Source organism: Sceloporus undulatus, chromosome 2 (genome assembly GCF_019175285.1).
Source record: "Sceloporus undulatus isolate JIND9_A2432 ecotype Alabama chromosome 2, SceUnd_v1.1, whole genome shotgun sequence".
NCBI classification, from domain to species: Eukaryota; Metazoa; Chordata; class Lepidosauria; order Squamata; family Phrynosomatidae; genus Sceloporus; species Sceloporus undulatus.
Genome location: NC_056523.1, coordinates 99,757,478 through 99,829,566, shown reverse-complemented (window position 1 = coordinate 99,829,566; position 72,089 = coordinate 99,757,478). Strand labels below are relative to the sequence as shown.

General features: G+C 41.2%; 1 protein-coding gene across 3 annotated transcripts; it reads right to left on the bottom strand.

Moving 5' to 3' along the window:
* Window positions 1-19,788: 19,788 nt before the first annotated feature.
* On the bottom strand, window positions 19,789-49,014 carry VDAC1 (voltage dependent anion channel 1). Of its 3 annotated transcripts, none has more exons than XM_042451891.1 (9): window positions 48,757-49,014; window positions 36,577-36,646; window positions 31,552-31,601; window positions 29,479-29,631; window positions 29,341-29,393; window positions 26,174-26,401; window positions 23,665-23,815; window positions 21,913-21,970; window positions 19,789-20,774 (listed from the first exon to the last, which is right to left on the bottom strand). In XM_042451891.1, the coding sequence occupies exons 1-9, from the start codon at window positions 48,898-48,900 to the stop codon at window positions 20,683-20,685; spliced, it is 999 nt and encodes a 332-aa protein (XP_042307825.1). In that variant the 5' UTR covers window positions 48,901-49,014; the 3' UTR covers window positions 19,789-20,682. The 3 variants fall into 3 exon arrangements, with proteins under 3 accessions (XP_042307825.1, XP_042307827.1, XP_042307826.1); XM_042451893.1 differs by lacking the exon at window positions 48,757-49,014 and adding an exon at window positions 47,845-48,010; XM_042451892.1 differs by lacking the exon at window positions 48,757-49,014 and adding an exon at window positions 38,864-38,885.
* Window positions 49,015-72,089: the final 23,075 nt, after the last annotated feature.

Genomic DNA, 72,089 nt, shown 5'->3' with positions numbered 1-72,089 from the left:
TGGACCTTCGTGTGGAAAGCTAAATGGTCTGGTGCTCAAGAAAAGAAAGTCCTGGTTTAATCATGAGCATCACCTTGCAGATAGAAAGACACCAAACGTAGTCTTCACCTTGATATAATCTAAATGTCAATTTCAGACACCTGCAACCTATTTCAAGGGTTGTAGTTGCTGTGTGCCTTCAGGCTGACCAAACTTTTAGTGGCCCTTTCACAGGATTTTCTTATTCAGAGGAGGTTTGCCACTGCCTTTCTCCAAGTGAATTTCTGTAGCTGATCAGGGATTCAAACCTTTGTTTCCCAGTGTCTGCATCCAACACTCAAACCGCTACACCATGCTGGCTCATTTCATAGGAAGGGAGCTAAAAACCAACTTTTTTTTTTAACCATTGGTTTGAATGATATGAGCCTTGCTTAACACAACTGGAAATGTATCATGACCTGGATCATGGATCATTATCTGGGTGGAGCAGCAAGCTATCCATCAGTTTTGTCCAAGAACCTGTCAGGCTTATCTCCAAACCTGGATGTTCAAACAACTCCCTAGTTACATTTCCAGAATAAGACTTGTGGTCTGACACCTTGAACATGCTATTGTGTGTCTTAGCTAACTGGCACTGATTGATCTTGGTGCTAACAACAGACATAAATCATGATTTGAACAAACAGGACAAGCGCAGTTACAAAAGAAATCAATGCTGATTATAAAAGACACTCAGAGCTTTGTATCCAGCTTGCCAAAATGGCTCCCGTTACCTAGGCAAACAACCTAGAACAAAAGGAGGCACTTTGTGTTATTACACAGCCTGTCTTACAGTGTCAGCTTGTATCTGAAAGATTTTCCCTGTTTGTTTGAAAACTTGGTTTCGCCCCCCCAGCCCAGCTTTTTAAAATATTTTTATATGGAGTCACAGTGCCCCCTACTGCATTATTATTATTATGCTTCTTTTCATTTGTCTCTCAAGTTTGTTCAATAATGTGTTAAGGCTCTAAATGTCTCACAAAACTACAGTTTCCAGAATTCCCTAGCAGTGAACCAGGGCAGTTAAAACAGTCTCAAACTGGATTATTTCTGCAGTGTATTTTGGACTTAAATTAGTGAATCCTCACAGGTGGTTTTGTCAATTCCTTCCTCTGAAATACAGCCTACAGCACCTGGAAGGCAGAATACCATTCCATAAACTATAACAGAAATATGAGTTTTCTTGAGCATATACAAACGCATGCCTCTTCTCTTTCTTCTTTGAGAGACCGCTTCTCCCCTTATGAACCTGCTAGAGCCCTAAGATCTTCCAGGAAAGGCTTTGTCTCGGTTCCACCACCATCCCAGATTCACTTGGTGAGGACAGGAGAGAGGGGAGAGAGAGAGAGAGACTTCTCGGGGGGGGGGGGGCTTCTCCCACTCTCTGGGACTCCCTTCCAGATAGGGCTAGGCTGGCCCCTTCCCTGCATTTTTATTTAGGCTTTTTAACATATAATCAGGACAGGGTGAATTTTTTATATGACATGTATATTTTAGTTATGTTTTAAACTTTTGTATGCTTTTGTTTTAATTTTATACTATTTTAACTAGACGATTTTAATTGTTTTCAAATGTTTATTGTGACATTTTAATAATGTTTTATCTTGTGAGCCACCTTGGGTCCCTTTTTGGGAAAAGGTGGCATAGAAGTGAAATAAATAAGTAACAATAATAATAATAATAATAATAATTCTAAATCATGATCAGTGTTTTAGAAGAGTAGGCCATGTACTGTCACAAGACAAAAGGGAGACATGTCTCAAGATGCTGGAAGATGGTCTTTATTAGCTGAACCTGGAGACATGTTTCAATATGCTCAAAGGGTGGTTGTTCTACACAGGCTCCTGCCACACTACAAAATTAGTGCAGTTTGACACCACTTTAACTGGCATGGCTCCATCCTATAGAATCGTGAGATCTGTAGTTTGTAGTGGCACCAGAACTCTCTACACATGTGTGTTTTATGCCAATTGGTGCATATTTTCACACATTCAAATAAAGTCCAATTGCCTTCATTACTGCCTATTTGTACCTATGCATTTTCTGTTGGCCACATGCAGCACCATTATTATTTTAGTGTCTGTCAATCAAAGGATGTGGACATATGCACTGCTGCTTCTGTTGTCATTTATCCCTGCCCCTCCCATCCCAACAGGTTAGCATTGTACTTTTCCCCAGTCTCCTACTGTTTGGATCCTTTGGTTGTTGTATGCTGCAAAGTTTACTGAAAATACGTGCTTTATTCATTCCTTCTCCCCTCCCTGCTGCCCTACCCTTGAAATCTGGAAGAACCAAGGCAGGCTTTTAACATAATTAACCCTCTCTTCTCCAGGGCAGTGGATGAGAGGAGAAAGATAACTAAGAGAAGATGCAGGGTGATGCCATTGTGAGCGCTCCAGCCTCCTCCCTGCCAATGTGAAGGATCATTTCATATTTGCTCTAGCTAGGGAACAGTGTCAACGCCTTTGTCTTAAGGAGTGAGAGGGGAGTGGAAATTGAATAACAGTTTCAAAAAAACAGTTCCAGTCTGAAAAAATTAATAAAAACTGCTGTAAAATGCCAAGGAGAGCAGGCAAATCCTATATGCACCTAAAACTAAAGAAATCTGTTAGCACTAACACCCATCTGCCCACCCACCCATCCACCCTCTGCCATCTTAAAGTATTCGAAGAGGATGCCCATACAATTGATAATGCACATTCTACATGCATCCTTCCATATACTATGGTAAAAGGTGTGATTTCTTTTTCCCCCCCTGAATTTGAGGACTTTTTTGTGTCCTCTCCTGCTGCAAAAATAAGGCAAATATATTTGAATCACATATGGTCAGATCACATTCTACTCTTATTATACCAGGATAATTTTCATCATGTAGACTGGCCCTGTCAGAAAAGGCCAAATATCTCACAAAGCTACAAATCCCAGAATTCCATTGCATTGAGCTATGACATTTATAAATTAAAGTGGTGTCAAAGTGCATTAATTCTGTAGCATAGATGCAACCTATTTTATTTTTATTTTTTAAAATGTCCAATATATTTTGCTCTCTATATATTTCTAAGGCCCAACTTTCTGCTTTTTATTACCTGAAAACCCCTATAGATACTTTTAAGGCCTTATTCAGGGGGTTATATAAAACCAAACCACACATTATGAAAACTCTTCTACCTTGAATTTTATCTTCCTCTTCTCTCATGGATTTCACCAGATGCTCTCCAGTTTTTGTTCTTTGTATTCTGTCATGCTTATAAGTAGCTGTTAAACCTCCATCCTGCAAACTTGATTGATTCTGCCAAGGTCCCTCCATGTAGCCTGTGATGTCTACTAAGCACTGCTCTCTGGAGGCTACTGGGAAGAAGATTCCCTGCTGTTTCCTGTCAGTGATCAAGACAGCAGCTGACACTCCCTTTCCATGACCTTCACTGTTACCTGCTCAGTAGACTCAGAGAGCCACTGCAAGGACCATCAAGGGAGCCCTTCACTCTTTCTCACTTCTGAACAGTAAAAGGGAAGGAGGAACAAAAGAGCAGTGCATTTAGACTTTACTTGCAGTAGGAGGAGGGCATTAATTTGTATAAATACTACAGATGCTCATTTCCATGTACAGATTCAAAATTATAAAAATGATATTTGTTATTTCAGATGGACTACAGTTCACACTACCTGAGTGGGGAGGTTTGTGGCCACATGATGTGTATCCATCTAAATATTTAAATATCATAAGTAAGTAAGTAAGTAAGTAAATATCCATCTGCTATGGCCAAGCAGATTAATAAAACCTGGTCTCCCTCCTTATGGTTCTTTTTGTTTAAATAAGACTTGGACTGGGCAACCCTTGAATCAAGAGACCTTTTCAAAATAGAGGACTCTCCTTGGACAGCCCATCAAAAAAAAAAAAGGATTGCCCTCTGTAAAAAAAGAAAAGAAAGGAAAAGAAAAGAAAAGAAACAGAAGGAAGGAAGGAAGGAAGGAAGGAAGGAAGGAAGGAAGGAAAGAAGGAGGGCATCTGGCCAACCAATGCAAGAGCCACACACTCCTGAGGCTGGGACTAATCCAGAAATGACAAACGCCAGCTGAGAATACTTTGCTCCTCCCCACTGCTTGCACAGCAATGAGAGAGGAGGAAGAGTGAAGCACACCCAGCCCCTGTCCCATATTGTTGTTATTAGCTGCCCTCAAGTTGACCTCAACTCATGGCAACCCTGTGGTTGAGATAACTCCAAGACCCACTGTCCTTCCCTGCTCTGTTCAGATCCTGGAGTCTCATGCCCATGGCACCTCTGGCTGAGACCAGCCATCTGGCATGTAATAATAATAATAATAATAATAATAATAATAATAATAATACATTTTATTTATAAACTGCTATTCCAAATAGATCATAGCAGTCTCCCTCTCCTTCCACTGCCCTCTACCTTTCCTAGCATTATTGTCTTTTCAAATTAATCATGTTTTCTCGTGATGTGGTCAAAGTATGAAAGCCTTAGTTTAGCTATCCTGGCTTCCAATGAGAGTCTGGACTTGATCTGTTCTAGACCCCATTTGTTTGTCTTCTTGACTTTTCCATGGTATCCTCAGCTTTCTTCTCCAGCACATCTCAAATGAGATATTTTTCTTCCTGTCGGCTTTTTTCACTGTCCAGCTCTTACACCCATACTTAGTGATGGGGAACATGATGGCTTGGATTGTTCTTACTTTAGTGTTCAGAGTTATATCTTTATTTTTTTAGGATCTTGTCTAGTTCTTTCATAGCTGCCCTTCCCATTCCTACTCTTCTAATTTCTTGACTGTAATCTCCATTCTGATCAGTGTTTGATCCAAGGTACAGGAACTCTTTGACTATTTCAGTTTTCTCATTATCCAGGATGAATTCTTATAGATCTTCCATGTCATTATTTTTGTTTTCTTAGGGGCTGTACAGATTGGGGGAAAGGGGCAGCCAGAAGCTGCCCCTTTCTCCCCCGGATGGAGGCTGCAGCAGACAAATGCCATGGCCTCTAGCAGGCATAAAAAGAACTCGCTCCCAGCAGGGTTTTTTTAGGTTGTGTGTGGGGCACCAATGGCACCCTCACATGCAACAACATTCCGCGGCAATTGTAGGGCTGGGCGCGTGTGGATGCCCAGCTCTACAAAACCCTAATTTTGGCCTCAGACCTGTGCAAAGTGCCAATCTGTACCGGGCCATAATTTTCAATATTAAGCCTACCTTGGCACTTTCCTCTTTGACCTTCTTCAATAATTGTTCCATGTCATTGTTGGTTTCTGCAAGCAGTATAGTGTCGTCTGTATTTCTTAGGTTATCAATGTTCCTCCCCATAATCTCCACTCCTCCTGCCTCTGAATCTATTTGCTTTGTGTATGATATTTTCTGCATACTATTTGAATAAATAGGGTGATAGTATGTTGCCTTGCCTTACCACTTTGGCAATTGGGAACTGTTCTGTTTCTCCATATTTAGTTCTGACAGCAGCCTCTTTTTCCTGAGCACAGGTTATGCATCAGGACAATCATATATAGTGGCACCCCCATTTATTATTATTATTATTAACCGTTATTTATAAAGTGCTGTAAATTTACACAGCGCTGTACATACAATCTTTTAAATTAGACGGTTCCCTGCCCTCAGGCTTACAATCTAAAAATCTCATTTCTTTGACAATATGAAATCAAAGGTTTTGCTGATATTCTTTTGGAATTCCCTAGTGAGCTCCATTTTCTATCGTATGTTTGCAATGTGATTCCTAATGTCTCTTCCTTTCCTGAGTCCAGCTTGCATATCTGGGATTTCTTGCTCAATATACTCATGAGATACTCCAAGCAGACTTGGGTGGTTGGTTCTTCAAGGTGAAAGGAAATTAAATTCTTAGGGACCAAATAGCCTCTAAAATGAGGAAACCAGTTCTGACCAAAAGAGGTTGAGTGGAGGTTCTTGTTGTTGCTATGAGCCTTTGAGTCAACTCTGTCTTATAGCATGCAGTTTTCTCCACAGGATTTATTCAGATTTTCCATTGTCTTCCTCTGAATATATCTCACAGCACCTGGTGTTCCCTAATAATATTCCATCCAAATACTAACTACACCTGGCCCTGGTAGATTCAAAGATCAAAAGGCTTTGGGGACTTCAGGTTATTTATGCAAGAACCATTACTTTCAAGCAATAAAATAAACCATTACTTTCAAGCAATAAAATTCAAATAATGTCTTTTTAGCATGGAAACTCGTCAGGACTTTTTTGCTTTGATTTCAGAACAATTTATTGACATCCCTAAAAATACATAGCTGTATGAAGAGCCTTGTCCAAATTTAGCGTCAGTTACATCGTATAAAGAAAGCAATGACATCACAGCCAGTGGAATAACAACTTAAGTTTTCCATTTAAACCAAATTTGAGACATAATCAATGGAATACACTCCAGTGTTTTAGAATTTAATAGGGAATAAATTTTTGCATTTTTTTAATTAAATGAGTCTTCCATGCCAATTCAGTAACAAGTAGATCATTTATGAAGAAAGATCTTTATTAACCAAATCCAGTGAGAGCATGCTTAACAATCTGCAAACATTTTAACATTGGGAAATCAATATATCACTCTGCTGGAATTATTTTTCCATTCTATATTACATTTTTTACAGATTCAGCACAGATGAGAAACATATGCTCATCCAAACTGTGTTGGAAGACAACTTCCAACAATCCACCCCTGGGTATACCAGCTAGGGCTGTTGGGAATTTCAATCCAATACCACCTGGAGGGCTACCTATTGTGCAATCTGGATTACAAACAAAACACAATGTGTCTTCACAGAATCCAGCTTTCAGTGTGTTTCAGGTGTTCATGTTTAGCTCTCACATTTAGAGGTATTTAAAATTTTAATCTAAGAATGAGATTCTTATGATGATACAGTTTTGGCCACCCTGAAACCTTTAATTTTAAACTTTTCTGTTCATCCTTTGCTCAGACTTTTTCATTTCTTTTTCTTGCTCTCATACAAATCAACACAGCTTGTGTCAATAGGAGGTTTTGATTTTCATCTACAGAAAACCCTTGGGGGATATTTTGTTCCTTTCACCAGAATTCTAATGAAATGCTCAATTCTCTTTCATAGGAAAAAGTTCCTTACTTCAAGGGAAAAATTTATCAAAAGAGGTTTTACTTGGCTATGTTAAGTCGAGGATATTTTATGTAAGCTGAGTTTCTAATTTCTCAGTTTCTCATTTCTCTTAATTTGTCACATTTAATTACTTTTTATAAGAAACAAAAAAAAAAACCCTAATATTCAACACTTACTTCATGAGCAATTTGTTCCTTTAAAGCACACTAAAGCCTATATCCAGTTGGTAATTCTAGTTAGAATACACCCTTGAATCAAAGGAAAGTTAGTAAATCAGCCCTTGTGCCAATTCTATTGATTGAACATTTGGATGCAGCCCTAGGAATTTTTTCCCACACTGATGTTGATTATTCTGTTTTGAAAGTTGAATAAAATAAATATTTGACTCATAGCACTTTGTTTTTGTTGTTAACTCTCATTAGGTTTGGGCCCATTTTGCATTTTGTGAAGCAAATGTTAATGACTGTAAGTGCTATGTACTTTGAACACATCAATCAAGGAAGCCATGGCTGCCCTGAGACTGAAAGACCTGAGCCTGTTGATGACAGGGTGATTTGGAGGTCTCGTTCATAGGGTCACCATAAGTCAAAGGTCCAAAACACCCTGGGCACTTTAACTGCAATGACTCAATGCTGGGGAATTCTGGGATCAGTAGTTCAGTGAGACATTTAGCTTTCTCTGTCAGAGAGTTCTGGTGCCACAATAAACTACAATTCCCAGGTTTCCCTAGCACTGAGCCAGAACGGTTACAGAGGTTTCTAATTGGATTATTTCTGCAGTGTATTTTGGACCCATAACTCAGAAATGACTTGAAGGCCAACAACAACAACAGATTAAAACAATCCTGTTTTACAGTTAGTGGATGTCACAGCTCATATGAAAGTTAAGAGATTGTGGTTCTTAGATATCCTATTTTATACTTATTTAGAGACCAAACAATCTGCCCTGTATCAATGCCCTGGTGGTGCAGCGGGGAGCCCTGGTGGCGCAATGATTAAATGCCTGTACTGCAGCCACTCACTCACAAACCACAAGATTGTATGTTCAATACCAGCCAGGGGCTCAGGGGTGACTCAGCTTGACATCCTTCCAAGGTCAGTAAAATGAGTACCCAGCTTGTTGGGGGCAATTAACTTACACATTGTAAACAGCTTAGGGAGTGTTTAAGTGCACTGATAAACTGTATAGAAATGTACTTACTATTGCTTGCTAATGTCATAGAGGATGTCCAAAATATCATAGTTAAGCCAAATTATAGAGTGATCAGGAAGTGTGTGCACCAGCAGTATTTGACAAATACTTCAGTATTTGGTATGCAGCAATATTCTCAATTACATATTGCATGCTGGTCAATCTATGCCTCTTGTCCCATACTTCTAGCTCACCTGCCATCATGAGATTTTACATAGTTTGGTGGTGAGAAGGAGAAGCCATCACCATGCTACTTTCCAAGAGTGAGGAAGGGCCACTCTGGTTTTCATCGCTGGGGCTGCCTCCAGCAATCTTTCCCCATGCACTCCTGGCCACTGCTGAGACCTGGGCATCCAGACTCAGAGTAAAGGCCAGGAGCACACCCAAGCTGCGAGATTGAAATTTCAGGGAGAGTGTAGCCCCATCCAGATCAGGCAGAGTCCCTATTCCCTGATCTGCCTTATGACTAACCAGGAGCACCTCTCTCTTTTCTGAATTAAGCTTCTATTTGTTTGCCCTCATCCAGTCCATTACTGACTGCAAACACTGGTTCAGTACAGAGACAGCTTCCTTGGAATCAGATGGGAAGGAGAGATAGAGTTGGGTGTTATCCACATACTGGTGATACTGCATCCCAAAGTTCTGGATGACCTCTCCAAGAGGTTTCATGCAGATGTTAAATAACCTGGGGGACAGAACAGAACCCTGAGGAACCCCACAGGAGTCCCCCAAAACCACTTTCTGAGTTTGACACTCCAAGGAAACTGGAACTATTGCATATCAGTGCCCCCAAGTCCCAGTCCAGAGAGGTGGCCAAAAAGATACCATGGTTGATGGTATCAATAGCCCCCAAGAGATCCAGGAGAACCAACAGGGACACACTCCCCCTGTCCAGTTCTCTGCATAGGTCATCTACCAAGGTGACCAAAGCTGTCTCTTTCCCATAGCCAGGTCTGAAGCCAGACTGAAATGGATCTAGATAATCCTTCATCCAGAAACTCCTGGAGCTGGGAGGCCACCACTCACTCCAGAACCTTACCCAAGAATGGAATGTTAGAGACTGGTTGATAGCTATCCAGAATGGTGGGATCAAGGGAGGCCTTTTTCAGTAATGGCCTCACCACAGACACCTTTAGACAGGATGGGAACCTCTCTTGCTGCAGTGAAGCATTCACCAGTCCCTTTATCCACTCGGCCAGTCCCACCTAGCTGCTTTCAAGAGCCAGGAAGGGCAAGGATCCAGTATGCATGTGGTAGCTCTCAGTTCTCCAAGGATTGTGTCCACATCATCAGGCTGCACAGACTGAAACTTTTCCAATGAAACAGGACAAGCAGGTGCCAATATTACATCCACTGGACCAGTTTCAGCAACAGTATCCAAGTCAGGGCAAATCCAAACAATTTTGTCTGCAAAGTGCCTTGCAAATTCTTCACAGGCAGCTCTAGAATTGTCTTTATTTCATTCTTGTGAGACCACTCAGGACAGCTTTGCTGGATGACACTGTGCATATGCAATGGTGGCAGAGAAGTATAGTTTCTTCACTACCACAATTGTCATAGCATAGACTTTCCAATGAGCTCTAGCCCATGTTCAGTTGGACCTGCTCTGAGACTTCCACCATCGTTGCTCTAGTCTCCGTCCCACTCACTTCATCACTACCAGCTCCTTAGTGAACCAGGGAGCTCATTTGGCTCTGTTTTGTGGGAGGAGATGCTTAGGGGCAATCATGAGCCCTGGTGGCGCAGTGGTTAAATGCCTGTACTGCAGCTACTCATTCACAAACCATAAGGTTGCGAGTTCAATACCAGTGAAAGGGCTCAAGCTCAACTCAGGCTTGCATCCTTCCAAGGTTGCTAAAATGAATACCCAGGTTGTTGGGGGCAATTAGGTTACGCTTAGGGAGTGCTTAAGTGCACTGATAAGCGGTATAGAAATGTACTTGCTATTGCTACTTGTTAGTCATGTCCACTGTCCTGGCCATTTCTTTATTCCAGAGATCAGCCAGGGCTTCAACAGGATCACCTGCAAAGACAACAGGAAACTCCCCAAGAGCCATCAGCCTCCTGGGGTGGACCATCTTAATTGGCCCCCCACCCCTGCTGAGGCGCTGAGTCCCAGTGAGTCTAAACCCTACCAGCTAGTGATCAGCTCATGACAATGAAACTACCAAGAGTTCCTCCACTCCCAGATCACTTTCATCCTGCCCAGAACAGAAAACACAGTCCAGAGTGTGTCATGCAGCATGGGTGGCCCCAGATATCAATATCCAGAACTTGGGAAAAGTCCTTGGGGTTTTGGACTACAATTCTCAGAATCCCCAGCCAGCATGTAAACCATGGCTTTGCTGCCAAAGGAATTCTGAGGACAATAGTCTGAGAAGCAAAGGAAGTTACCATCAGTATTATGTGGAAATTACCATCAGAACTTCATTCAGAGACATCCCTGTAGTTCTAGAAATCCTCTGTTTTTCCAAAAGCTTTTGCTGATGTTTGAGAAGCAGGTTGGGTCAAACCTACTCATCCTATCTTGGAAAACACAAAACCTAGATGTGTCAGAGCTGGATTTGGTTTACATGCTGTGATGGAGAGGCACTTTTTTTTTTTTTACATAATTTGATACACTGTTGGAGTGAAATGGTAATGATGATGTGTTGGAAGGAGCATACTTGTTTGTGTAGAGTTGGAGGAAAGGGTGAACTGGAGAGCCCTGGCTGATCTCTGGAAAGAATCGTCCCTGGAGGGAAGAATTTCCATAGTGTCACGTTTCCATAATCTGTGATACTGTGGGGATAGTTCCATGGGACCATGCTAAGTGATCTGATGTGAGTAGGAGAAATGAATTGCTTCAGCCCTTTTTCCTACACGAGACCACTGCAACCCCTAGTCTGCTAAAGTCAAGAGGGGATGCTCTGGTCATTGAAAGTCCCTACTCTCAGTGATTGTCCCTCTCTCTCCATGCAATTCACACAAGTAAGAATTTCATTAGTCAAATGTATTTTTAGGCAGATCAAATCTTGGCAAAAATAGTGTACAAGCAAAGTTCAAATTATCAGTCTGGGGGAAAATAATATATTAGTATATATTTAAGAGAGATTGTTAAGAAATAGTACTTTTATTTTGTATCAGCATAATTTCTTTTTTTTTTTTATTTCAGCCTTGTTTATTTTTCAACACATTGCTACAGAGCGGCAATTTAAAAACAATAACATCTGAGGAAGTCAGTCAAGTTAAGTGCATGCACCTAGATTCCTCTAGATCATTATCACTTTCAAGTTAGTTAAATGGGTTTGGCATGCTCTTTTGAAATGACAACCATTGTACATCATGTGTATGCATGCTTTCCCATTTCAGGGCTTTGCAGAGTAATTATGCTGCTCCTCAAGAAGGCATGCTAAATTAGCATAAATTTGGTTTCCATCAGAAATGGCTCTCTTGTAACCTAGTGAAAGTTTAGTAAACAGTTTAGGAAAACCTACATAGGGAAGTGCCAAAAGAGAAGTTACAATATTTAGTTGGCAATACATATTTGGCCAGTTTATAATGCTCAGTTGTTACCCAAATTGCTTGCCATTTCCCTCTAAATTCTTATAATACTTATAATTAATAATTCTTTATTATAAATAAATAAATAAATAAATAAATAAATAAATAAAATTATAGTTCTTATATTATTTCTTTGAGTTTGTATAATGTATACTTCTATAATGTAACAAAGATGCCGGCTTATTTCCCCCTGATGATTAAGCTGGAGTTGCTATTTCCCTTAAGCTTAGTGTACAGTATATAAAGAAGTGTTCTTTATACAGTATATAAAGAAGTGTTCTATAATGTCTTGTATTGAAGAGAGAGATTTTATAAGTACATCCCTCTGTTTCTACTCCAGTTTGCAACTCTCGTAGCATAAAACGATAGGCAATTTTACTTTTGTATAGTATAGCACACTATACTGTGTCTAGAAGCTGTTTTAGAAAGGCTCTTATTTTAGCAAGGACAAAGAGCCTGAAATCCTATATATACTTTTTTTTTATTGTTTTTATCTTTTTCACATGTACAATATTATATACAAATTAACATCACCAATTCATTTCTTATAAACTGTACATACATTCCTCTCCCGATGAACTTCCGTTCTAACTTCTATTCCCTTCTTCCCAATCTCCTTCCCTTTCGCTTACACAAATAACAAAATATTAACCATTATCCATTTGTGTTTTCCTCATATGTTCTTACATTTTTTCCCACCTAAGTTATTCAAATACATTGTTAAGGGTTGCCATTCCCTTTCCCAATAGTCTGTTGATTTTTTTCTATTCCACACCGTTATTTTATCCAATTCTCTCACTTCCACTATTTTTTCTAACCATTCCTCTATATTAGGTGTTGTTTTCAATTTCCAATGTCTGGCCAAGACAATTCGAGCTGATGTTATTAAATACTATACCAGTCTCCAGTATTTCTTTTCCTTTTCTGTTCCTAATACTGAGGTCATATTAAGTAAGTAAAATTCCGGAGTACATGGAAATTTTAAATCAATTATCTTTTGTATCTCTTCATGTATTCTATTCCAGAATTTCTTAATTTTTTTACATGTCCACCACATGTGATAGTAGGACCCTATTTTAATTTGACATTTCCAACATAAATTTTCTTGTATTCCATATATTTTTGAAAGTCTCAATGGGGTGTAATACCATCTATTGGCTGTTTTTAAATAATTTTCTTTAAAGTCTTGGGAGCATGTAAATTTATTTGACTGCATCCATGCTTTTTCCCAATTTTCAAATGGTATAACATGTTCAATTTCTTGAGCCCACTTTATCATTGTTTCCGTGACAGTTTCCAACTCTAATTCCCTATGAATCAATATTTTATACAATTTAGATACCTTTCCCATACCATTTTCCCATATAATTTTGTCTACAATATTTTGTTGCATTTCGTATCAGCATAATTTCAATAACTATTTCCTCATTGTTGACTCAGACTTCATGGTTTTGTTTTTTTACTGTCCCTTCTTGCCCCTTTGAAAACCTGGCAATGCTAACAAGAGATATTCTGGCCTGAATCCCAACCAGAGTAAACTCGTTGACTCGTTTGTTGGATGGTGAGTCAATATTTGCTCATATCCTATTTATTTAGTGAACCTATCCATGTTAGGACTATCTATAGGGTTCAGGCCTGCATCTACATTCAAATTAGAGAGTTCTAAACCCTACACTCAAAATATGTTCAGAAGAATTCTGGTAAATATCAAAAGAAAAAGAAATTCTGCAAACACTTGCATTACTTTCAAAACTCATTACTAAGTGTTTTTGTGGGTTTTTCAGGCCATGTTCTAGAAGAGGTTTTTCCTGATGTTTCACCTGGCATCTGTGGCTGGCATCTTCAGAAAATGAAGATGCCAGCCACAGATGCAGGGGAAACATCAGGAATGAACGCTTCTAGAACATGGCCACATAGCCTGAAAAACCCACAAACAACTATGGATGCCAGTCATGAAAGCCTTCGACTTCTCATTACTAATTGCTTTTTTTTTTTTTTTGTCATTGTCAAGGATTGTGAGAAGATACAAGCAAAGAAGGCATCTTTGGCCTTATTCAGACAGTGAAAATAATCCAGGATGAATCTGGGTTGAATCTCTATTGTTCACATGGATCCCAAATGCCTCCAATTAAGGGGGGGGGGGGCCTGCAAAAAAAACCCCACTTAATCTGGAATAATCAATATTGGTGTTTTTCCCCCAAGTTGTTGTTGTTGTTTAAGGTTTGCAGTGTCAGCAGTGTGAATAACTGATGCAAATAGACTGGGGATAATTCGGGATTAAGCTTTGCATGCCTTGAACAAGTTTTGAATACATTCACATCATCAACTCCATGTTTATTCGAGTGCTGGCATGTGTGAGCAACCGACCTCCCAGAGATGTGCATAGATGCAGTTCCATAATGTGAGTAACAAACCCAGAATGCATGAGAGAGGTTGTTTGCATTGTTCTGCTAAAAAAAATGGCATCTGATTGACCTCTGAGGCACAGGTGAAGTTTCATTAGAGGACTTTAGTAGACCATGGCCTGCATTCTGAAGAGATATTTGGAAGAGATGACAGTAATGCCAGCAATGATGGTGATGCCTGCTGCAACATTCCATTTTTCCCAGGACCCGCAACCTTTTCAAAACCAGATGCTGACAGTTAGCATCCCAATACATGTGGTAGCATTTCTTGTGCTCATTAAGCCACTGTTGTGATACCTGCCTGTGGATGCAGTGCTATAGTTAACAAGCTGCTGGTAAGCCACAAACAGTGGCTGGAAGCTGCACTTGGTGAACCACAAGCTGTGCAGGCCTGGTTTAAATGGTCATTCCAACTCTATTGTTCAGAGAAGCATTCTCAGGCATTGCGTGATTATCATTTGCTATTTGATGTTCTTTTGTTGCCTGTTTATCGTACCATTTCCTGTATTGCTATGTATTTTATATGTATTATCCTATTATCTCTTAGATTGTACATCATAGGCAGGCTTACTCTTATATATTTATTGTTTTATGTACAGCACTGTGCAAATCTACAGCGCTATATAAATAATAATATTGTTACAATATTGAAGAGGAACAAGACACAGGACTTCCGGTGGTATGGCGGCGCCTTGATCACTCCCGAAGAGAGACTCCGGAGGGAGGATCGCGGCTTCGCGGCGACGGGAGCGGTGGGGTAAGGTACCACCGACTCAAAAGTATCCCCCCGGTAAAGGGGAGGCAGAGGGGCTCACCACAGACCCGGCGCTCCGCCAGTTTGCTTGCTTAACTCCCTCCACAACTTGGAGGACTAAGACGGAGGAGCTGCATGGATCGTGAGCGACCACGGCCGCGGAGAGCAGGCACAAGCTGCAGCTTGTGCTGAGTGCAACGCCACCACTTTTTTAAAGAGTTTTGTCTGTTCTGCTGTCTGTGAATAATTGAACCCTACCAGGAAAGTGCATCCTCGCTAAAGGTGTCACTTATACTGCCCTATAATCTGGAGGATTGTCGTGGAGAAGGGCAGGAATCAAGGTGTCTCCCGATTGGATTAATAACAGGAACCCCCGTGTCTTTCTTTTTCTCTCCTGTTGGATTATAAGGGTCAAGACAACATCTCTATTGGTAACTGCTAAATTGGAAGAAATTTACCTACTCTGAATTATTCTGCTTGGAGAATCTTCCCGTTTGGACTTTATTTAGACTGGGGAGCACCTTTCTCCATCTCTCTCATTTTGCCCTACCTCGAGGGGTTGGTGTAAGGCTGAGCTGGAACTGTGATCAAACGTTGGAATTGAATTTGAGGTGAAAGGCTGAGCTATAGGATAGAGGGCCCTGGGCAAGCCTTACAGCAGGGGTAGGCAACCTGTGGCCCGCGGGCCGGATGCGGCCCGGCGAGGCCTTGGGACCGATTGCCGCCAGGACCTTTGGCCTCTCGCGCGCAGGGGCAAGGGGGGCAATTGTCTATAGATGCCTCAGAAACATGCATTTATATTAACATTTTTTTAAAAAATCAGCAAATTTTTTTAGCATGTCCTCCACTTTTTTAAAAAAAAAAGTGTCCACCATTTGAAAATGTTGTCCAACATTTGTCCCGGTTTATTTATTTATTTAATTTTTTAAAAAAATTATTTAATTATTTATTTTTTGGCTTCGGCCCCCCAGTTGTCTGAGGGACAGCAACCCGGCCCCCGGCTCAAAAAGACTGCCTACCCCTGCCTTACAGGTTAGAACGCTCGAGAGTGGAGTGCCCAATCGTACAGTTTCTATTGGATGACTTTGAGAAACGGGAGACAGATAGAAAGTGGACGCGTCCCTTTTCCCAGAGGACTGTCTCCTCCTCTGTTATTCCTTTCTTCTTGAATTAACAAGTCCTTGCTTCCTACAAGATCTCCCCCCTCCCGGTGTTAGAGCGAGAACGAGAAACACCTGTGACAGGCAAGACCAGCTGCTTGTAATTAACTCGAAGGCTAACTGGTAAGAAGAAGCCGAAGGGACACTGAATCTGGGAGAGATCTAAGGCTTTTTTTCTTTTTCTGTTTTCCCTTCCCCCTCTTTTCTTCCCTTTCTCACCCCTACTGTCTGTTTTTGCTTCATTGTTGCAAATACTTCAGAGACTAGCACTAGTTAGTGCTGCTTTAATTTGTAACGTCCTAGAGCCGGCTTGGAATTCATTTTTTGATCTCCTCTCCTACCTATCAAACCTGATGGACTAAGTATCTTATTAGTAATAGGTTCCTTTAAATCAGCCTCAATATAATCGGACATCAATCTTTATTTTATTTTAGAAGAACATTGGGAATCATTTGTAAGTAACTGAACACTGTTGGCATAAGTTTAAAGCTCTCTCTTCGCAAAAGCTGTTTGTTTATTAGAACTGAAGAAGGTTGTATATTAGCTGGCTCTATAAGAACTTTTAGATGACAATCTGAATACAAGGGCAATTGAAGGGTTGTGGGATTGGAGGATTCTTGGGGGGGGGAGAGGGAGAGGTGAGAAAAGAGGAAAATAATAAATAAATAAATATTAAGACACTCTCTTAAAGAAAGATGACTATAGAGTAAGGGGGAGGGGCAGCTAAATCTGGTAATAAATTTCCCAGCAGTGTGAAGAACATTGACAATTTGGATTTGAGTAAATTTTTTTACCCAACTAAACAATTGGACTTACTAAGCCTCTATACAACCTCGAAGTCTATATGATTGGGAAGACTCTTTTCCTTTTTTGTGACTGGCATCTTCAGAGAATGCTGGCATGGAAGAGAGCTGGGTATATATATACTGTGTGGCCCTGGGTAGGGATGAGTGATCTCCATGTTAATCTGTGTATAGTTCTGTTGCTGATAACAAGGCCTCAGGGTGGGAAGATATGCAAAGAGGCTTAGTGTCTGCTTAATTAGTGAGCATTGTCTGCTGAGTCTAGTTTGTTTTTAGTGATTTTTCTTAATGTTCATGGCAGCCCATAGGATCTCTGACTTAATGTAGATGTGCATGATGTAAGAGTGGCTGAACAAACTAAGGAGCTTTGCACTGTGTTTATTAAATCCTGTGAATCGCTGCCATTTTGATTAATTTTTCTCCCAATGAACCAGTTTATTTCACAATCAAGCCTAACACAAGCCATGCATTTCCCCCTTTGCTTTGCTGAAAGATAAAGAAGACAAATCAGCAGCTCCACCTGAGTTAACACATCACAATAAAGAAATAGAGTAAAGCTCTTTGGTTGTTTAACCACCTTTTCTATACATAGCAGCAGCTAAACACCAATACCAGCACACCAGGGTTCCAACAGATCCTTTGCTGTATTTTCAAATGTAAAATCCTCAGCAAAGGTCTTTTCTCAACCCAGTTACTGTACCTCAATCTTTTAATCTTCTGAGTGAACTTGGGAAACTTTTACAAGCAAAGTGGGTCCTTCTACTGGGCTATAGCCCTTCTCATGTTTTAGGCATGTGACTAGCTAGAGAACCCCTAAGTCACCAGTGGAAAAACATGCAGCTATCTGGAATGCCAGATCACTATATTCAGCCAAAGCTCTTCTGACAGACCACCTTCTTCAGTCATGCATCCAAATCCCTCACACATAGCCATGATGTATAGAACAAAGGTTTTTAAATGCCCCCCTGAAGTTTAGAATCAGAAAGAAATCATTCCACAATGTTCTGGTCTTCTACCTTCAGTTTTTGAGGTTGAGGGGCATGTCTTATGCTCGCTGATCTTCTCTGCACTTTCAGCCTCTATGGAAGAATTCAGACAATTTCAGGACTACTCTGATCTGTTCTGTTGCTGACCCAGGTTTGGATAAACTTTGTGCTACATTACTGCTTTCTGTAATGATTTTTGTGCTGGAATTTCTTGAGAGGGGGTTTGTTTTTGTGTTGTAGGAGGGATTGGTGGCTATTAGGTGACTATTCTGCTGGATCTGTGTTGAGCTACTGACATAAAAAATATTTATAAGCATGAAACAGACATTGCCCCGCTAACATAAGAGTTACCATTCTCCACTATTATTTATTAGTCTAAGACAACATGCTTGTTCTTCCCCTCAAAGATCAAGATCTGGGCACATGTTAATCTACTGACAAATGAAAAACATCAGAGAATGGATACAATGTATTACAATCTGGACAGATTATTTTGTATATAACATGAAGGTCAATCTGCTGATAAAAGACTATATATGAAATTTAAGAAACCATACACTCTCTCACCATACAAGAAGCTTACCCACTGTAACTGTAGTGCAAGAAAACGAACAAACCAGTAATGGAAAAGATTTGATGAAAAGTCTCAAACCCTCCTCTTTTCACATACAGCCTCACTGCCTTCACTCTATTTCCTACCATATCTAAATCTTAAATTCTTCAAATCAGTGGCCTGCCTTTGTTACTATCTATAATACTCTGCAAATTCCATCAGCACTGAAAGCATCATATTTAGCAAAGAAAACTTTTGCATTTTATTACACTGCAAGTTCTACAATGAGCTGTTGTACTAAAACTGGTCTGTATCCATATTTTTGTCTACTTCAAAGGGCAAGGAGCAGTTCCACAAAATATTCTTGTGAATGTTGTACATAAAACAATGGGCAAAAGATTTGGGGGGGGGGGGACAGCTTCATTTATATACTGCTTCGTACTGAACTAGCTGTGTCTAAGCGGTTTACAACTGTAAGCTAATTGCCCCCAATAATCTGGGTACACATTTTAGCAACCTCGGAAGGATGCAAGCCTGAGTCGAGCCTGAGCCCTTTTGCTGGTATTGAACTCACAACCTTATGGTTTTTGAATGAGTGGCTGCAGTACAGGCATTTAACCACTGCGCCACCAAGCAACCAGACTAAAGGTATGCATAATTTTCCCTTTAAGGTACATAATTAATATGGTGTAATAAGCAAAAAAGTCTACATTAAAATCCCTGATTTGCACTAGATGAAAAGAAGAAAACATACAAGATTGGGTGTGTTCAGGGTGGTATGGCCAGAGGCAAAAAAAGAAGAAGAAGAAGAAGAAGAAGAAGAAGAAGAAGAAGAAGAAGAAGAAAACATGACACCTTCTGAAAACAAACAAAGGTGATGCATGTCAGAACTGGAGCCAATACAGGACCAATAAAACAGAAGAGTGACATATTAACATGCTCATTGGAACCCCAAAATTTGCAGAAGTAGATACACATTTTAAGATCAAATTTAAGAAGGGACACACACACACACACACACACACACACACACCATGCTCAGTTAAGCATGCTCAGTAGCTATTGAATGTTGTCAACTGAGGGAAAAACATGGGAAGGGCTGGGAGAATGCAAGGGAGCATGCTAGAGGTAGGCCTGGCAAGCTAGTACTCTTGTTAAAAAACATACTCATCTAAAACTGTAAAGCAAAAAGCTACAATAGTGTTTTATAAATACCCAGATAAGGATGCTAAATTGTTTAGGAAGACAGACACAACTGGAGATGAAGTTTCAATGTTTTATTCAAGTTGGGTTGTTTTTTTGTTTGTTTGTTTTTTTATCGGTGTCCAGTACAGCATTTTAGGGTCTAGCTCCACGCACACACAAAAATGGAAGACTGAAGATGTACCCATTAAAACTACATCTTTAAAAAAAGGTGGAGGAGGAGGAAAGGAATAGAGGATAAAATAAAGTCCATTTTGTTTAATGTAATGCCACTAGGTGATTACAATTACAAAGACTTCTCCCTGCTTATGGCTGTGTCGTACAAGCTTTTCCATAATTAGTGCAAGGGAAAGGATCCACAACACAGGATGTGAATTTTAAGTAGTATTGGCTGCATCACATCAAACTTTCTATATGCCAAGGTTAAACAATGTGAACACTCTAAAGCACTCCAAGGACAAGCTGTTGGTGTAAAGAGAGAGCTGTAGATGTGGGAGGGAGAACTAAGTAAGACTTAAAACATGGATGATGTGTCTGCCTAAGCCTTATCAGACAAATTTAAACACTCCATCATAGAACAAAACCCTGATTCCTTCAATGACAGGAATATTTTTTTTCTGAGCACTATGCTGGACTGACATAGATTTCAAATGTGTATTCCATTACACTAGCTGTTTTCTTATGAAAATGTTAAATAGAATTAGACCTTCATAAAATAGATGGTAAATATGGAACTCCATCAAGCAGCATTCCTCAAAGACCTAGAAGTGGGGGAAATATATTCTCATCTTCTCTGAGAAATACACATTAAAGCCTTCTTTAACCAGTTTCAACATGACTGACATTAAGCAATAATTGCATCCCAGACATAAAACATTGAAAAGTACACTAAATTCGGAAGGTAGCTATACTGTAAAGTATGTCAGAATTAAGTGATGGAACAATCCCTTCTTTTATGCTTCAAATTCTAGTCCTAGACCTAATTTGTGGCCTCCTGCATTGACATTCTTCCCATCCAATAAAGCCGACAATGTCAATTTGATACCTGTGTAGGCAAACAGGAAGGGGAAAAAAGATAAAAGCATTAAATAGGAACACAAAGCAATTTCATACATTTTGATTTGCAAACACCTTAAGAACAGCCACTGTTAACAAAACTGTATCTCAACTCCCCTCTTAAGAATTCAGTTTTAATCCAAACCAATGACAGCATTAAGTCCTGATCATATTTAAGTGAAAGACTGGTCAACTTTATCTACTTTAGATTTAACATTACTAATAAATGTTCTTACCATATATATTCGTGCATAAGTGGACCTCATGTATAAGTCGAGGGCAGTTTGGGGGGGCCAAAATAATGGATTTTATATGACCCGTGGATAAGTCGAGGGTCAAACAGTGGGGCATGTTACAAAAGATCTAAAGGGGGAAACAAAGCACCACTTCCCTCACTACATCTCCCTCTCTGAACGTCTCCCAAGGGTCACAGTATCAGCATAGAAAATGGGGAAATAAGCTTGGGCACATGCACACACACACTCCTTTGCCACCAGCATTTCCAGGCTCATGGCTTGCAAAACAGGGCACAAACCTCTCTCTTACTCCCTGCCTCTAACCCCAGCAGTTCCAGTCTCACGACTTGCAAATAAAAAGGCACAAACCTCTCTCTTTCTCCCTGCCTTTAACCTCAGAAGAAAGAGGCAGGATGATGTCATATACATTTCTCTGTGTTTGAAGGAAAATGTGATCCACCACACAGCCTTGTCTCTTAATATCACAAGATGATAATTTTCAGAGTGGAGACAAATGTGAACTAGTATTGTTTTGAAACAGATGGCTTTCTAGAAATTGCTTCTCTTTACCCACCCTGTGTCACTTGCCATCAAATTCCCAATACAGCCTTGCCATCTATCCAGGAACATGTATAGTTAAAAACTACTTTTTGTTTCACACAATTCAAAGAAAACCCTCTACGACACAAGCATGCACACCTCCATATTTTCAGCATTAGAGCCTAACCATTTTTTAAGACTGCAGTGCCTTACAGAATTTGAAAAGTGAGTAGCTGGAAGGATTTGTTCACTATTCTGAACCCTCTGGAGAAAATAAACACACACACATTTATTAGAGGAAGTAATGTTTGAACTGAAAAGTAGAACTAAATAAATTCCATGTGCACATACCTGGCTTCAAAGTCTGAGTATATCCTAAACCAATCAGACTGGAATTATTCACTTTAGCCTGCAAAACAAAGTGAGTGTATGTTAAATATTGCTCTGTCAAAGTCCTTGTTGCATTGCAGATAGAACTGACCGTTTATTTGATCTGACAGAGGAAATGTGGAGTTTTGAATGTGTAGTTCTCTCTCATTCAAGTTTATTTAAGAGACTAAGGCCCAGTCCAGACAGGCCCTTTAGCACTTTCCTGGCTTCCTGGTTGCCTCGGGGTTCCATTTCCAGATGCCCCACAACCCTAGCATGTCACTAGGACGTCATCGTTGCACGGCACCCTATACACAGCACGCACAGCTGTGACGTCACTGCTGTGCACCATCCAGATGGACCCACGCAGCAGTGACATGCTCACGCCGCTGCCAACAGTTTGCGGCGGCACTAAAAGGAGCTGCTTTTCAGTGCTCCTTTATTTTCTGCATAGCCGTGCTGTGCAATTTGGTTGCTGTGGCATGGCTACACGGAAAAGAGAGGCAGCTCCCTGCCTAAGTGTTACTGAGATCAGTTACACACGTAAACATTCTGAAAATATTGAAGCCATGGGGCTTCAAAAATCCCTTCCCCATTCAGTCTTGGAAACCCACTGGGTGACCTTGGGAAAGTCACACTTTCTCAGTCTCACAGGAAGGCAAAGGCAAACAACTCTGAATAAATCTTGCCAAGTCAACACTGCTGGAAAATGAGAGAGGCACTCCAGTGTTCATGTGGAACAAAATGCATGTTAAGCCATGATGTTATAAAAAAAAGTTTTTTATTTGTTCAGCTGATGCGTTTTGAATAAAACCTTCCTTCATGAGGTAATTCTTTTGTTTCTCTTTTTTCTGTTATTGAACCCAGAGTTTCTAGCGTTAGATGAAAAGCAACACTGACAACACTGGGACGAAGCAGGCGGCCTCAGAGGGCCACCGCCATAGTCCCAAGCCATGCCATCCAGGAGTCCATCTAAATCAACTACTTTTTAGGCCAGCTTGGCGCACTTTCTAGTTGTTTTGGGGAGTTGTATCATCTAAACGCCATGCCCCCAAAGTGGCTGGAAGCCACTTTATTTGACCCATATCTTTTGGGCCACTGTGACAGGTTCACCTTAGGATCAGCATAAGTCAGAAATGACTTGAAGGCACACAGCAATAACAACAAATTGCACATGCTCCCACATCACTATGTAGCAGCAACAAGAACACATATGGTAATCTGGCAGTGACCATTATTCACTACAGGCTACTAGGCAAAATACCAAATACATAAGAATATATTACTCTCTTTTGCAATATGGATACCTCCATAATAAATATGGCAAAAAACAGCTTTATAGTCCAAACATATCTATTCGGAAATAGGCAAAATGAAAGGTAGCACTGAGTAAACACCAACTGGGGATTTACTGTCAAAGAATCTCTTATTATAATGGAGTATTTCCTTAGGGTAACCATAAGATAGAAGTGACTTGAAGACACACAGCAACAACCAACAACTTTCATAAAAGTTTCTCCTCTTTTTTCTCAATGCTTGTTTCCTAGCTTTCACATCAAACAATTTTGTGAAGCAAAAAAAAAACAACCCCTCACCAGTAATGAATAAATATAATCATGAAAATGAATATTATCTGCTTACGTCCTCAAAGTACTTTTGGGATTTAAAAAGTTAAGCAGACAATTTCAGTCGTGGACCAATCTCCAATAAAATGAATTTCCATATATTACTCACTGAGAAAGATGCATCTGGGTCAAGTTGATATCTGGCTGCTATCCCAAAGCGAGTGTTGCTATTTCCAGCTGTCCAAGCAAGATTGACAGCTGTTTCCAATTTATCATTCACTTTCTGATAAATAGACCCTCCAAATTCTGTACCATCATTCCTAAACAAAAAACATAAGGTTACATCAAGAAAAAGATTTTTCATGATATACCATCCCTTAATACATTCAGATAATGTATTAAGGAGTCACAGGCAGAAAGCAGGACAACCCTGGTCCTCCAAACATGCCACGGTGTTGTTGTTTTTAAATTAGAAAATTTGAAAATATTTAGAATGATTCCTTGCTTACACTTTCAAGCATAAGAAGAGTTAGGTAAACCTTCAAAAAGTTGACTATGAAAACTTTGAGTGGCCCACAAAAACATCTCTGAACCTGTCATTACATGAATAGTTTGCATAGTCTGTAACATACTGTTAGTGTTTTCACTAATGGGAGTTGCTACAGCCTCCCAATTTCACTGACTATTGTAAAGGGAGGAACTTCCCTATCCTTATTTTCTCACATAATGATTTTTGATGTGTGTGAGTGTATTCAATTTTTTTTCCTTTTAAGGGTTGTACCAAAAAAGCCCATCTGACATGCTTTGCAATAAAAGTATTTTGCACAAAAGGCAATGTTTTTGCACAACCCTCTATGAAATTTTCACACAAAAAAAATCCCAAAATATAAAAAATAATTGAAAATTGTGCATAAACCTCTCTTAACCAGCAAAGAGGTAATTTTTTATTCTAGTATGTGAATGATAAGAAAATGAAGTACAAGGGAAGCTGCTTAATGGGTTTGTTTGTTTGTTTATGGCCATGTCACATCTTAATTTCCCAGGATCTTTGAGGGCAGCATCTTCATCTTTAGGCATAACTCCACTCAGAAGGCAAGGTTGCTAAAATAGCATCTATCTATAAGGGGGAATCTTCAGGGAGATGGAAAGCAGAAGTGCTGTGATATAGTCAGGGCTCACTTGCTTTGTGAGGGAGTAGCCATTTGGAGCCTTTTTAATTTGCTCTTTGATCTTTTGCTTCAAGAAGAAGGGGAGGACTCTGCTAAAGAAGACTGTCCAAACCACTTAGTCTGGTTTCTCAGATGTGAAGATCTCCTCCCTGTCCTCGTGCTTTATGTGCAGCTGATCTAGAAGTTCAGCATATGCTTGAAGAGCAATGGTGGAGTTCTCTTGGCTTCAGTCAGTAGTATTGAGATCTTCATCAGGGTGAACAGGAGCAGGAGGGAACCAGGCTGAACAGTCCAGCCTGTCTCTACTCCAATTCTGACACCTCCCCACAGCAATTTTCATATGCTCCACAACAGGAAAAGTTTGATCTGAACATCACATAGCTACTTCATACAGAATTGCCTGGCAAGTATGGATTTCTGCTTGTTCATTTCACTAGTTAATACTAAGCTCAGTGAAGGGTGGTGACTCAGATATCAGTGGGTGCCCTAACAGAGGAAGCCATGAACCCAGCTACGCAGATGGGGAGATAGGATAGTTCCAAGTTTATACTAAACCCATTAATGGATTCACAATTCCATTGACATTGGAGCCACCAGCTAGGCTAAAGGGCCCAAAATGTGAGGGCTCTTTCACACCACAAAATTATTCTGCTATATTTTCACTCTAAGTGCCATGGCAACATTCTGTGGAATACTGGGATTTTCAGTTCAGGAAGGGACATTTAGAATTCTCAGCCAGAGAGTTCTAGTGCTTCCCCAAACTACAAACCCCAGGATTCCACAGAACAAAGCCATGGCAATTAAAGTGAGACAATAGTGCTATATCGGTATAGTATGGAAAGGCTTGAAGTTAATTCATAAGGGGAATGGGAGAGTTCAGTAAATTCGAGAAAGTATGGTTTAGTGATTCTGTTACTTTACTGGCATCAGACAAATAGCAAAGATTTTAATGGGTGCTATCAACATAGTGGCAAGTCACTCCAAATCCTTCTGTTATCCCCACTCTAAGACTGGCATGAAGGAAAGATATTCATACAGGCTGTTTCTTCAGTGTATCTAGTTTTGATGAATAAATATAGACATCACTCACTCATAATCATAGTGAAACCAAGATCTCTCATAATCTCCATCCTCTTTCTCATAAAGAATTGCTCTATGTTCAAGGTAATAGGGACCTTTGGGGAAATGTCTTTTAAACATTGGGATGTACCATTTCTTGCTTCTTGGGTCCCAAGGCAAAGGGGAAAGTGGCATATCAATAATAATAATAATAATAATAATAATAATAATAATAATAATAATAAAAATATGTATTCTAATAAATGAAGGTGCAATTTTCTACTACCCAAAACACATACTGATTTCTAAGGAACCCACATTATGCATGCCTTTCTCCAGGGCTTTTTTTTTTAAGTGAAGAATATGTGTGAAAATTACTTTAATCACTTGAGCTACTTAATCACTTTTAAAGACATTTTCCCTTGGTTTAAAAAAAATGCCAATACTTACACATTGGTGTGAAGCTGGAACTCATCTGTCTTATAACCAACAGCAAAGTTGCTCTGAGTTACTCTGGATTTGGCTGTCTCAAAAGTCATTTGGTAACCAGCTAGCCAACCTTCATAGCCAAAGACAAAGGCACCACGTATTGAAGGACCGGCAATGTCAAAATCCATGTCACAGCCCAAGTTGATATGTTCCCGCTTGTATCCAGACTTGACTTTAGCATTTTTCTTTCTAAAATCAAAACAGTATTTTATTCTTTTCAAATTATGCATGGTCTTTAAAAAAGAAACACATCTACTACATGTTTATTAGGGCTTTTTAACAGATGTAAGTCAGGCAACCTGACACTCTACCCGCTAGTTTCTCCAATCCATATAGCAGCATGACAAAACATGTAGCTCTCCAGATATTGTTGGGAGTGCAGCTCCCAGAATCCTTCACCATTGGCTGGATCTGATGGAAGCTGTCTTCCAACAACATCTGGAAGGCCCTAGGTTCCTCACTCCTGCTAAACCTGTTGAATGTTTCACTTTCCTCTCACGAGCACAACATTTCTGTCACACACAGAAATACCCCATTCAAAATGAACTATATACTTAACAAGATGCCATCTATGTTCCATTCAGCATGCACTGGAATGACTGTCTTGCTATTATATGCCAAACATACTTGTTCTGTGGGCCCACAGAATGTGTTCGCCTTGCAGGTCATCTATCACAGGGATTTCTTGGCAAGATTTGGGGGGGGGGGCGCTTTCGCCATCTTTGTGAAGCTGAACGTGTGACTTGTCCACCATCACCCAGTGATTTGAACCCTGGTCTTCAGAGGGTTCTCCAACACTCAAACCACTACACCATGCTGGCTCTTGACCTCAACTAGCAGCTTTATCAGAAAGCAAAAATGATACAGACAGGGTCGGGGTGGCAGAGAACACTGGATTCCCACTCTACAGCTCTCTGCAGGCCAGACAGTATCAGGAGACTCTGCCACAGTCCCTGAGTTCTCCCCCTCCCAAGACTGGCTTTCCTTTCCCCCATTCAGAGAAAAGTCAGAGGGAGTACAGCTCTGCAGCCAAGCTTGAAAACATAGCAGTTCCATCGTAATTAGAACTCTGCCTTCATGTTGGCAACCCTAGCTGAGAGCTTTTGCCATTGTTCTCCTCTGCTCCTGCCCAAGCTGGTAAAAGTAAGGGATACCAAGTCCTCCCAACCTCATTTTGTTTCCCAAAAGAGAAGAAGAACAGGGCTGGCATTCAGTGACCAGAGGTTACATGGATATACCCTCACCAGTGGAAGGTCAGCTGGGCAAGGGGATGCAGAAGGGGTTTTGGAAAGCTCTACTCTCCTGTATTAAAGAGACTCACAGAGAGGATTAATATTTCAACTAGTTATTAGAGTAGCTCAAAAATGAGGGTGCCAAAGAAACAGTTTCTGTTTCCAACTAGAGCTGCATATTTTGAACCATTTCTGGCATAAATGTTTGTCTTCTGATACCAAATTCAACCCACAAAAGTGAGCACTAGTAGCCTAGTGGCATATCTTAATCTCACTTACTTGTGCTGGAATTTTAATTCTGAAGAGGAGACAAAACCTCAGAGCTCAACAGATCATGATACAAGCTTCAGTGCCTAAAAGCATTATCAGTAGCAGGCATTATGTTGCCTCACATTCTTATCAGCATGTTCACAGTACTTCATTTAAATGAAGAGTGTCACTTAACCACATCATTAATTCAAGGGTCATTGGCTTGCCTTCAATTGTCTTGTGAGAAGACAAGTTTATCTGACCCAGCCAAACAGTTGTGGCAGGCCAAACTATTTTGGCACTACTCTGTCAAGTAGCCCACTGGCAACATTATCACCCACTTTCATTCTTGCACCTGTCAGTGTTCACTCCAGGTCAGTTAGGGAATAGATAAGCTTTCATTCAGCTTGCACGATATTACTTATGAGCAGTGGTGTACCTACATTTGGTGTCACCCATTGCAGAAGGGGTGGAGCTTCTGGGGATAATGGCTGCACAGCCAAGGGAACAGCCACCTACATGGGCCGAAGACCCTCCCCAAGGCCTGGAGAAGCACCCATGCAAGCCCAAGGAGTGGCTGTGGGTGGTGGAGGTGACTGGGTGTCACCCCCTCTTCTGGGGTGTCATCAGGTGCGGCCCGCATCCCCTGCACCCACCAGTGATGCTACTGCTTATGAGTAGGACAACTGCCATCTACTCTCCCAAGTCTCTGCTGGCCAGGTAACTGACTCATCTTTCCTTCCCTCCTTCCATAATTTAAGCATAATTTAAGCACCTTGATCCTAACCACAGCACTTACCCTCCATTCACTAGAATTCTAATAAAAGCAGAAAATAGCTCATAGCTCACTCAATTCAAAGTGCCAATATTATGACTATTTTGATGATGATCTTTTCTAATATAGTAGGATTGGTAGGACAACCTATATTTATAGTGTGAAGTCAAATGCTGAAGGTGCAACCAGTCTTTTGAAGTGAGCATTCACAATTTAAAGAGGGAGAGCATAAACATTATAACTATGACCTTAATTACTGGAAATACAACATGCTACTTTCAGCTTTATCATGTTGTGACATAAGCAGCATTTGCAAAGGATGAAAAAAATGAAGGGACACACACTAAGACATGCACACAGATATTAATGACATATAATCTCCCAGCTGTTTAATCCTCCTAGCCTGCTAGAAAAAAACTGTAGCAATAAAACCCTTGCATCCAACGGATCCTATATGGTGCTACAGCCTTCAAAGTCTTTAGAACTAAATCTAACTTGGAGAAAAACATGTTTCTTATTGTTCAGGTGAGCTTTTTAGAGTTTGGTGCTAACTGGCGCATAATACTAATAAATACTAATTAAACATTGTACTGATAACCACTGATATTATTAGTCTGTCATGTAAGAACTGCATATGCATATTAGACAGAAATATACATTAAGTATTACAAAAAGATTCAATATTTGCTTAATATGACTAAGTTCATTTTTTTTTAAGTGGAGGAAGACTTGATTAAAGAGGCAGATATACCTGACTCACATGGAAATAGTTTCTAAATCTTCTCCAGACTGAGAAGGATTAAAGAATTTGTCAGTATTCCAGGTAACTAAACATAAGATCACTCTGCTATACAATTTTATTCATTCCTTACCCAGTATTAGGAGAGAATGAAGAGTCAAAAGTCAGCTTCAGTCCATGTGCAAGCTGAACAGAAAAAGAAATTTAAATTTATAGTTTGAAAGAATGCCTACAGAATTGATGAATTGCTGTCTTAATGCTTAATACTCACCTGATCTTCTAAAGTTATCTCTGTGCCTAGCGTGTTGTCAGTGTTCCACTTCTCTGTGAATGTCAAACCATATTCTGTCCACCTGTACTTTGTTTCCAAACTTCCAGTAACTTTGCTTGTTTCTGTATTTGCTGAACCCGAGCTTGTAAATTCCTATGATCAAAAATATTTATTGTGTATAGTATTAAATTATTCTTAACATCAAAACCTTAAACAGTTACTTCAGAAAAAACAAGCAAAAAAAAAAAAAATTCCCGCCCGTCAGCAGCTTACATAAGCAAAATCATCTTGCTGCTTCCCCAAAGCCTTTCATATCTGGCACAGTCAAGAGATGTGAACCACTACTAATTAACTCCAGAAAAACTGAAAAAATGCCTTTGTTCCTTTTCCCCACTCTTTCCATTCAAAGGTTTAAGGAAAACTGTGAACGTTCAGAATCAAGGGTTAGGCACTTCTTTAAAAAGTGTTTTGAATTGTTACAGCTAATTATATTGCAGCAAAACCGTTATATTCAAAATCCAAAATACAGTAATTATGGTCATGTTATTAATTAATTTATTACCTATTTATCTAATTAAAATATTTATTATTGTTCAACCTGTCAAGACTCCCAAGGTAGTGTACAACCGACAAAAAAATGATAAGAGCAGAATAACACTTTTAAAAAAAATTATCAGCACAGATTATTGACCAAGTAACCTAGGCTGTTTCTGTCTCACAACCAGGCTTGAAACAGGCCTTAAACGTACCCAAATAATCAGTTTCACCCAAGAAAATTGTCACTACTCATTCTAAAATTTAACCATTAAAGCGAAGTTTATCTGGTTCTGCAGAATCTACTCGTAATGTGGATCTCATGCCAGAACAGGTATGGGCAATTTTCTCAGCAAAATGTTTACAAATTCATACAGATGTCTAAGGATTCTTCCTCACTGTTCCAAAGCATAGAGTATAATAGTCCCTTGACTACCTAGAAGCAACCCCCCTGGACAGAATTGTATTGTATTATACCAAGATATCTTGCCACTCTTACTGCTGCAGAGTATGTTCTAAAATGGATCATAGCCATATTTGATCATATTTATCCAGGTTCATTTTGCACTTTTGCTCTATTTCACAGCACCCCTTCCATCCAAACACATACTTGGTTTGATGAGAGGCAACTCCCAAAGGTCAAATAAGGTGAAATAAAACTAGTAACCTCCTGTTTTACACAAGCAAATCAAACAACATTCAACAAGCTGAAATAGACCAAGAAGCATAAGTCAAGTCTGTTCCACTCAACCCTGCTAACTGCTCCCCTCTCCACCAGATTCCTTTTGCTATTTAAATAGCAACATGCTTGCAAAATGGGTCTAAATATCCTAAAAGCCCCAGATCCCCTCTGATATTAGAAGCTAAGCCAAGTCAGTCCTGGTTAGTACTTGGATGGGGGAACACCAATGAATATCAGGTCCTGTAGGCTGTATTTCAAAGGAAGCAAATGACATCTGAATATTCCTTGCCTAAGAAAACACTGTGAAATTCATGGGGTTGCCATAAATCAACAGGCAACTTGAAGGCACATACACACACAGGTGCCTGGAAGCTCCATCCCCAGCAACTTACCTTTCCCCTCCAACACCTGTTCCAGGCATCAGCCAAGAGTTCTTCATGGACTCTGTCAAGGAAGGAGGATCTGTCTATGAAGGAGACCTCTCTTGAGGCCCCAGGAAAGAGCCACATGACAGTTTTGGAGAACTATTGAAGAACTTCAGAGGCTGCTAAAATGGAATCTCAGGGCAACATGCAGCCTGTTGGATATAATTTGCCCATCTCTTTCCTTGGAGAATGAGATACTATGACAAACTATCCCTCCCTTGAAATATTTAGTGGTGGTGGTATGATGTCTACCCTATACAGCCTGGAAATAACTGAGACACACTAATGAACTAGATTATTACAAGATGAAATGTGTGCAGGGTTCTACATATTGTATTCAAAATGATAATAGCAAAGAAGAAATCAAAGCTTCCATTTTTAAAAATTCTTCCATATATCCACTGAAAAAGTTCCTATTTTCCTTTTACTTACCAGACCATTTTCAGATTTGGTTTTCAAATCCAACTTTATTAAGCCAAACCCTTAAAAAAAGAAAAAAAATGTGTTAGTGCCTACTTAGAGGGGAAGTAATTTTTCTGATTTATCCTTTATAAAACTTGATGTTCTTCACGGCAAGACTTACATGCATTTTAATGCTTCTCCGCCTTACCTTTTTTGCAGCAAACATTTAAACCAGGTAATCTCCACTTATTCACATAAAATACATTTTGCTGCAAAACTAGTACCATGGACATAGTAATAAATGTGCTCTGTGGGGCAATACTTGGATAACGTAAACTGAAAACCCCAGTATTGGATATTGGTGGTTCAGCTTGCCCCCTTAAGTAGCATTCATTCTATTTTGAAAGGGACTGCATTGCCAAAAATCTAGAGATAGGCAGTTTGCGGTCCTCTAGATACAATGGTGGCTTCCGTGGTAGGACAATTTAAGTTTTAGTCAAAGGGAGCTAAAAGAGCTACCCAAAATGCTGGCCTTATGGGGATTTGCTCTGTGGGGCAATACTTTGGTTTGCAAGCCATTCCCAGACTTAACACCCTACTAACATGGCAGCCACCACTCTTCAGATGTTGTTGAACTAACACTTCTCATCAGTCTAGCATCAAATCTAGTTCAGGGGAAGCCACAAATTGCTCATTCCACATAAAATACTGTGTCCAGTGTTTCTTTGAGATCTATCATTGTCACTAAAGTCAACAGGTAGTTTTAATGATCCCAAACATCTTTTATCAATAGAGTAATTATCTACCTGGACAATATTAGCTCTACAAAGTTATGACAAGTGCTCACATTCTGGTATCCTTCTGTTTGCATTTCTGCATTGTGCTATCTATAGGAATGCCTTAGAAAATGGTCCAGAAACTTCATCCAGTCCAAAACAGAACAACTAGACTGAATGGTAACCACACACCCTGTCCGCCTTGCTAAGAAATTAACTAGCACTGGTAATTACAGTAATATTATGCCAGTAATTTGCCAGAAGCACTGGTTGCAAGGCCATTACAAAGCCTGATTTAAAATACTGATTTAATTCTTATATACAATCACCCCTCCAAGTCCATGGACTTGAAATCCAGACTTGAAAATTCACGGAGGGGCGGCTACCATTAACCTTAAGCTGGCACACCCCGCATGCACGTACCCCATTCAAGCCTATGGGGCTTGAATATGCACAAGATTTGGAATTTGCGGGGATCCAGAATGAATAACCCACAAGTTCCAGGGGGCAACTGTATTATGAGGATGATAAAGGCCTAGTGTGGCTTTTTTCCCCTTCCAAAGATTTAAGAACTGGCTTTTCATTTCTACTAGATTTTTAATTTTTTTTTCTCCCACTGTTTGATTCTGCTATTAGTTTTTCATCTTGTTTTTCATGTGGTGCTCTTCCTACCCTTTTTAGCTGGTTTATCCTTTTAACTTGGTTTTATTTTACCTTGTATTAACCACTCTTTGTTGTTTTGTTGATATGGTTTTTAGTTTCCTCATACAATGCACAGCTAGCTTTCATTACTGGGTAATGAGAAGAAGAGGAAGAAGGGGCTGCTTTAAACCAGATCGGGCCCAAACAGAAGGCAATGACTGGGTGCCAGGATCTGGTTTAAAGTAGCCACAGAAAGGCCATCTGGAGGGACAAAGCTATTAAGAGAATTCTGCCCTGAACTTGCACTGGCCGAAGAGTACATTGTTTGAGTACCAGGAGGGAGAGGGAGAGAGAGAAGCCCGTAAAAAGAGAGGCTGAGCAGGGAACGGCAAATGTGATGACCTCCCTGAAATAGTATCCCTCTCCCTCCTGCAACCCTTGTGCCCATTTGAACCCGTTTCTCCTTCCGAGGAGGACTAGGCACCACAGAATGGAGGACTGATCTGTTGAGTCTCTTTTATTTATCCCCCCCCCCAATTCTTTCCAGTCCCTGTATTTTATTTGCCTCGTTTTTAAAAACTGTGAGCCGCTTTGAGTCTCCCACTTTGAGCCCCAATGCATGCAGCCACTTCACCATTAGGGACAGCCCCCGCTGTCCTTATAAGCCCCCTGTAACTGGGGGCTTACCTGAAGTCCCATTGTCCCTAATGGTGGTGCAGCCACTAGGCACAAGAAGACTTGAAGTCCAGCAGTTTTTGGTATCCCGGGGGGGGGGGGGGTACTGTATTACTGTATTGACCCATGTATAAGTCAACCCAGGTTTTTGGGGTAAATTTTTGGAAGACATTTTCCAATTTATACATAAGCATATAAAGTATATAAAACTGACACTCCCATGTATAGTATTATTCCTTTAATATTATTACATAACTGTATTGATCATGAATTTATTACAGATCACTGACTTTCTATGTGGATTTGTTATAAATTGATCTTGTTAATATATTTACAAAATATTTATATAAGTTTTACTTCTTTTCTGATTCTGTTGGTTTGTTCTCAGTCCTGAGAATCTGGTCTTACATTTCCTTTTTGCTTGTCTTGTCATACAGAGAGGGGTCACTGGAATTATTGGATGGCACTAAGTGAAGGGCCCAGCCAGTGAGAATGCAAAGAAGAAGTCTGGTAACTTTTTAATATGTGCCCACAGTATCCACTGGGTTTCGTTCCAGGAAACGCCCCCCCCCCCCAATGTATATCAAAATCTGTAGATGCTCACAATGTTGTGACAAAATGGTATCACTTATATAAAATGGCAAGATCAAGGCTTGCTTTTTGGATTTTTAAAAAAATATTTTCAAGCCATGGATGGTTGTATCCATGGATGCAGAATCAGTGGATATGAATGGCTGGCTGTACTCTATTAGGGTAAAGAAGTTGTTACATCTCAACGATAAGGCACTCTTACACAGACTCCCCATTAACTAAGGCAACTGGCTCTTAGAATGTTACTTTTAAAAAAAAACTCTAATCAGTTACACAAAATGTTTAATCATTTATAAAATTTATCAGTTTTCTTGTTTTTTTAAAAAGGAACTTTTAAAAACACAACCTAATGCTAAAGTTTGCCTATGGTAGAATTAAGATTCTCCTCCTATTCTTATCCCAGCCTCGGCACCTATAAAACACACAGCACAGGGCAGCAGAAGGAGCTCTTGAACCATATGATATCTCTCCACTTCCACTATTCCGTAAGGAGAATAACAGTAACTAAAAGGTTACACTACAAAAGGAAATACCTCTCATTACATTACTGATGAAATGTAATGATGTGATGCACAGATATTATTTATGCTTGGTCATTATAAAATGAATTGACTGAAATTACTAGTTATCTACAACTACTTGTTTTAACTAGTTTCTTCCAAACTTTTCCTGGAGGTACCAGTGCTTCATGAAATCAATGGGACTTACTTTAAGAGCAGACACACATTGCTGACTTATTGAATCAAAAGACTTAAAAGCTGGTATCTAGAATAAATCTTCCCCAAGTGGTGTACTAGATATAAAACCATAAAGTATGGCATAAATTACAATAGGAGTATTAATAAGATCAGTATTAAAAGCATGTATGCTATGGCCCCAGCAGGGTCCTAACTAAAAGTAAAAATGTTAAAGATAAAAACAGTGAGGTCTCTAAGGCTCACTTGCAGGTCTACAATAATGGGACCTGGTGAACATCAGGAGAAACAGAATTTCACAAGATATGTCAAAGGACTGCATTTTTAATCTGCAATGAAAGCATAAGCAGTTTCCACAGTCAAAAAGAGGACTATATTACAAGTTACTGATCAAGAACAGCTCAGTCCCAGATTAATAATATAAATAATTGCCACATAAAGTCTCTTGGTGGAAGTTGTGCTGGTAGGGTAAAAACTGAAAAAGAAAATCCCAAATGCATCAGCCAATCCATATCATACAGTTCTAGTTTTGTTGGCTCTCTTCCCTGTCACCAGATGCAGAGGAGAGTGGCAGGGTACATTATTCAGGCTGTCAGCAACTAGAATTGAAGCTGTTAATTGAGTCTGAGTAAACCGCGCTTTTAAAATGTTGTATTCTGCCTTAGATCCCATTCTAAGAGAAAAGTGGAGAAATAAATAAATAAATAAATAAATAAATAAATGTGAGATCTTATAACTGAGCAATAAATCTGGTTCCTGAAACCACTGGACCAGTCTTCCCCAGAGTGGTGTCCTCCAGGTGTGTTAATCCATAAATTCCATCATTCCTACCCAGTACAGGCACATTTTATGATGGGAATGGTAGCCTAATCTATCCAGAGAGTGCCAGCTTAGGGAAATCTTTACTAAATCGTTCCATTTCAAAAGGAAACCAACAGGGGAAAAAAATATTAAAAGCTATCCAAATGGAACCCGTTAAGTATTTGTCTGTCCAGAATTTCAAATGTTAAAAGTGGTATCCAGAAACAGATTCTCTACTTCAAGGCATGACCCTCCTAAAATTTCAATAAATTAATACTAAAAATAAATAAAAACAAAAAAGGTAGCAAAAGCAAAATTTGCTTTATCCCTACCACTGGCAATTGGGTTGTTTGTTTTTTAAGTGACATTGCCTCCAGAATTCAGAGCCATAGCTGTGTTTGTCTGGAATATCAAAATGCAAAGGGATCTTATAGAAACCTTAAGATTAACTGTACACAGTTAAGTCTTAGAAATAGTACTAGATCCCTTTGCATATTGATTATCTCCAGAAGTACAGCCTGTTGTAGAACAGAAAGCCTTACAGAAGTTGGGAGCTAGAACTGTTTACACGTCTCTACTGCAATTTATCTTTTTTAAAATGAGCCATGTCGATGAATGCAGACTGACAATGGAGTCATCCATGTATTTAGTTGGAAGCTAGTGTGATTTTGTTCAATGGGATTTACTCCCATGGGACTTCATCCAGAACTAAACGTTGTCCAAGAGTCTGAAAGACCTATTCGAGCTTGATCCATGTACTTCAACTGTGTGCTTTAATGCCTTCCAGGAACTGCAACAACATTTGTGTAAAATCATATAAAACAACAATGCAGAAAACCCAGAAAAGACACGGATTTCCTTTTGGTAATATTTACCATATCCCTTGGTGAAGATGTCTCGAGCTGATTTTCCTAGGTCAGCATAAGCAGGGGGAACCGCCATTTTCTGCCAAAAGAAAAGAGGAAAGCAAGGATTACCCTTTTGTTACTAATCCAAATAGCACAGCATAAGTATTTTATTACTCCAGAAATCCAGACATTAATTACCCATAACTCAATTTACAATATCTTTTTAGAGTTAGGGCACAGATATTATTTATGCTTGGTTATTATATAACAACCCTTAGAGTCAAGTTGCTTAAAACCACTGAAATACTAGATCATCATGGCTCAACTAATGGAATTGTTGTGGCACCAAAGCTTTCTGACCGAGATGGATAAATGTTTCACAAAACTACAGTTCCCAGGATTCCATAGCACTCAGCCACAGCAGTTAAAATTGTGTCAGACTGTATTATTCTGCAGAGTGGATGCAGCACTAGTACGATATAACACTTCACTCCATACCAAAGTCATAGCTTTTATATTTTAACCTCTCATAAATCTTTCCATAAGGGAAGAATTTTGTTGCTATGGTTGTATGCCTTTCTGACTTATGGTGAACCCAAGGTGAATCTATCATGAGATTTTCTTGGCAAGATTTGTTCAAAGGTAGTTTTCCATTGCCTTCCCCTGAAGCTGAGAGCATGTGACTTGCCCAAGGTCACCCAGTGGGTTTCATGGCTGAGCTGGGAAGTGAACCCTGGTCTCCAGAATTGTAGTCCAACAGTCAAACTGCTATGCCATGCTGGCTTTCATAAAGAAATAATACTGTATCATTTATTTATTCATTTTAATCCTCTTTTTCCAGCTGGTAAACACAAGAAATGTAGGCCAATAAAAAAACTACACTTAAAAAATTACTCAAAATATTGAAATATTTAAATGTTTAAGGGTTTCAACATTCATTTTAATTTAAATAAATTTAAAAGGATGGAATAAATAATAACATCATGCATTACCATCATAAATAGTCTGTAATAGTAAAAAAATCTTCAGCATGAGAATTATCATCATTATGACCATCACCATCAATAGTCTGGAAACCCAAAGTACCCATTAGGAAAAAAATACACCCCCCCCCAAAAGGCCACATACCCAGGGCATAGCAAAATAAGAAAGTCTTTGCTCTACATGTCTGATATGCCCGGTTTAAGCAGCCTTTTGTAGACTGGTTTCCCAGTGCTGGGACATAACAGCCTAGGAGGGTACAACTAGTGAGTCCTAGTTTTTTCACTTCTTATCCTGATAAACATGGGATAGGTCTTGACTGGGTTTCACTTCACATAATGTGATGCAGTTTACTGTAAACACTAAAGATTCCATCCTCATTTTTAAAGGACCAGCAGATCAGTTAGTAGGTCCAACAAATTTTATATCTCTTAATTTCTCTTGCCATCAGCTCTAGCTCTCTCTGTCTCAAACAACAGATGCTGGGGATGCACTTTATCTTCTAAAGGCCTTGCCTTTACTGAACATCTGAATCAGAAACAAATTGTTTTTAACCAAAGTAATACCAACACAAGGATGTCAGGTAACGTAACAGCTGTTTCCAGCCTGAAGCACTAAATGCTGCAAGCTGGTGGATACTAGAGCTGGACACTATAAGTCAAGAGTCTCTCTTCTGGAGCTTGAACTGAAGTGCAGCTTGAAGCATTCATTTAAAATATGCTACAAAGACGCACAATCAGTTACTGTTGCAGTCAAGAGAGAAACAGAGAGAAACAAACCAATCCCTGGAAGATATTTTGTGATCATCTCCTTAGGTTATTCCTGAAGGCTGTTCCAGCTTCCTACCCTTCTCTATAACATTAAAATCAGTGTTGCTCAACTAAACATACCTTTGGTGGATGGCAAGATTGGTGGGCCAGGCAGAACCATGCAACCTTCTGATGTGCTTTTCAGAACTATAATTTTTCAGACTATGATTTTTTTACAAGCCTTAGGCTGTTGGATTCTGGGAGCTATAGTAAAAAAAGAAAGAAACTTTTCCAACCTCTGGTCCTTATGTCTTTCTAAGAATCCTATACTCAACACATCTCAAGTTTATTTATTTGTTATATTTTATACCCATCCTTTCCTCTAATAAGCTCAAGTGACACAGATGGGTCTCCTGTACCCCTTTGTCCTCACAACAACCCTGTGAGGAAAGTGAGGTTTAAGGAGTATAAATGCCCCAAGATCACCTAGTGAGTTTCATGTGTCAGTTTGAAAGGTTAAAGAGTTTCACTAATTAAATGTACAAAGAAAACCAGGAAAGCAGAATCTCACAAAAGCTCCTCACTTGCATTAACATTGTACGTCAAAGGGACCTCTCAGAACTCCAGATTCACTTCCCTCTGCCCAAAAAGCAGAAATTCCAGGTAGTAGGGAGGAGCTCATCTCCACTGGTCTGCAAGAAGCCTCCTTCAGCATTACTCTATTCTCGTAAGCAAACAGACCCCTTGGGAGAGAAAACAACATGTGGAAGAGCTTCCAGCATTTTGAGCCAGTATTTCATGTTCCCCATCAAGGGATTTGACATCCAGTTTGATGAGATTTTTCTGCCCATCTCAAAGTGATTCAAGCGTCTTGATAATTTATTGTAAAATCAGATAGAACTAAAGGGTCCAAAGTGCCCAAGAACCACTAAAAGTTTTTTTCCAAGCAAGCTATCACAATATGGCAATTTCATCCACAGCTGGACATGCCACCTCAATGCAGCAGCCTAAACTATCACTCTGTAGAACTGTGGAAGATTACTAAATCCCATCTTATGCCATTACCAAAATTAAGACACATTAAAAGCTATTCTGCAACTCTCACAGTACAATACTGTGTATGTCAGAAGCAAGCCCTACTGAGTTCAGTTGTATTTGTTGCTATTGCTGCTGTGTGCTTTCAAGTTGCTTCCAACTTGGAGACCCTTAGGTCTCCAATCATGGGGTTTTCTGAGGCTGAGAGGGGATGGCTTGCCCAAGGTCACCCAGTGTGTTTTTATAGCCCAGCAGAGAATCAGAGCCTGATGTCCTAGTCCAGCACTCAAACTACTACTCCATGATGTATTTTCTCACAATTAATTGTGTATATGACTGTGGCCTGAATTAGGCAAGGGAAAATTTTGTTTGGGCTTGTACTGAGACACCAACTTAAGAAAGCAGCATTTCCTGAATCAGTATGTGAACTAGGTTGCAAATATTACTTGCACGCCTCAAAATTTTGCTGTACAGTTCTCCGAACAAAGCGATCCATACAAAATTGCATATATTAAGGGAAGGTTGCAAATATTGCAGATAAAAATGTGTCTATTCAGGAGAAGCAGAAAAATAAAATGCAAAGATAGATGGATTGTATACATTAGGCAAAGCTTCTTACAAAAACATGTACAGTTGTCCCTCCAGATTTACGGCTTTGGAACTCACAATTCCCTGCCACTTTCACTCCTCCTCCTCCCTCCCACACACTCTGTTTCCATCTCCTCCCTCCCCTCCTTCCTTCTTCCCCCTCCCCCACCTAGAATGGCCTCAGGGGCTGGGAGGGGGCCTTCTTTCAGTCCAGTGGGAGTGAGGCAGGGAGCGGGGGCCTCAGGGATCTGTAACCTGCACTGTCTGTCCACCATGGAACTTCACTTTCCCGGTGGCACTCAGGGCCCGGTGTGTGCACATCCTGCCCCCCTCCACTGCACCCAGTAGGTGCTTGCTTGTTTCCCATCTCGTCCCTGTCACCCTGTGATTGGCTGAGCTGAGCCAGCTACAAAGCAATGAGGAGAGATGAGAAGCAAGTGGGCAGGCACCCCTGCTTACTATCTCATCCCCATTGCCTTGTAGCTGGCTCAGCTCAGCCAATCACAGAGACAAGATGGGAAGCAGCGGCGCCTGCCTGCTTGCTTCCCATCTTGCTCCCATTGCCTTGTAGCCAGCTCAGCTGAGCCAATCACACAGTGACAGTAATGAGATGGGAAGCAAGCACATACCCATTGCCTGCAGTGGTGGGGGGCAGGACATGCACACGCCGGGCCCCAAGCACCACATGGCGAAATTTCGAATCCGTGGGAGGTCTCAGAATGGATCCCCACAAATCTAGAGAGATGACTATATATCAGGAGAAATGGGTACAAAAATGTATACACATTTTCATATAGATTTTTGTAAAGTCCTATATAGAGACATAAACAAGATGGAATGAAATGCAGGTGGGAAAACTAAGAAACTGAGAAAAAGAAACTGACAGGATTCAACTATCCCTGTCAGATGCAGAGAAGCAAAGCAAATACTGAAAAGCATGTTGAAAAGCAGAAAGCAGTGAGGAGACAAGTTCCACCTGCTATGAGATGGTCAACTGTTTATTGAGTATATTGGTTCATTGACTGATAATGCCCCCCCCCAAAAAAGGGCTTTTAAAAAAAATACTGAATAAACAGTTGACCATCTCAGAGCCCGCAGAGCTTGTCTCCTCACTGTTTGATGCAAAGAACCTTCAAAAGCACTGGCCACTATGTACTCAGGTTAACCTTTCTGCATTGAAAAACAAATTCCTTTCCGCAAGAGCTGATCTAAAATTCAGCGTAAGAAAAATCCATCAGTCTCAACAGTATACAAGATCCATGTGCTTAATTATTGGGAGGGAGTTAAATGAAGCAGGAACTAAAATCAAACTAGGCAGAGATCAGAGATCTCAGAATGTGAACCCTGGCTAGGTCACAAGTGAAACTGAATGTCAGTATCTTGAGTCACAGCTTTGTAGACGATGAAGTTGATCACATGACTCAATCTTGTTGAAGGACAGCCAAGACTGAAATAGCAGGACAAAAATGCAAGTCAGAGTTAAGACTTCTTGCCATAGCAACACTGACAGAAAGCATTACTCAGGCTAGTGTCTTCTCATGATTCTGAAACTCAGATAAAGACTTGAAAGCATGTGTTTTCTATCTTATGAAAGGCAAAGGCATAAAAATATAACCAATTTTCCTGCAATTATTCAGTCCTATCACACTTTTTAGAGAGTGTTGGTGTGATATAGAGGCTTGAGCACTAGACTAGCACTCTGGGAGATGAGGGTTCAAATCTCCCCTCAGCCATGGGAACCTACTAGATGACTTTGGGCAAATCACACTATTCTATATTACCTATATATTCTATATTACCAAGGATTATCAATTAAAAACAGAGAAGGAAATGAGTGTTTCTTTTATAATTAATTCTTTTAATTTTGTTCATCTTAATTTTGTTCATTGACTCTAATGGTGGCATCCACCCCTGGAGCATCTACTGCTTTTGACTATTTACGAAGTTGGTACTAGTAGAAGAAATTAAACATTTTTTCTAGTATTTCTAGTGCAGTATTTCTAGCTGGGAGGATTACCAAGTTGGTAATTTTATTTAAAAATATGGTACAGTTCCATTAGTAAAACCTCAAGATTTTAAAAAGGAACATATGTAAGAAATTTACACAGTTTCTTCACATATAGTGGAAGGATAACACATATTGTTGTTCTTTCAGAATATGTTGACATAGCAATCTAAACTAGAAGGAGTATATTTAAAAATGTGCATTCGTGTTCGGATGGCAAAGGACATTTTGTTGTCAGCAACAAATCTCAGTGAGAATGTACAAATCTCATTGAGTACTAAGATATGTTTGGCCCTGCTCCACAAATTCCAGATACAGTCCGTACACCATGAGCAGAGAGACTGCACTGTTATAACAACTGAAGTGATGCTCCCCATGAGGCCGGACCCATCAGTACAGAAGAGCTGGCAAAAAGGAGGATTTGATTTGCTAAGCAAAGTTTGCATTTTAATATAATAATAATAATAATATTTATTTGTATACCGCCCTCTGGCAAACCAATCCGGGCGGTTAACAACAGTAAAATATAAAATATGACAATTAAAAACACTTTATCCCTCCCCCCCTTAAGACAGTATTAAATAGTATAACATATTAAAAATACAATATCAAGGATAAAAACAGCAATTAAAACTAAAAACCCTGATATCCCTTTTACAAGTCTAAGTCTCCAATTAGACACATTTCCCACTGATGAACAAACTTTACATGAGCTAACTTGTTAAACACATTCCAGTTTTGCCCAAACCAGCTTCTCTCACTCTGTGAATGGGGATTTGTTCAATTCTCTGTCAAGTGGCTATCAGATGCCTCATATTTTATAGTGGAGCAGCCTTCCTTTACAGCCATCAAAACATTACTTACCCCCACAGAGAGATATGCTTTAAATCTTTCCTCAAGACCCAGCCCTAACCCTTACCTTCCCTCCTCACCTAAGTCCTGATTATCCCATCTTTAATAGCTACCGTCAATCCCTGACCTCTGTCCATCTCTTACTTGTCCATTTAATGAACTCTGATATGGAACAGCCTGCACCCAAGCCCTACTCTCCCAAGCTAATAGAAGAGCAAATGAATGCATGGCTCATTGGATTGTTTTAGTATGGAAACTTCACAGGGAATTTTAGGGGTTTCTTTGTCTGCTCACTACTTTGAAGATGGAGAAGCTTTGGTCCTCCAGATGTTTTAAATTTCAGTTCCTAGAAGCCCCAGCCCATAAGATATATAGGGGCTTTCTATATTGCCATTTGGGACGTCCAGAGGACGTCCCATTTTAAAAAAGGGGCGTCTCTTATAGACGCCCCTGGGCCTAGTACGGACTCCGTCCGTACAAGATGGCGCCGGCCCTTCTACATGGCCGGCGCCATCTTTGCGTATCGGACGCTGAGCGTCCGTACGCGTCGCGTCCCTTGTGACGTAGTGAGTGCGCCCCTGGTGCCTCGCTACGTCACAAACGCGACGGAAAAAGAAGCTCCATTTTGGAGCTTCTTTTTCGGTCCCCGCGGGAGTCAGGCCGTCTGAAGGCTTCGGCTCCCCCGCGGACCTACCGGCGGCGGCGGCAGACCGCCGCAAAGCGGCGGTTTGTATCCCGCCATAGTGACGGATTATGGGATTTATAGTCCACAAATCTGAAGAAACAAGATTCTCCATTTTTGCTCTAGACCCTGAAACATCACTCCTTGACAAAATCTGATGGTGGTGTGGTAAACAGCCAGATCTCTCTCTCCTCAAAGGCAGAATTGACAGCTTACTGCATCAGCATCATATGAGGAAGAGAATATGGGAGACAAGAGGAACATCAGAAGTTAATTAATATACTGGGGACAGAATTTTCTTCATAAAATATCAACTCCCACACAATATCATAAAATGACACATAACTTGCTTGATGTTTCAGCAATGACTTTTAAATTCCATTAAGTAATTAAGGGCCCAGACAGACAGGCCAAAATAAAGCTGCTTCGGGTCACTTTGGAGGTATGCAATTTAAATAACACATGCATCTTAAGAGGCCAGAAGCTGTGCCAAAGCTGTGCTCCACTCCTTAGTATTGGAGCATGGCTTTGATGCAGCATCCAGCCACTAAGGACGCATGCGTTGTTTAAACAGCATACCTCCAAAGTGACCCAAAGCAGCTTTATTTTGGCCTGTTTGGGTCCTAGGTATATAACTCTGTCTTCACTACCAGGAAGCACACTTGGGTCACTGAATAGTCAATCAAGCTGAAACTGCTATGCTATCCTAAGCACACCTACCAGGAGGAAAGTCCCAATTAATCTGTATCCACATAAAACTATTTAATTAGGGGAATATTCTGCAATTGAATTTTGGAAGGAGTCAAAGTCTGAAAAGAGAGAAAACAGAATGACACTTGAACTTGAAGGCTAGAAAAGAATGCATGAATGTGTATTTGTTATATGTTTTGTTAAGAAATAATTACAGTTTGTAAATTTTACATTCTATTGAATTTTGTTTTCAATAACATTTTAAAAGAGAAAAAAGACAGATGTGTTTCTTCCAGAGTTTATAACATGGTTTTTAAAAATTAAGTTTTCTACAGTACTTCTTAGTTTGCCTCTAAGCATCTCCTAAAATGTGTAGCTTACTTTATGCTATAGAATTTTCTAATTCTACTGGGATTCATATTGAACAGGGAATCTTGGAGTGGATTACCCCAACATGAGACATGCATTAAAAGGAAAGGAAATCTCCAATCCAGTGCGTGCTTTTACTGAAAGAGCAATAACTAGTCCAAATGAAGCAAACAAAAAACAATAGCCTCAGTGTTACTTCCCACAGAGATCAGAATCTGTCAATGGAAATAAATGTAAAATGCAAATAGGATACTTGTCTGGAAGCCAAGATCAGTAGCTGGGAAGCCACATATTTGGAGACACATGGGCTTCTGGTGAGTGACAGCTGGAGTGGCAGAGACAGGGGAGGGGAAGAAGGAAAGATGGAAGGAGGTGAGGCGAAAACACGTGTGGCTGAGTAGGCTATAGTATTTTTCTGACCACTCCAATTTCCATACTGTCAGCAATGTACGTTTTCTGGAATAAATAGAACTGGGATTTTTTCAGGAAATTTTTCCAAAGCTCTGAATGTTACCTAATATAGCATTTTTGGTTTAAACATGATATTCAAACTCATTCAAAGCTTTATGTGGACATTTCTTTTACTGCAATATTGGGAATAATGTAAAGATAATCGCATATACATCCCTTATATTTAACAAAAAAATGACTAAACCAGAACAAAAACCTTTTTTTAGGATACATACCTAAAGAGAGTTATAAATATATCAGCAGTTTAACTCTCCTTTGCTGAGATATAAGTTAAGTGGCTCCAGTTTCACTCACTCACATTACTTTGGTTCCATGTCCATTTGGGTAAACATTGATTCAGTACAACTAACTGAACATGTTATTTCACTGAAGGATGCACACAAATGAATTATTAAATTTTGTCTTAACTACTTGTAATTGTAACTGACCGAGAAGCAAGTAATTTCCCTTCAATTGATAATAAGAGAAAATGTCCTGCTTCTCACAACAAGCAGTCATCCTAAAATTATCTTTGTGTAAGTTTGGGAATGCATATCACATCCTGAATCAAATACTGGGGGCTCACTATAGCTATCTGAACAACTATGCACTTTCTAGTCACACAAGTTCGTTTTTAAAGTATGACAGGAACTTGATGGCATGTGTCATGACTGCTGAATATCAAAGCATAGTTTCAAAGCATCCACCTGTTTTATTCATTGACATGTGAAGGCGAACTGATCTAAATCTGTGCTAGTGGCTAACTATTTTTTCTCACTGTTACATGCAAAAAGAAATAGAATGCAAGTGGAGGGGGAAAACAGACTTTAAGGGGTTGTCATTTTTCTAGATCAACACAGATGGTAAAACTCTGTCAGCTTCAGTAATCTACTGGTTATGAATGACACCAACCTATCGCCCAAGGCGACGAACACACCCAACTTTAATTGCTTGTGCTCACACAAATCAAATGCACTGCCAAATAATCTGAGATATGATCAGATCATTTTGCATAACACTGACATCCAAAGTCTTTCACATTCCAGCTAATGGAATATGAAAGGACCTAATTTTAACCTTGACCATGTCCACCGAACAGTGAAGAAGATTCCTCCACCATTGTTTTTCATGATATATTAAACATTTCAAGTGTGATCCAGCCAAAAGGATGCACTTTTAAAAACCAGCTACTTGACAGGGAGAGGTTTAACTCATAGCTCTCCCATGAATATCACTGGGTCGACATTTACTGAATTTTGCCCTTAGATGTTAGTAGAAAATCTAGTTCCTTTTGTTGCCTCTAGATACCTCTGAAGCCAGTGTGATGTAGTCTGAGCAGTGAACTAGCACACTGGGAAATCCGGGTTTGAATCCCAGCACAGCCATGGACAGTGAATGAGTGACCTTGGGTAAGTCACAGCCTCTCAGCCTCAGGGGAAGGCAATGGCAACCCCCTTCTGATGTTCCTCTTCTCTCCTGTATCTCCTTCCTCATATGATGCTGGTGTAGTCAGCAGTCAATTCTGCCTTTGGGGAGAGAGGTAGAACTGAGTGCTTACCACACCACCCTTAGATTTTGTCAAGGAGTGATGTTTCAGGGTCTACAGCAAGAATGGAGAATTTTGCTTCTCCGTTGTTTTTTTGAACTAATCCCATAATCCCTCACTATGTGCTGCACTGGCCGGGGTTTCTAGGAAGTGAAACTGGGTGACCTTGGGTGAGTCACACTTTCTCAGCCTCAGGGAAAGGCAATGGCAACCACGTGCTGAAGAAACTTGCCAAGAAAATGTCATGGTAGCTTCACCTTAGGATGGCCACGAGTTGGACACAGCACACAACCACAACAAATATCTGAAGACCTGCAAATCCAATAACATCCAAACAATGATATCTTTATTGGGCCAACCAAAATGCACAATTACATGTTGTAAGCTTTTGAAGTCACCCTGGCTTCTTCCTCAGGCAAACGCCTCTCCCTTTGGTCATGTGGCCACTGGTAGATTTTCAGATTCAAGGAAATTTAATGTCCATTTGCCTCCCAGGGGCTCTTTGAAATTCAACTGGACATTAAATTTCCTTGACTTTGGAAAATCTACCAGTGACTGCATGGCCAAAGGGAGAGGTGTGAGCATGCAGATAGCCCTCCCTACCATCTGAACTAAGAGCAGAAACAGGAATATGCAGGCCTAGGACTAACATCTTCAATTTTTTCCTCCTACTGTATTTGCCTGATGAAGAAGCTGGTGTGGCTTTGAAAGCTTGTGACATGTAATTGTGTATTTTGGTTGCCTTGATAAAGGTATCATTGTTTGGATGTTATTGGATTTGAGATATGGCCAACATGGCTCCCCCTGAATCTCTAAGCCCATTTGAAGTCATTGGGCAGGAGGCCTGGGCAACTTCGTCTCTCCTCAGCAGCAAAGCCTGAGGAGCTCCAATTCTGCCCTCATGAGCCATTCCGCCTTCTTCCTGCGGGACCCAAGGGCAGGCAAGGGCATTTGGAGGGCAGGAGGGAGAGAGAGCTGAAGGGAGGAAGGTGTGGGGCAGAGGAGGGGGCCAGGCCTCGGCGGGAGCCGCCAATGGGGCCAGGAGGAAGTTCTCCCTGGCCTTAGGCCTTTGCCAGGGGCCCGAGGGCGCTTGGGGGGCGAGGGAGCCTGGCACTTTGGCCCCTGCTTGGCAGAGGGGCTAAACAGGAATAATAATAATAATAATAATAATAATAATAATAATAATAATAATAATAATAATAATAATAATAATAAATGTTTATTTATCCCGCCTCTCCAGCAGGATTGAGGCGACTCACAAGAGTAATAAAATTCCTACCAGATAAAAATAACCCCCTCCTTCCCCTCTCTCCCTCCCTCCGTCCCTTAAGCGACAAGAAATGGCCACCTGGGACGACAAAGCGGAGGCCAGGGAGGGAAGGAGCCGTTCTTTACGGGCCTTTAATGCACAAGACGATGCCCGCCATGAAGGAAAAGGCTGCTTCTGCTCCCAAAAGGAGGAGGAGGGAGGCGGCAAGGCCGGCCGGCCGAGGCCTTGGGGAGGCTGCAGGGCCTGAGGCGCGCGCGGCCTTGGGAGGGCGGCCGCAAGGGCAAGGCGCCCGGCTGCAGGGTCACTCCTTGGAGGAGCCGCCTTGGCCCTCCAGCAGCCAGGCAAGGCGGGGGATCCTCCTCCTCCTCCTCCTCCATCCCAGAAGGCTCTCTTCCGCCAGGGCTGGACCAGAGGAGGAGCAGGCACCGCGAAAAATGGAGCGACCTTGCAGAATCAATGGAGGACGCCAGCCAAGCCCTCCATCATCCCCATCCCCTTCTCCTTTTGATGTTTAGATTGCAAGGCCGAGGGGCAGGGAGGGAGTCGCCGGATTAAAAATGAGAATCATAAGAAGAAGAAGAAGAACTGTAAGCCGCTCTGAGCGCCTCTAGGGGCTGAAGGGCGGGTTATAAACAGCGTCAATCAATAACAAATACATCCGAGACAAAGCTAAAGCGAGAAACACGCATCAAGAAAGAGAAAGGCCGGCTTAGATCGAGGGAGGGCGTCGGGGAAGGATTCCTCCTAGAAACGGGAAAGGAAAGCGCCTCGAAAGAGAAACCCGGCCTCCTTCTCAGCCCTGCTCAAAATGGAGGAGGATTCGGGATTCCTCCTAGAGAGCTCCTGGAAAAAGGAGGAAGGGTCTGCCTCCCCGCTGCTCTCCCGGCCTCTCCTTCTGCCTCCCTGCCCCAAGAGGACGAGGGACCCGGCCTTGGCTGCCTCCCGCGAGGGCCTGGCATGGCCCAGATGCCGAGGGAGCGAGGGCCTTACCGGGGCGCCGGGCTCCTTGGCGTGGCTGCAGCAGGGCTTCTGGGAGGGAGGGCCAGCTGGCCAGGCGGAGGAGGAGGCAGCCAGCGGGGAAGGGGAGGAGGCCAAGGGCAGCGAGGCGGGCCTGTCCTGCGCGGAGGCCAGCATCCTCGCCCAGAGAGAGACTCAGCCCGGCACCGTCTGGCAGCAGCAGGAGGAGGAGGAGGAGGAAGCAGAGGGGCCCTCCCCGGGCAGAAGGAGGCAGGCAGGGAGGAATGGGTGGGAGACGTGACTGCGGCGCTGGCTCCGGAGGAGGAGGAGGCGGAGGGAGGAGGGCTGGCGCCCAACCCGAGGGGCCTCCTCCTCCTCCTCCTCCTCCTCCTCTCGCCTCTGACGCGGCCTTGGCGGGGATGGCACTGGAAGAGCCCGCCCTGCCAAGGGGAGCAGCCCTGGAGGGAGGGCCCTGTTTGGGGGGAAGCTACTTAGGCTGCCTCCGTACCGGAGCAATGACGCTCTTTGGCCCCGCTTCGCCTGCCCTGGCTCCCGGCTATGGAATTCTGGGCATTGCGGTTGGTTGGGGCACCAGAGAGGAGCCTAGGATTCCAGAGCCAGGGCCGGCGAAGCGGGACCAAAGAGCGTCATTGCTCCGGTACGGAAGCAGCCCAATTCCCCGCAGCGCTGGCGCATTTGGGTTCAAAACCGTCCCAGCGCTTCGGGAGTAAGAATGAGTCTTTCAGTGTTTTTAGTGTTGGTTCATGAGCGCCTCCTCTTTAGCGAAGGTCGGAGCGATGGAGCAGGACTCTGGAGGCCAGGGTTCGAATCCCGGCTCAGGCGCAGAAACCCACTTGGGGGCAGGGTCACACTCTCTCAGCCCCAGAAAAGCCCGGGAGGCGGTCACCATAAGTCAGAAATGGCTTCTCCTCTTGGGGAGTTCTATCCACTGCATAAGTCTTGGGAGAAGGGGAGCTAAGCCGGGGGCCTCGCAGGAAAGGGGCTGCAGGGTCTCCTTGTGCGACCGATGGCCAGCAGAGGACAGAAGGGCATGGGCTCCCCTGTCCTTCGGGCAGAAGACCAGCAGGAGGGCAAGGGCGCTGCTTCGACCCTGCAGGGGTTCGTGAGGCTCAACAGCGTTACCAACCATGGAGGTCAATCTCAGCGAGGCTGAAGGACGCAGACTGCGATGGCCGAGCTGAGCCAGAGCTCTCAGGGGCAGGGTGGCTTCCCTTTGGATGCCTTCTGCTTAGGCAGGCTCTGCTGCCCAGACTGGGGGGCTCTTGGCTTCGGCAAGAAGGGGGGCCCTGCCCTGGCTGGACTGAAGGGGGCCTGAAAGAGCAAGACAGAGGAGGCAGCCAGGGAGAAGGGCACTGGGAAGACCAGCTCTGCCCAGCTAGGGCCTCTCCAGGCTGGATGGAAGGAGCTCCCCAGGCTGTTGGGGCCTTCTCTGATGAGATTCCTGCCAAGAGAGGTTGGCAGAGAGTTGGAAGGGACTCCAAGGGCCATCCAGTCCAGCCCCATTCTGCCATGCAGGAACTCTCAATCAAAGCAACACCCCCCCACACACACACACACACAGAGAGAGATGGCCGTCCAGCCTCTGTTTAAAAACCTCCAAGGAAGGAGACTCCACCACACTTTGAGGGAGTGCATTTATGACAGTGAGTCATAATGGCTCCACCATTGCCCAAAAATGGCTCCCTCTTTTTCTCTGTAGCAACAGTTGTTGCAATGGAGAGAACAGAGCAGACTGGACAAAGCCTGCCATCACAGAACCCTGCTAAGGCTGCCTTCCCTTGCTAGACCTACCAACTTCTTTCTTTCAGTTACTCTCCAAGGTGCTACATTTTCCAGACTAACACAGCTAAGTCTTTGGATTCCCTTGTTAGAAGGGATTGAATCAACCTGCCTCTTGGAAAACCTGCAAAGGGGCTTGAGATGTGCCAACTCCCAAAGTCTGTACTATTGAAACTGAGGGAAACTGAAACTGAGGGACTCTGAAGCCACTTGTTTGCAAGTAAATGGGCGTCAGGTTGACCATTTCCTCTTAACTCAATCACAGTGGATCTCAAATCACATCGGGATGGGTCCACCTCCAAGGCTAAAATGAATCTCTAGTTCCAGCTCTCTTATTTCAATTCCTAGTTCCAGGTTTGGCTCAAAAGTGCAGCTGCACCATGAATTAGGATATTGGATATAAATAGCCCTGTACTCCAAAATGCGTTTTGGAGACTGTCCAAAATAGTTTTGAGGGAGTGTCTGTTGTGAGCACTCATGTGTACAAGCACTGTTCAAAAATTCATTTGGGGTATAAATTACATTTTAGCTAGGTTTGCATTACCACAGATCACATTTCTGGATAATGAGGAATTCGTTTCCTGTCCACTCATACAACAAATCCTGGTCCAAAATTCTGCATGTTTAAAAACTCTCTACTTTTGCTGAAACAGTGTTAGTTAGTTAGCTAGCTGCAGTTGGATTGAAAAGGAAGTAATAAGTCTGGGTAAGAAGTGGCAGTTCCTGAAAATTTGACAAATTTGAGATCCTATTCACCAAATGTGTATAATTACTCCTACACTAATGGAGGAGCCAGTGTTGTGTAGTACTGTAGTTTGAGTGTTGGACTAAGATTTCGGGAGACCATGGTTCAATCCCTACTTGGCCCTGGAAACCTACTGGGTGGCCTTAGGGGAATCCCACTCAGCCTCAAAGGAAGGCAGTGGCATAGAATCATGGAATCGTAGACTTGGAGGAGACCACAAGGGCCATCCAGTCCAATCTTCTGCCATGCAGGAAATCTAAAAGCATCCCTGACAGATGGCCATCCAGCCTCTGCTTAAAGACCTCCAAGGAGGGAGACTCCACCACAATCCAATGAAGTGTGTTCCACTGTCAAACAGCCCTTACTGTTAGGAAGTTATTCCTAATGTTGAGGTGGAACCTCTTTTCCTGGAGCTTGCATCCATTGCTCCAGGTCCTAGTCTCTGGAGCAGCAGAAAACAAGCTTGCTCCCTCCTCAATATGACATCCTTTCAAGTATTTAAACAGAGCTATCATATCTCCTCTTGACCTTCCCTTCTCCAGGCTAAATATCCCCAGCTCCCTAAATTGTTCCTCATAGGACATGGTTTCCAGACCCTTCACCATTTTAGTCGTCCTCCTTTGGACGTGCTCCAGGTTCTCAATGTCCTTTTTGAATTGTGGTGCCCAGAACTGGACACAATATTCCAGGTGGGGCCTGACCAGAGCAGAATACAGTGGCACTATTACTTCCCTTGATCTAGACACTATACTTTTATTGATGCAGCCTAAAATTGCATTGGCCTTTTTAGCTCCGCATCGCACTGTTGACTCATGTTCAACTTGTGGGCAAACCTCCTCTGAACAAATCTTGCCAAGAAAACTCCATGACAGGTTTGCTTTACAGTCACCATAACAATAACAACATCAGTAACAAAGAGTTTAGGGATCTGGTTATACTAAGGAGAACAGTGCTAAGGAGGCTACATAAGCCAGCAACAATAGTTACATTGGAAAGAACCTTGCAATGGCTTTATACCAATTATGGCATGATGCTAATACCCATCCTGCTACAGAAGCAGGTGTACTTTCTTGGGATTTGCACAAAGGTGATATTTGGGACTGTGAGAGCCCCATTAATGTCAATGTAAACCATTGCGAAAGTTATTGTGTTGTTTAAGGTGTTCCATAAGTGAAGTCTTTATTGGTGGATGGGAGAGTTAGGCCTTATTCCCACTGGGCATATAAACCATCTTGCTGCGAGTCCGCTTTGGATCGAGTATTCGAATCGTATTCAAATCATAGTTATCATTCCCATTACCAATGGGAGCATACAGACTCAGTTTTTATTAGCTCATATTTCCTTCCCATTTACATTTCTCCGGTGTATTTTGACGCGGATTTATTTTGCTCCCCATTCCCATTGCATTTGTGGAACCAGTTTTTCTGGTGTTTTTTTTTTTTACTTTGAGCTGTCACTCAAGCACTTAGGCGATTAGATGTCACAGTGATGCCTATTTCTTCGGTGCATTCTGAAGTGGACTATTTTTGTTCCCCATTCCCACTGCGTCTTAAAACCTGTTTTTCTTGTTTTTGTTTTGGGTTGAGCAGTCAGTCAATCAATGGCTTAGGCTAAATTATTTCCACGCACCAAGCCTGGCTCCAAACACAGCAAATCAAATGAATGCAAAGCCGCTTAGGCACCTAGGTGCTCAATCACCAAAAGAAAAAAAATAGTTTAAAATGGTGTTCAATGGGTCTTCTCACACTCAATGTCTGTGCAGCAAGGGACAGTTATGGGGGGGGGGGGGGTATGCTTACCACGTTTTGAGCTCAGTGTAGCAAGTAGCTTTGTTCGGAAACCTGACAGAGTGTCTAGGCGATCGAAGCTTTATTTTTTTAAAAAAAATATTCAGCTACACACGCGATCACTTCCTGCACCACCGAGGAAAGGCTACGTGAATGGGAAAATGGCGCCAGGAATGCCAGGAAAGAGAACAAAGCGGGTGGCACCCCCAGACCAGTCCCTTTAACATTGGCCCTCCCATCCCAAAATACCTGAATCGGACACCCTTGACATTCCCATTAATTTACCCCGGATCAGACACGGTCCCTGGCAAAAGAACCACTGAAAAAGTGGTGTCAGGATAACCCAGGTTAGACCACAGCTGATTCAGGTTATCACTAGAGAATCAATCAAATGAGGATCGAATCTGAATTCTAATGGGAACGATGTCCCTGTAATGAGGATCGAACGTGCATTCAAATGGGAACGATATCCTATAATCCAATTCTTGATATCCTATAATCCGCTTTATAACCCAGTGGAAATGAGGCCATAGATTTACTGTTGAGCAACATAACAGTGTATGGTTGTCCCACCTGTGGCACAGTGAGTTGTACAATAAAACAAAACTGTAACACCAGTGTCTATTTATTCTTGTTTTTGCTAAGTACCTCTGGACCTCATTCCTACTACCTTTTAAATCGGATCATAAATCAGTTTGAACCAGTTTAAATGACCTTGGTTTACACTTGCACCGAATTGCTGAAGCTGTTTTTTTCAGCGTCTTTTTGGATAAATCAATTCTGTGCAAGTGTGAACCAGATGCAGATCAGAATCAATTTAAATTTGCCCTTTGGCCAGCTGGAGTGGGTCCATTTTGAATAGATTCATTTGTGAATGTGAACCACAAGTGGGTCATTTTATTTTATTTTGCAGCCAGAAAATGCTATCAGGGCAAATGTAGTGTGAACCACGCTCCGCTGCCGAACCGATCCATTGATTCAGTTCGCAAAGCAATTTATTTGTAAGTGGGAATGCGGCCCAAGTTTACTCTAAGTTATGGAGACCCTGCCAAAGGGTTTTCTTTGCAAGATTTGTTCAGAGGAGATTTGCCACTGTCTTTCTCCAGGGCTGAGTGGAATTCACCTAAGGCCACCCAGGAGGTTTCCAGGGCCAAATGGAGGTTTGCCATTGCCTTCCCCTGAGACTGAGAGCATGTGACTTGCCTGAGGTCACCCAGTGGGTTTCATGGCTGAGCTGGGAATCAAACTCTGGTCTCCAGAGTTGTAGTCCAATAATCAAATCACTACACCACACTGGCTTTCTCTGAATTCTTTTAGCCATGGTTCTATGGCTCACCAAATAAAAACAACAGTAATTTCTGTTTCTTCATGCAGCTGCATGGTCACTAATGGCACCACATAAACAACAATAAAATGTTGCTAAATTAACAACATTTATTTGTTGTTTATATGGTGCCATTATTGACCATGCAGCTGTACAAAGAAATGGAAATTACTGTTTATTGTTCCCATTTGGTGAACCATCCTAACCATGGGTGGCAGCTTCTCTATGAAGTACCTCTATGCCCTGGATGATTCCACCCTCCCAGGCTGGCCATGCAGGAAGGAGTATGAAAGGGCATCCTCTTATAGCAGGAGGTCCTTTATCTTTGGTCTTCATTTGAGGCTTGCTTTCTGATGCTCCATCCTACTTTTACCTTTGGCTCTGTTCTTTGGGGTCCTGCCTTCTGCTCTGTCTTTTCTGACTAGTTCCTGGCTCACACTAGGATGCTGCGTACAACACAACAAAAACAAAAAATACAAGTCTCCCCCACTGCCCGCCCCAGGAGCTGTCAATATAATGGCATGAGAGAAGCCAACAGGAGATGAGAAGGGTGAAGGAAAAGATACTTGGAAAAATATGAGTCCCATTACTATCTTCTGATTGCTTGTGCTTGTATTAAAAAGCAGTCTCAGACAGCAAGACAGAGAAGGGTGATATCCTTTCTGTATAGTTTTATCTAGTCAGAATTGTATGCTCCATGCTGATTCCTCTCATCCACTGAACAAAGAACTTTCTGACAGTATTTTTTTAAATTGCTAAGTCATATACATTTGGCATTTATGTATTCTGCCATATCTTTCTCTCTGCTTCCCACCACTCCATGTTAACAAACTGATCTGGTACCAGTGTGAAAATAAGTATGGAATTTTTAGTGTGAAAATGATTGTTGGAGAAAGAGTAATGCAGCCTCTCCCTACTTGCAAACTACCAGAGTGTTGAATTAGGGGAAGGTAGGGAGATAAAAGACAGGAATGTGAAAGCATAATACAGTATATGCTTTGGTCCTTAGTTACTCATATATTGGCTTTCTTTCAGTAAAGTATTGGGACAATGAGGTTAAATCAAAGGCTTTCCAGAAAGGATGGGTTTTCAGGAGGAGTTTAAGAATATAAAGAAAAGAGTACACCAAGAGTGCCTATTAAGATAAGCATTCTATTCCCTCCTGTGAGCAAAAGAAAATCCTATGCAATGCTTGTAAGAAAAATTTGAATACAACTGAACCTTTCCACTCATCTTCTCTAGGAACCAATATTAGGAGTCATGCAGTCTCTGATACTGGCAGGAACTGTAGAACCAATGATAGCCATGAATTGGCCTAAGATCATTCAAGTAAGCAGATCTCAGCTGTTCTCTTCCTCAGCTTAATTCAGCACCATGGAATAAGGACATCTGTTTATCTGTCCTGAATCTCCCACCATCCATTATATGATCCTAGGTTTTAGTATTAAGAGAGAGAAAAGACTTTTCTCTATCCACTTTCTCCACTTTGTGGATAAATATATGCAGTGGCATCACTAGGCGAATGGCTGCAGATCACACCAGGTGACACCCTAAGGGGGGGATGTGACATCGCTGCTCTTCACTTTGAAATGGCAAACCTCCTCTGAAATCTTGCCCCTATCTTTATGGTAGGATTGCCATAACTTGCCATAACTTGATTTCAAGGCACATAGCAATAAATGAGTCAGTACACAGGTCCATCTAGAATAGTACTGACTAATAGGTGGCACTGGTTCTCCACAGTTTCAGGCAGATGTCTTCTCCACCACCTGCTCTCTGAACATTTCATTGGAGATGCCAGAGACTGAGCTGGGAATCTTTTCTCTTTATAAATAATAAAGTTGTTGACCTTTACCTGTGCTCTCCCTTGAATTTCAGTGAGCAGTACCTTTGTACAAGTCTGCTTAGTGCATCAGCTACAACAGTCATCACATCTGAATTCCTGTAATGCACAATACTTGGAGCTCAAAGAGTCCCCAGAAGCTTCAGCTGCTGAAAACATGGTAGTTATGCTAAGTGGTACACAGTACTGAAATCATGTTAGTTTAATGCCGAAAAATTTATACTAGTTGCCACTTGCTTTCTGGGCCCAGTTTAAGACCTTGGACCTAGGTCCCTAAGATCACCAGAAGATGCCCTCTTGAGAATGACGCTGTGATTTGGGTAGCCTGAATGGGCATGTAGGAGCAGGTTTTCTTCTGTGTTATCTCCAGACTGTGCAACGTACTACCCTCAGAACATTTCTCACTGTTGCAACCTTTAAGAAGGGTGTGAAGAGCCATAACTTCAGACTGGTATTGTCATCTGCTTTGGAAGTAAGGATTATAGTGCCCCCTGCTGGTCTTCATATCAGTGGGGTGTTGAATATTTAGGTTTTGGTATGAATGTTACAAGACTCATCTAAATGTGAATCTGTGTGCACATCTACACTATAGAAATAATGCTGTTTGACACTACTGTAAGTACTGTAGCTCCGTCCTATGGAATCCTGTGATTTGTAGTTTTACAAGGTCTTTAGCCTTCTCTACCAAAGTTTTAGTGCTTTACAAAACTACAAATCCCAGGATTCTGTAGGATGGAGCCATGACAGTTAAAGTGGTGTCAAACTGCATTATTTCTACAGTGTATATGCACCCTATTTTGAGAGTGAGTTCAGCACCTTGGATGGTTCTTTTCAAGTTTCAAGTTTGGACTAAAATACAATGTGGATTAATAATAATAATTAATAATTTGTTTTATTTCTATACCGCTATTCCAAAGATCATAGCGGTGAACAGCAAGTAAGCTAATCAGCAAGTAAGCTAATTTGCCCCCAACAGTCTGGGTACTCATTTTAGCGACCTTGGAAGGATGCAGCAAGCCTGAGTCGAGCTTGGGCCCTTTTGCTGGTCTTGAACTCGCAACCTTGTGGTTTTGAGTGAATGGCTGCAGTACAGGCATTTAACCACTGTACCACCAGGGCTCCACTCTGGATTCACCACTCTGCTGAGATAGAAGCTACCACGGGTGTGTTAGCCACCTAACCTTTAAAAAAAGTAGGGGTAAAATGCCTGCTAAAATGCAGTAAATATTAACATATAATTCTGTTTCTTTGCTTGAGATTGTGAGTCACATGTGGAATTTTCTGCCTGCTGTGCAAAAATGAAGTTGCCTGGCTTTAGGTCAGTAACACCTGGTGTGTTGGTGAATCTGTCCAGGTTTTAACGAAACTACCCAGGTGCATATTTTGAAGATAAGCTTCAGCATTTCATTTAAAGTTCAGAATGACACTCAAAGCAAATTCACTACACCACTGACATCGGAGCCACTAGCTGCCACTGCTTTGGATAATCTGTGCTACATTTGACTTGAGTGGGTGAGAAGCAGTAGTTGCTGCTCCTTTCCCCAGGCTAAAAAAATGTTTAAATTCTGCTTGGCTTGGTTCTGACATGGCCTCCTCATGAGCTTGGGGAGTCTTGGACCTGGATTCACATTAACTGCCCTTTGCTTCTAAACATCATTCATTCTTACATTAAAGATAGTCCAAACAGCCCTAACTTTGGAAGAACAGTTTTAATCAATAATGATTATCTTAACTTCCTTTCACATGATTCCCTTCACATAATTTTTTCTTCAGTTCTAGAAGAGTCTAATTTATTAGAGTTTAATTTATTCAGAAAAAAATGAACGATGGCTCATGTCTCATCACTCAAGGACATAAGCCACCCTGAAATTCCATGTCTCACTCCCTGATGGTGTGGACATCCAGGTTGGGAATCCCTGTACTAGAAAATTATAGTGCTATTATTTCACTATAACTGCTATGCTTCCAGCTTGTTGAATCCTGTGATTTGCAGGAGGACCATGCCCTTTGAGGAATGACTTAGGGAGCTGGGGATGTTTAGCCTGGAGAAGAGAAGGTTAAGAGGTGATATGATAGCCCTGTTTAAATATTTGAAGAGATGTCATATTGAGGAGGGAGCAAGCTTGTTTTCTGCTGCTCTAGAGACTAGGACCCAAACAATGGGTGCAAGCTACATGAAAAGAGATTCCACCTCAACATTAGGAGGAACTTCCTGACAGTAAGGGCTGTTCTACAGTATAACACACTCCCTTGGAGTGTAGTGTAGTGGAGTCTTCTTCCTTAGAGGTCTTTAAACAGAGGCTGTATGGTCATCTGTTGGGGATGCTTTGATTGAGATTTCTTGCATGGCAGGAGGTTGGATTGGATGGCCCTTGCGGTCTCTTCCAACTCTATGATTCTAGGATTCTAGGAGCATTTGGAATTCTCAGCCAAAGTGTTCCAGTGTCTCCACAAACTACAAACCCCAGGATTCCATAGGATGAAGCCATGTGAGTTAAAATGGAATAACAGCACTATAATTCTGTAGTGTGAATAAGTCTTAAGATTTGGAAAGCCAGCTATGAAGGAGCGAGGTAAATCTCTAGTGTATCATTAAATAAAATCAGAATCCACAATGTCATTTTCTGTATACGGGTATGAAAGCTGGACAGTGAAAAAAGCTGACAAGGAAGAGAATCAACTCATTTGAGATGTGGTGTTGGAGACGAGTTCTATGGATATGTTGGCCTGCTAAAAAGATAAATGAGTCACTCCTGGAGTAAATCATGCCTGACCTCTCCCCACAAGCTAAGATGACTAAAATGAGGGTATATCATACTTGGGGAATATCATGAGATGATGTGACCCACTGGAAAAGACAATAATGCTTGGTAAAGTGGAAAACCATATTAAAGGCAGATAGGCCAAAGGAAGCTGCCATTCTGAGTTTACAAAACCTGAGCAGGGCAATTATGACCTGGAGGTCTCTCATTCACAGGCATGCAATAACTCAAAATCACCCGGACAGCAAACAGTAGCACCAGCACCAGGATGAGCAGGACAGCCCAATTGAATGTAATGATTATGTTAATGCATATGCATGTATATTCCAGAAGATGGCAGCAAGCCTCTTAGCTAATTTAGTTTTACAGTTAGGATTTTTTCCCCCTTCTGAAGCGAGAAATAGAACACAGCATAGATTATTTTGTGAAATTGAGGATTAAGTGCATAAACTTGCATGGATAATCATGTCCCTATTTCTCATCGCCCTCTCTTCCAAAAAATCTTGTTTCCCTCCCACAAGCAGCAATATAAATAGACTGTGTGCTATATTATGGGCTTCATGTGGACACATTGTTCTCATAGAAGGACTCAAAACTCATTAAGGGCGAACTCTAGAGGTATAAATCTGGTGCTTTGTAAACCATAGCCTGCCCAAAACAGACCAAGAGCCAACCACCCTAGTTACAGCTGCCTTGTTGGCCTGGAGTTGATGGAGGCGATGTTTGCAGACATAAGCAGACAGTTGCAAAAACATGATGCAACCAGCTGTTTCCATGACTGCTGAGTGATGGCTGGTTCTGGATTCTCCTTGCTCTGCCTTCCCCTTTTTCCTGTTTTGCAATAAAGTCTCTTCTATAGACAGATTGTTTTATGTTACAACTCACCAGAAAGTAGCAAAATGCTAACAGCACAATATGAGAAACAAAATGCATTGTGGGTGGAAAACAATGGTCTGCAGATACCCCCAGAAAGAAAGACCTGCAAGGTGATGGAGTGGGGAGTAGAAGGGGGGGATAGTGCAGATGAAGACAAAGGCAAGAAATGGTAATTTCTCATATTGATACTAAGTTCCACACACACATTTCCCAAAAGGAGGGTGAAAGCATTGGCAGAAGTGATTATAAAATATAGATGGTTTGGCCTACTTGACATTACTCCCTGTCTAGCCATCTGTGGGTGAGGGAAACCCAACCACCCTGAGTGTCTGACTCCTCAGTTACTTGGAAGGAGCATTGCTGAAGATTGGAGTGTGCTTAGCACTAACGTGTCTGAAGATGCTTTGCAAGTGCATGTGGATGAGCACACACACCTTTTCAAGTTCCCAATACTTGCCTTATAAGAGCTCTTTTTTTGAGGAGGATTGTAACCATGTTAATCTGAATGTAATTACTGTTGGAATTAAAGAAGAATGCAACAACACTTTGCACAAAAAAACCAAAGAAGCCTACAGAGCACAATAGTAAAGAGTATGAGAGGGATGTCCTGGGTGTTTTGTGCTTGTCTGTTTTGTCCCTTCTGATACATACACCAGTATTCTCAGCGATGTCTTTATTTCCCTCCCTGCCAGTCCTTTCTTAGCTTTATCTTTTGCCAGTAGTTTAGAATAGTACAGTATAAGTAACATTGGTCCTGTTCAAGCATTTCCCTGAAAACATTGTTGCTGTATGTTTTTCAAGTTGTTTCCAATTTATGGCAACCCTAAAGTGTAGCCATGACATAGTTTTCTTGGCAAGATTTGTTCAGAGGGCTTGCCTTTGCCTTCCTCTGAGTGTGTGTGACTTGTCCAAGATCACCCAATGGGTTTCCATGGCTGAGCAAGGATTTGAACCCTAATCTCCCAGTGTCCTAGTCTCAACCATTATATCATAGAATCATAGAATTATGCTGCTAAAACTCAAAATAGGGACTTGAGTACACATAATCCCTGTCCCAATGCACCCCTGACTGCCAGGGTTGACAGGTGAAATAATGAGATGGGCTCCTGTTCAATTATTCCCAAATTTTGGTCCTCCAGGTGTTTGGGATAATAGCTCTTAGAAGCCCCAGCTTGGCCAATAGTAAGGAATTATGTGAGAAGAAGTAATCTCTTTTCCTGGAGCTTGCATCCATTGTTCCGGGTCTCATTCTCTGGAGCAGCAGAAAACAACAGAAAACAAACAATACCCCTTCAATTATTTAAACAGGGCTATCACGTCACCTCTTAACCTTCTTTTCTCCAGGCTAAACATCCCCAGCTCCCTAAGTTGTTCCTCACAGGACATGATTTCCAGACCCTTCACCATTTTAGTCACCCTCCTTTGGACACGCTTCAGTTTCTCAAAATCCTTTTTAAATTGTGGTGCCCAGAACTGGACACAGTATTCCAGGTGGTGCCTGACCAAAGCAGAATATAGTGGCACTATTACTTCTCTTGATCTAGACACTATACTTTTATTGATGCAGCCTAAAATTGCATTGGCCTTTTAGCTGTCGCGTCAAACTGTTGACTCATGTCCAACTTGTGGTCTACTTGGATTCCTAGATCCCTTTCACATGTAGTCTTGTTAGGCCAGGTGTCCTCCATCCTATATCTGTGCATTTCATTTTTCCGCCCTAAGTGCAATACCTGACATTTCTCCCTGTTGAAGTTCATTTTGTTAGCTTTGGCCCAGCTTTCTAGTCTGTATATCTGTATGTATATGCATGTATATGTACGAGAAAGTATATGCATATGTACATGTATATGTGTGTGTGCGTGCGTGCACGTGCGTGTACACATGCATACATCACTCCTACATATATATATAGAGAGAGATATATACATCGCAAACATGACATGTGTTGGCAAAATAACACACCTCCCTCCCCATCACATCAGTTGGGCAACACGCCTGGGGAGATCAGAATATGACTACCCAAAGGAAACCCCCATTTTCAGATCTTGGGGGGACGGGAGGCACAAACCATACAGTGCTCTGTTCATGTTAAAATGAGCACATATGCATTTGCCACTACCTCTCTGCCCATACCATCGGAAACATCTGCTTTCCCCCCTCGCCAGCACTAGAAGTGGAAGGACTACTGGAAGCAAAATAGAAGCAAGATTGCAGGGAAGCTTCATGGGAATTTTAGTAGCTTTCTAGGTTGGGGGGTGGATACCAGGACTGAAGCAAACATGCATTCCACACCAACACAACTTCAAACTGAATGTGAATCAGCCTGGGAGAAGGATGTGTGAATTCAGTAGTTCACCAAATTTAGCTACTTCAGGGGTCACTCTGGATCAGGCTTAGAACAACTCTGCAATGACAGCTATTGCATGTGATAATTTCTTGCGCATTAATGTGAATGCTCATGATTGACTCCGGAATAACTTTGGAATACACTGGAAGTTTTTGTTGTGTGATAATGGCCAGGGTGTCATTCTCCTCCTTTCTCCCCTAGGTTCTCCCAAGCAGTCTGGTTTCTTTTCTTTTTCACTTCCTTTTCTTTTTTCAAATTATTCCCTATTTTTAAAAAACTAAATCACATTCCTGTAACTCTAGAGTTGCATTACAAATAAACATTAAAATTAAAAATTAAAAAAATAAAAGGCATACTGGGAAGGGCATTGGATAGGAAAGAGTGATTAAGGAGGAATGTGGAAGAGAATGTGCAGGACTGTCAATGGCATTAAAAGTCCAGGTCTGCTACTGAAGACATAATAAAAGCTCCCAAACTGGTATTTCCCCTCTTTAAATATTGCAATTGCAGCAAGGTGAACATTATATGATAAAGTCCAAACCGTATTTATTTTGGTTTTCCTAGACTGGAGGCCCTTTCATACTACACAGTTATAGTGCTTCCTATGGAATTCTGGGACTGGCTTTTTAGGGGGAGGGGCCTTTGAAATCCTGAGCTAGAGAGTTCTTCTGGTGCCTCTGACCAGACTACAAACCCAGGATGCCATAGGAAGCAGCCACGGCAGTCAAAGTGGTATCATAACACTATAACTGTGTAGTGTAAAGGGGGCATTGGTCTCTTTGATCCTTAGCCAGATCCTAGCACCAGCTTCCCCCATTATGTCTTCAGTCTGTGCACACACAAGCTGAATATTTTATAGAAAGGTAAATGGTTTTAGCTTGTTTCTCATTCTCCTTCCTAGGCTAAGTATTCAAGATCTTTTGATGACATGAAACTACAGTCGCCTCTCCATATTGGCAGGAATTCAGTTTGGGACCCACCCATCCCCTGTGGATACCAAGAAACCCAGGACCTCAAGTCTCAATAACATCAATGGATGCTGATGTGTGTACAGCCGCATGCACGCATCACCATTTATGATAATAGGGTAGGACAATCTGAGAATGCTCCAGTCTGCGGATACTCAGTCTGTTGATGGCTAACCTCCTGATACAGAGGGTTGACTATAAGACATGATTTGAGACATTCCCACAATATATGAACTATCTCTAGTAAAAGAAAAGTCCAAAACTGTAATCCTTCACACACTTGTTTAAAATAAACTACCTTGAATACATCTCTGAGTTCAAATTTTTATGTTTGTACTATTATCTGTTAAGTGTTCTGGTTTACTCCTACTAGATTTATACAAATCAGTATTCTAATCTGATACAAATGCCAATTCAGGGATTATTCAAAAGGTGAAAATAATGCAGATGGAATCTGGGTTGAATCTTTGTTGTTCACATGCATTTTGAAAGCATCTGATTAAATTTGGGGAGTGAGCAACTGAACTCACAGAGGTGTGTAAAGATGCAGTTCCATAGCATGAATAACAAACCTGGAATGCATGAGTGAGATTATTTGCATAGTCATGCTAAAAATAAACAATGTGTGAATGACCCCCTAAACTATAGATAAAGAATTATTATTTAGGGTACAATTGCACATGAGTTATATCTGAGGGCTATGGGGCCATCCCCAAGTAAATATCTTTGATGTCATTAAAAAAAAACCTGAGATTTAAACTGTGTGTTGTTGCTTTTTAAATGCACATAAAAGTTAGTCATATTCCTGGTTAATAAAAGTCAGGATGATATATCCAGTAACAAAGAAATCCAGTAAAGTCAAATCAATGGATACTGACTAATTTTACTCATGTTCAGCCAAGATATATACTACAAAAACTTTACACGTGAGCACATTTTGATCAAGAAGAACAAAAAGGAAAGCCCATCTTATTATTTATTATTATTAACCTTTATTTATGAAGCGCTGTAAATTTACACAGCGCTGTACATGCAATCCTTTTAGTTAGACGGTTCCCTGCCCTCAGGCTTATTGTTTCTCTCTTGCACATTCCCTCTGCTTTTGGATACAAGTTGAACATGTAACAGGCTGTGATCATTTGAAACAGTTTGTCACTTAATGGTGTACTTTTCACTCTGAGCATGGCATAAAAGTTTGTGCTGTTTTCCTTTGCAGAAGAGCTGAGCCAGCGGTCTGCTACATCAGACAAAAAGTGTTTAGAGAACAAAAGGTTTCTGTTGGTTCTCCAACCCTAATATTAGAAGTAAATATATGCATCTTGAAGACAGGTTGGAATATGGATGTAGAACATCTGTAGCTAGGAAGGCAGGTTTTCAGAATGCAAATGCTACCTCAAGACTGGAATTACTCTCAGAGATCAAAAGAAGGATTTGTAGAACTGTTTTCTTTAGTGGTGAGAGTGTCAAGGGATCTTAGCAAGGGAGTCATGACTGCCTTTAGGAAGAATGGTAGTAGCATGAGATTTTTGCAAGTCTTGAAAAAATCTCTAAGGAAGAAAAAAAGTTTTATAAAAGTTAAAAATTAAAACCAACTGAGGAAGGAAATTAATACACTGCACCTTGGCCACTCTGCTGTAGGCTTAACCACTGACAGGATACTATTTCCTGGTTTTGATGAAAGAATAGGCTAGAGTAGAATATATGAACCCAGCTGTAGGTGTGTAACACTTATTTCAGGAGTGATGCACCAAATGTTGTTGGAATACAACTTCTGTCATCCCTTACTACTGCCTATAGTGACTAGGGCTGATAGGAACTGCAGTGCAGTAACACAAGGAAGGTCATATATGTCTTGATCCTGATTTATTTAGCAGTCACAATGTGAATAGTTTCATATAGATGCCACCCATTTCAGTAGATTTTAGGATAGAGCATCTAATTTCCATTGCTACCAATCTTACATTTTGTCCTTTTTGCTGCGATTCTCATTGTCTCCCCTCCATGTTTATGTCACATGTACAGTGCTGGCTAACATTTTTCCTTGTATGAATGAAAGTGTTTTTCTCTTGTATACGTTTACAGGCAGCTATTCCAAAACTCAAAGGAATTACATACTCTGAAAATAAAACAAAAATGTGGGTGTCTTAATATTTCAGATTTTTGAAAACCAGGCTTTAGCTGAGGAGCACATCAGACCAAATGTTTTGGTCTAATTTTAATAATATCTATTCTGGTGCTTTTCTTTTTCAGGATTACATTTAGAGTCCCAATAAATGAGTCATCTGAATCCTACACATATTTCCTTTGAAGTGAAGGACTTCTAATGACCCCGTCCAAAACACCACAGGTGCTAGCTACATTTTTACACCCACTTTCCTTCCTCTGTATATTGCTTTTTTAGCTAATTAATTCATTTATTTGGATATTTATAAGCTATCAAAATATATCCAACAATAACTATGTATATGGTTTATGTGTTCAGTGCACAGTTGCCTGAATATGCCCATGTGTACCCAGAATGAGGACATTTAATCTCATGTGTTATGAACACAACAACTTTTTAAATTCCCACAAAGAACACTTCAAGGTTTTCACAGTAACTTCATCGCATTAAGGCTGAGGTCAATGTCCAGGGGCGGAACATATGAGCAGATCAAAGTCTTAGAATATCATAGAACTTCTAGGGCAAAGACATTCCACTGGAAACAATACAAGCTCTCACTCCGATTACCATTTTAATTACTGAAAGCTGGATCCAAAAGCACAGAGTGTGATGCAATCCCTGAGCTCAGTTTTAAAGACAGATGTGTTAATTAGCATTAAGAGGACATGGAAATAACTCATGTTGGCATTATTATCTTTCTTGTTGCAATTTGAGTGTGTAACTAGGACATATGGTACATCCCATCTGAACTTTGTGGTGGAGCTGGAGGCGGGGAGAGGTTCCTTTTTCCACAATGATTTTTAGAGTATTTGGAGCAGATGTGCTTTCCTAAAGCAGCCTCTCTTGATGCTCTTTTTGCAGTTTGCAAAGTAATGAAGAAACCACCAGCAGTTCACCTGTTGCTAAGCGATGGCCAAATAATGCTTTGTCAGTGGGATTAAGCCAGTTGTTCCGGTAAGAGACTCCAAAAACTGGTCTACACAACTGTTGTCATAGTTAAGGATCCTTTTCTTTTCAGAACAGTAGTGGAAGCAACAATGGCTGGATGTCAAAACTGAAACAAGACTACACTGGTTTTGTGTTTGTACCAGTGTGACTCACTATAATTAGTTTCCAGGAACCATCACCCACCCACCCCACAACCAATGTTGCTGTTCTACCAGTGATAAGGAAGTTATACTCTAAGGAGACATAATATGTCACCTCTTAAAAGCACCCAGGAGTACATGTACACACTAACCAACTTCATCAGTATTGGGGTTAGAATATTGGTGAGATCCTGCATGGTAGACATAGCTATGTCTCTGTAGCAACATCCCCCAATGCTACTCCCAAAACCTACATTTTAAACAACACAGCTGCCCCACTAAAATAGTCATTTCTGTGTTGCAAAGATCTCTCCTTTCAAACTTTGGTTCAAACTTTGCAAAGGCTGAAGCAGCCATATGAGAGACTGGATGGGATATACAGTCACATTCTCTTAAGAACTCTGCTATAACTTTTTATAAACCTGATGAAAGCTGTGGCCAATGTGCAAAGTCTTGAGGTGGGCAAGATTGGCCATTTAAACACCATTTAAAGGTGATTTAGTGATTAGAATATGAACATTGTGATGTCATGTGAACATTAGCAGAACTCCATGGAGTCATCTAACCCAATAGAAACACTTCAGTTGTTGCTGTGCCTGGCATACAAGGAATTAAATACTGAATGCAGAGTTTCCACATTCTGGATTTCCCATCATTGCTTGTAAGTTCTAATTTACAGTCTATATGATTTGTGTGTGTGTGTGTGTTTGTGTCTGTGCACACACATGTGCCTCTATATGTATTATATAGATATCCAAGCCCAGCTTGTTAAGTAGTGCTACAGTGAGTTCTGAATAAGCAAATCCTTCTCTTCCTCTTCCTTCCTCTTTCTTCTTCTGATAGCCTCTGGTTTCGAGGAGGGTTGACTATATGAACAACTTAGTTTAATGATCAATCTTTAATCTGACTAAAGTCAGAATAGTGTTTCCTCCATTAGTATTTGTTTGGAGAACAGTAGAAAGAATATTAAGTGGGAAGTTCAGGTAGACTTGTATTCTCTTCCAGCTTTAATTATAGTGTTCAATTTGACACTAAAAAGGAACTCAGAATGTTGGACTGGAGATATGCCATGGGATAAGCCATAATAATAATAATAATAATAATAATAATAATAATAATAATAATAATAGGTTTTATTTATATACTGCCCAATCACTGGGAATCCGAGCGGTTTACAAAAGAGGGGATAATAGACAGTTCCCTGCCCTCAGGCTTACAATCTAAAAGACACGACACAAAAGGAGAAGGGAATGGGGCGGGGGGATCAGGTCCAGCATTCTTCTCTCCCTCTGAGGCCTGGACCAAGGCAGATGGACTGGAAAGTCCATAAGCAAGTGAAAGTCCCTCTAATATTGTGAATGATATCATTGCATCCTGTGATGACATGTCCTGAATATTCTGGTCAATACTAAGGACTCTTAGGACTTTTTCACACAGGGACCTATGTGCTTCCATCCCAAAAATGGTTAAAGTGCTGGTATCCCAGAAAAGCAAGCCCATTTGCTAATGGTTATCACACACAAGAGCACAAGAGGTTAAAGGCATATTACTTAGGGTCCAATGCAAATTTAGGTATCAAACCAAGGACAACACCCCATTGCTATCTTAGAAATACATTTTCTGTGCATGCTCCAAACTGTCATTTCTACAAGTGCATACACACTCACATGCTTCTAGGGTGTTGGGATATAGCAACTTCGCATGCTGAGACCTTCTAGTAAGGCATCTCTATGGTAGTTTATTACTTACTAACAACCCCTCCTCATTTCCTGTTTACCCAAAAAGAGCACACCTCACCTTTTGTCCCCGAAGAATCACCATTACTATCTTCCCTTCCTTTTGTCCGGACTGATGCATGCATGCTGAGGGAGCATATTTCCTAAAATGCATGCAAACTACCTTTTCTACCTCATATTTCTTGCAACATGAAGCTAGACCTTTGTATCTCTTCATACACATGATTTTGTAATTAAACTTGTTTATTTTCACTTTAACCAAGTGACTGAGTTTTGATTGGGGACACATGGGCTGGGAAGTGGAGCTAGTTAGTTTTCCTGCTCTCCTTATATTCCGCTGTGTTTACTCTGCTAGTGAGATTAAACAATCTCGCCTGCTTTCCTGAATTTCTAATGAACCTCAAGAAAGAACTACATTTCCCAACACAGGGAGGGAAGAGAAGCCCCAGAAGTGTGTCAGAGGAAGACAAGATGAGGCTTCCCTTTGCAAACTCCATAAAATCACACACAAAGACATATACAGACACACAAGAGAGAGAACGAGGAGGCGGATGGGTCCATAAACCTTCCTGATTCCACAGAGGGCTGAAATTCCCAGATGCCCTTCTTTTCCAGGACACATCCTCTATTTCTCCCTCCTGTCCAGAGGAATGCCAAAACATCCTCTCTCTGCCTTCTCCCAGCAACTGTTCCCTTAGTTAGAGGATGCAAAGATGAGGAGAGCAGCTAGGCGAGGGAAGGGTGTGTGTATCCCTTTAAGAAAAAGGCTTTCTCCCTCTCCCTGGCAAAGCAAGGGACCCTGGGAAATCTGGGAACAGGAGGCATCTGGAGGATTGGTTTTCAGACGGCTGCCATTACATGAAGAGAGTGAATTCACAAGCAAACTGGAAATGTAAATATGGTAGTTGTGCAAATTTGCTTATTTCCTGATTAAACTCACATTCTGTCTGGAGTCTGTCCTGATTGCATGCAGCATCATGTGAAATGCAGCTGCGAACTTGTCCCTAATGCCCTGGATGACCCTGCATTGACACCAATATAACCTTCCAATTTTCCCCGTGTGAAAAAGTCCTACAGACAGCCTCCCGACCTCAAACAGTAACTTACCTACAGGAGGACACACAACACAAAAGTGGAGACAGACACAAGACCTTGACAAAAACCTACACCCAAGTCTGCCTACACATCTATTCAGGAAATATCATCACAGTACCTAATGGCATCACCTACAATATTAGAGGGACTTTTACTTGCTCATCCTCCAATGTGATCTATATCCTACCGTGTCAGCAATGCCCTTCAGCACTCTGCACTGGGTAAACATAAATCAGACATTAGGAATGGGGATACAAAAAAAACTACACAGGAAGATTGGGAAGAGAAATAGCAGAACTAGAACATATCCACAAACCCCATTCCATTAATAGTAGATTGAACAGAGACAATGGCTTCCCAGCACACTACATACATTATAACACCAGCCATGAGGGCTCCCTTAGCTAGTTCATCACATCTCATTTCCGGTTCCCATATTACATTCCAATGCTCCCACCACCGTTCATATGGTTATCTACTCACCTTGGCTTTAGGCAACATCTTTCCTCCTGACCATCAATGATTATTTTTAAAACATAACTTGTCACTTCATCTCCATAACCACAAGTTTTGCATTTATATTTCTGTTCTCACACACTGCCTGCTTATACAGGTCTGCCCCTGGACCACTGACTTCATGCATCTGAGAAAGTAGGCTCAAGTCTACAAAAGCTCATGCTACCAGCTTTTTTCTTTCAGTTAGTCTCAACGGTGCTACAAGATCCCTTTGCAAACTGGAAGTTACATCTTGAAACTCTTTGCTATTATACAACAGAATAGCCAAAGTACCCTTAGAAAATGCTTGGATTTATCCAGGTGACCTTCTTGAAAATACATTCAATTTTTAAAACAACAGCATACACTATGAGTCCTAAACTTAAGCTTGTGCTGGCAAACTGGATTGCCTTAGGCATGTACAATGTCCTAGAATCTCTATAAAGCACACTATTGTTGGGATGTGTTAAATTCATACAGTTAGGGCTTTTAACATTTTTCAGGGGGGGAAATAGTCCACAAGGAAAGTTGATGCACCGTTATCCTCCAAATCAATGTTTTCAGAAATCATGTGTTTTTAAATTATATATGAAAAGAAAGTACTGCAAGAAATCATATGTCTTGTGATGTCACTCTGGATTGCCATGTACACAGACAAATGTAGGTCACAATTAAATCTAGGGACAAGGAATCGCCATTAAAAAAACTGATCGGTCAAACATTTCTGAGACAAAAATATTCAAAGTTTATGTCCTCACTTGCTTTACCATTGGAATAATTAGGTTTGTGGTACAGTTTAGTACAGGGTAACCTTAGCAATATTTATTCAGAAGTTAGTTTAAGGGTGTTACTCCCAAAAGAGTGTGCCTAGAATGATGCTCTTAGTATCAAAGGAGTTGTCAGACTGGATTCCTCAAAGCAGAGTTGAAGGATGAGAGGAATTCAAGTTTTGGAAAATGTCCTTTTTTGGACTACATCTGTAATAATGATCCCAACTGGGGGAATCTGGGATATGGTAATCCAAAAGACTCTGAAAAGGATAGACATCTCAGAGATCTATTGTCAAAATCTGATCATTAAACTGTATCATATATGCCATGCATGTGTGTCAGAAGAATGCACAATCCCTTTACATTGTTGTAATTTCAGAATTTTTTACATAGGTATGGTGAACAGTTGGGTTTACTGTGTGCTGAACTTAGACAAAGTGGGGGAATTTGCTTTGTTAAGAATACTATCAAAGCTTAAGGGTTAAAAATATATGTTCTTATTTCATTTTGAGAGCCAGTGTAGTGCAGTGGTTTGAGTAATAATAATAATAATAATAATAATAATAATAATAATAATAATTTATTTATAGCCTGCCCAATCACAAGGAATCCAGGTGGGTTACAACAGTAAAAATAAAGATAATAAAATAAAATACAATAAATAAATAAAATACGTACAATAAAATTAAAGAGAGCGAAGTGAGTACATTCACAGTTAGGCCTGATGGAAGTTGGGCCTCTCTTTGTCATTCCCTCTCAGGTCTGATAATAACGTCATGGAGGGAGGGCTCTTCTTCTTGAGGCAAGGATTTTATTTTAATTAATTTTAATTTAATTCTTCTCATTAAATTTAAGAGAAGAATTGGTGGACAGAGTGACGTAAGTCACAGTAAATGGGGAGTGGAACTAGGTAGGGAAGGCCTGCCGGAAGAGATCCGTCTTAAGAGCCTTCTTAAAGGCTGTAAGAGTAGAAATGTCGCAGATCTCCTTCGGCAGGTCATTCCATAGGTTCGGAGCTGCGGTGGAAAAGGCCCTCTGGGTGACTGAAGTTAGCCTAGATTTTCTTGGCTGAAGTAGATTCTTCCCCGAGGACCTTAGAGTGTGGGACGGACAGTATGGAAGTAGGCGATCTCTTAAGTATTCTGGACCCAAGCCATGTAGGGCTTTGAAGGTAATCACCAACACCTTGTACCTTGCCCGGAAACTAATTGGCAGCCAAGGAAGGGATTTCAAAACCGGTTTTATGTGATCGGTACGACGAGTACCTGTAATTAATCTGGCTGCCATATTTTGTACAAGTTGAAATTTCTGAACTTGGCACAAGGGTAGCCCCATGTACAGCGCATTACAGAAGTCCAATCAAGAGGTGGCCAGCGCATGTACTACTGTTTCAAGGTCTCCCTGCTCCAGGAAGGGGCGCAGCTGGCGTATCAGCCGAAGCTGATAACAAGTGCTCCTGACTGTCGCATCTACCTGAGCTGTCAGGTGAAGCGACGAGTCAAGGAGCACCCCTAAGCTGCGGACAGAGTCTTTCAGGGGAAGTGTGACCCCATCCAGAACTGGCTG

Coding starts and splice junctions, on each gene's coding strand:
- VDAC1 (XM_042451891.1), bottom strand. CDS start 48,900: ATGCTGGCCTCCGCGCAGGACAGGCCCGCCTCGCTGCCCTTGGCCTCC. Junction 36,647..48,756: donor CCAAGGAGCCCGGCGCCCCG/GTAAGGCCCTCG, acceptor TTCTTTTGGCAG/AAAATGGCGGTTCCCCCTGC. Junction 21,971..23,664: donor ACCCAGATGCATCTTTCTCA/GTGAGTAATATA, acceptor TTTGTTTTGCAG/GCTAAAGTGAATAATTCCAG.